A 61,436-nucleotide genomic window follows, 5' to 3' on the forward strand; every position below is an offset into this window, starting at 1 on the left:
CACTCAAGACGGTGGCATTGAACCATAACAATATTATCAAGTGGAACCCTCCCCTTCCGGATGTTATTAAGTTAAATTTTGATGGATTTGCTTCTTTGGGAAATGGTGCTACAGCTTTTGTTTTAAGGAACCAGGAGGGTTTTCCTATCGGTGCAGAAGCTTTGTGCCTTGGTGTAGCCACTAACACTGTGGTTGAAGCTACTGCTTTACAAGAGAGGTTGTTGCTTGCCAAGGGTACCTGGAGATTAATGGTGAATTGGGACTCTTTGCTTGTCATCCAGCTTGCACGTGGTGAATGGAAGCCCCATTGGCATATTTGTCCAGTTGTCAATGATATCAAGGGTTAGCGTCTAAACTTGTAGAGATTTCATGGCACCACATCTATAGAGGCAAACTTTGTTGCAAATGTGCTTGCTTATGTTAGCCTTTCACTTGTTAACCCTCACTTTTGGGATTACTGTTTACCTCATGAGGCAATGATTGCTCTTAGATTCGACCTTGGGGCTAGTGGTTGTGCTAAAGGTTTCCGTCTTTAATAAATTATTGGTTATCAAAACAAAAAAAAAAAAAACACACACACACACATAAATAATAAAAATATATATATTTATGAATAGTAATCTCTCTTACTCTTGCCTTTGGCTAACTGATAGAGTTGCACAAAGGCACTTATTTTTCAGAAGGCAACCCCAAAACTCTTGCCCTCGTCCAACAGCCGAAATTGCTCTTAATAAATAAACACACCCTAAAAATAAAAAGGCTTTTTTTAGTTACAGAAACTTCATTTTGATCTCATTATGCCTCTTATAACTCAAAAGTTATTACTTTGCTTCCTATAATTCAAAATTCGTTCCACTTTGACTTGTGGACTCTTTCTTCTCCTAGAAACCTCGCCACCTGAAACATATATGGAACCCAACACCTAGTAAGACTATGTCACGTGTGTGCAATAAATTTGATTATAAATCTCCATTATGAGTTAATATTCAACAATTAGAGAATATCAAGATTAAAAGAAACTGAAGAGATAAAAAAAGAAAAAACTAAATTAATTAGCCCGGCGCACGCAAATCAAACCAACACAAGAAATTAACAGATCTAAGGCAATGTAGAGCTACTTTTGAGTTTTTTATAAACAATTTTCAAATTTCAGAGTTAAAATGGGATCAAAATCGAGTTTCAATGGGTAAAGTGGAACAAACTTTGTGTTTCAAGAAATAAAATGACAACCTTTGAATTACAAGAGTAAAGCGAGATTAAAATCGAGTTTTTTGGAGCGTGGCTTAAAAATAAGCCAAATAAAAAGTGAAAAGAGACAAAAAAAAAACAAAAAAATAGTTGCAAAAGCTCAAGAAATTTCCTACAAAACCTTCCTTATCCCTAAAAATAAAAATTAGGGTAAATCTCAGTTTACTACCCTCATATTTCGAGTTTTCAACATTTAGTACATCAAGTTTTTTTCGTCCCAGAATCATACCTAAAGTGTTAATTTTGGGACAGTCTCATACATCCATTAGTCAAACTGTTAAGTCTGCCGTTAACTGATGATGTGGTGATGTGGTGCTTATGTGGACAATGAATGGGCGCCACGTGTCAATAAGGGGTCCACGTGGAATTTTTTTTTTCTAAGAAAGGGTTCGGGGTTAAAAAATAAAAAATAAAATAAACCCCGTCTTCTACCTTCCCGAACCCCCCGCACCCTCTCATTCCCTTCTCTCTTCTGCAACCCGTACCCCTTCCCTCCATTCTCTCTTCTACAACCTGCACCACTCTCCCTTCTCTCCTCATTCCTCCCTTATCCCTCCATTCTCTCCTCTGCACCAACCCACCAAACCCTTATCTCCTTCCCTCCCGATCCACTGTCAAATGCCTCTCAAACAAATATCCTACTAAACTAAAAAGACATCAAACGATTGCAAGGCTGGATCGAGCTTACAAGCTGCCTTATAGGAGCTCAAATCAGCGGTGCCTTAGGAGTTGGTAGTAGTTTCAAGGGTTTCTTATGTTTGGGGGGGTGGTGGTGAGAGGGTTTCTGAGGCATTAACTGATAACAAAGAGTACCCAGCAATCCATAGCTATGAATATCAATGGAAATTATACATAGAAGAATGAATGCGAAGAAGAAGAAAGAGGGAAGACACACAGAGAGAGTAGGTAGAGAAAAAATGTACTAATTGTATTGAATTAATGATGAAAAGGTTTTACAATACTTTTATAGACTACACATTTCTTAATGACTAAACTACCCTCATTTATCCACTCAGATTCTAACTAACTTCAACCAATTATAACTATTCCCAACCATATAAGTTGACATGGCAACAACCATTGTAATATTGCCATGTGTCTTCAGTCATCATCCCCCCTCAATCTCGGCTAAGGAACCAAGTCAAAGATTGCAACAATGTTTGAAGAATATTGGAATATGTAACCCTTTGGTTAGAATATCATATGTTTGCTCCTCAGTTGGTACATATCGAACAAGTAAGTCATTTTTTTGAACTTTTTCTCGAACAAAATGGAAGTCAATGTCAAGATGTTTAATTCTGGTGTGAAACACAGGATTAGAACATAATGCTAGTGTTGATAAGTTATCACAGTGTATAAGAGGAGGTTTAAACACAAATTGATGTAAATCCCGCAACAAGTTTCGAATCCAAGTAATATCAGCAGTACAATGACCAAGGGATTTATATTCAGCTTCAGTTGAACTTCTAGAAACTGAAAATTGTTTCTGAAACTGTCACGAGATTGGATTATACCCCAAATAGACAACAAATCCAATGATTGATCTCCTAGTATTAGGATCAGCTGCCCAATCTGAGTTTGAGAAAGTTACAAGTGAGTTATCTATTGTAGCTGAATAAGTCAGACCATAGTTGATAGTGCCTTACACATATCTCAAAATCCTTTTAACCAAATCATAGTGTACATCAGTAGGATTGTTCATATATTGACAAGCAGCATTGACAACATATGCCAAATCGGGTCTCGTAAATGTAAGGTATTGCAGCGCTCTTACCAAACTCCGATATAAAGTAGGATCAGATATAGGTGTTCCTTCTGAATCAAGAAATTAGGTGTGTGGTCGACAAGGTGTATTCACTGGCTTGCAACCATCCATACTTGCTTTGTGCAACAAGTTTTTAGCATATTTAGCCTGGCTGAGAAATATATCCCCATTTGCTTTGTATGTGACCTGCAGTCCCAAAAAAATTGACAATTTGCCCATATCCTTGAGATCAAACACATCCCCTAGCTCTTTAATGACTGATTGCACCTTCTCTGAATTAGAACCAGTTAGGATTATATCATCCACATAGAGTAGTAATACAACAACATCAACTTTATCATACTTCACAAATAGACTTGTGTTAGATTAAGACATTATGAATCCCAGTGCAGGTAAATGGCCAGTGAATTTGGCATTCCATGCTCGAGGTGCATGTTTTAAACCATAGAGGGACTTTATCAACTTGCAAACATGATGTGGATGCTATGAATCAATAAACCCTTGTGGTTATTTCATATAAACCTCTTCTTCTAAATCACCATGCAAGAATGCATTTTTAACATCAAGTTGTCTCAATTCCCATTTGTGTTGTGCTGCAAGTGAAATAATAAGTCTCACAATGGTATGTTTAACCACATGACTAAAGGTCTCAAAATAATCCAGACCATGTTCTTAAGAGTACCCTTGAGCAACCAATTGTGCCTTGTATCTTGAAATTGAGCCATCTGAGTTCTTCTTAGTTTATACACCCATTTACTTCCAATAACTGCTCGATGACTAGGCTGAGGAACTAAGATCCAAGTACCTTGACTTTGAGGTGGATCATATTCCTCTTGCATTGCCTTCTGCCAATTAGAATTTGCTGCAGCACTTCAAAATGATGTTGGTTCAGCAATATCATGGATGTGAGCCAGAAAAGAATAACCATTTTGACACTTATCCATCTCTTCTACTCTTAAAGTAGATAACTCTGGTAAAGATACAATATAACTAGAATAATCTTTTCTAGAAATAGCCCCAATTTGTAACCTGGTTTGTATCCTGTGAGGATGAGTGTCACAATGTGAAGAATTACTAATATCAAAGGTATCAAAGGGAAGGATTGCCTCCAATTATGTAGGTTGAAGAACATGTAACACAGAGGCTAGATTTTGATATAGGAGAGTTGTTTCAGATTGTTGAGATGAAGAAGTACTGTCAATTGCAAAACTTGAGTCTTGATGATGTAACTGTAACACTTGAGTTGCAGATTTAGAGTTTAAAATTTGCACTTCATTACTGGGAGACAGATTCACATTGTCTGTACTGAGGTGTCAATTCTAGGATTTACTGGAAGAACAAATTGCAGATGAGTGATTATTTGTGACCTTTGGAATATATGTTACACCCTGAGATTGACTTGTTGAAACTCTAGAACTTGATTTGCAAGGAAACAGATCTTCATTGTGTATAACATGTCTAGAAATGATGAATTTTCTAGTTTGAGGATGATAACAGATAACACCTTTATATCCAATTGCATATCCAAGAAAAAACATAACACAACTCTTGGTTGTAGCTTATTATGATTATATGGTCTAATATATGGATACATTGCACTACCAAACACCTTCAACCCTTGCAATTGAGGAATAACACCAAACATCATTTGATAAGGAGATTGCCAGTTCAAAACCTTACATGACATTCTATTAATTAAAAATACAAAATGCGCACATGCATGAAACCACAACTCTTGAGATAAACCAGCAGCAGTCATAAGGGTTATAGCCATTTCTACAATACATCTGTGTTTCTTCTCAGCAATTCCATTTTGCTGAGGGGTATAAGGACATGAGACTTTATGCAATATACCTTTGTGTGCCAGAAAATCCTGAAATCTCTTACTCATATACTCTCATCCTCCATCTGTTTGAATGCATTTAATACCAACATTGAATTGAGTATACACAAAACTATAGAACTTGAGAAAAATATCAAACACTTCTGATTTATTAACCAATGGAAATATCCAAACAGATCTAGAGAACTCATCCACAAAGCTGACATAATATCTGAATCCTTCAATAGACTTAATGGGTGAAAGACCCCAAAGATCAGAATGAATCTTTTGAAAAGGAAAAATACATTTGTCTTTCTTATCAAAAAAAGGTAATCTACTCATTTTTCCTGAAATACAATGTGAACACATATGTTGTGTATTATCATCAGTACTAACTATCTGAGATTGTTTTAACATTGTATACACGACTTCATTGCTTGGATGTCCACATTTCTGATGCCAAACCACATGCTTCACTTTCTGACCAATTAACCCTGTAAGCTTCCTCCTAGACTTCACTGCAGCACTTGTAATCAACTTGGTAGGAATTTTAAACAACTCTCCATCATTACTCCTTCCTTGGTAAATCACAGCCTTAGTTACCTTGTCCTACATAAAAAAATTATGGTCACCACATATGAACCAACAGAAGTTATCTTTACACAATTGTTTAACAGATAGCAAACTAACTGCAATAGTGGGAACATGTAACACTTTTCGCAAAATTAAAGAATAAGGTAATGTGTGTAATTTTGCATATCCAATGTGCTGAATTGGCAAACCTTCCCCATTGCCAATTGTAATTTGATCAGTACCCTCATAAGAGGTAGCTTGTTGAAGAGCATTCACATCTGCAATCATGTGATGTGATGCACCCGTGTCAACAATCCAGAAGTCATTTGGCAAGAATGTTGGTTGAGCTTGAGCTTGCATTGCAGTTAAAGATGCAATGGTAAATTTCCTTGATAAGAAAAATTGTTCCTGTGATAACAGTCTAATGCACTATGTCCCTTCTTCCCACATATCAGACATTTAACCACTAAACCACTTGAACCAACATTTGTAGACCTTTTCCAACAATTTGTAGCAGTATGACCCATTTTTGAACAAATCTGACATTCTGGAACAATATTTGACCTTGTTCCAGTGTTACCAGATGATAGGAGCATATTTATGCGACTTAGTTGGCTTGTTCTTGTGCATTTATGTCGTGTTTCCTTAGTTATTTTAATGTTTAAAGTCATTTTCGTGTGTTTTCAGATTTTATGGACAAAGTAGGCAAGAAGATGCATTTTGGAGGCCTTTGGAGCATGTTTCGGGCTTGGAATGGATAGCAAATGCATGGGCCAAGTGGATGGACGAATTTGAGAACTAAAGAGGCCAAGAATATGAAGAATTATGGTCCAAAAGATGAAGAAAACAGCCCAAAAATCTGTCACCCCAACTTGCATTCCTTGCCATGCAAACCACATAGAATTCCCTTTGGATTCCATGCCATGCTTGATCACTCTTGTCCCCTACATAATTTCTGATTTCATGCTTCAATTCATTTAATTATTACACTCAATTGCTTGATACCTCTTGTTCCCTTCACTCATTAGATTTTACACAACATATACATCCATTACATGCACCAATTGATGCTCCATCATTCACATTTGGAATCCAATGCCATGTGCAACACATGTTGTTGCACCTTTGACCCATTTGTTGACACATTTCACCTCCCTTTCCATCTCTATGCAATGTACACAATCATTCATGCTCCTTAGCTACAACACCACTCCATTTTACCCTTCACACTTTGCATCATTACTTCATTTTCACCCTTGGACCATTGCACACCACACACACAAATTGCCATGCATTTCATCCTTAACCTAACCTGATTTTCTAAGGTTTTTGGGGCCTATAAATACATGTTTACACCCCTTGGCCAAAGGACAATCCCCCATATTCATCATTTTATCACAGAAATTCGTCCATACACACCCTAGGAAGCAAAACACCCCAAAAACACCATTCTAGTGCCTAGAAAACATAACAACCACTCCACCTTCTTCCACCCTCTTTGCCTAGTTCTCCACCACCTTCCAACCATCAAACACTCTTCCACACTCACCCTAAACCCCTCCATACCATTCCCTATCCATTCTACACCATAAATCCACCCAAAAATCTGTCCACAAGCTTCATGCCGCAACAAGGAGGAAGGGAGATCCATTGATGCACTTGCTTTCCAAGTTGGAGCATTTTAGGTGTTTTCTTTCCTTTGATTTTAATGTCTAATTTTATGTATCTTTGTATTGCAAGTATGAGGAACTAAACCCCCCTTGGCTAGGGGGGGATTCAAAACCATGTTTATGCTTGCTATATGATTTGATTACTTCCAATTGCGTTTCTTGAATTGTGAATTCAATTTACTTATCCGTTCGTATAAAAACTAATTTGTGTATGTTGGTTGAGAGTGCACGCTTAATTTTCATGCATGAATTTGACGCTAGAATATAAGGGAGTTTCACCTAATCGTTATGAACTTATATTCACAAGTAGTGAAGGTTGCTAGTCACAATCACGTTAAGTAAATTCTTGGCATAAGTTTCATGCAAATCATAGTAACGAGTGCCTCGTCAATGCTTATGTTTTTCATAGAACTTAATGATTCTTGCTTGTATCTCTATTATGCAATTCATGTAGGGAACTTGTAGGGAATGTTTTGGGTTGTTGTATGCAATCATCCAACCTAATAACTTGTGGAAAAACTGAGAGTTAATTAGTGCAATTCACGGTTAATTTGGGGCGTTGAGTATTCATAGTTTATCGAAAAGCAACTGGAAATCGTTTTGTATGCAAGTGTGACATGTGTGGAGAAGAACCTCCTAACTAGCCTTCCATCCATAAATTTCATTCAAATTCATTTACAATCTGTTTTGTTTTACAAAGTTTGTTTTGTTTTCAAATTCATTAAAACCAAAATCCCCCTTTTACTTTATTGTTTCAAAGTGTTTAATTTCTGTTTTGGTTGTGTTTTAGAGTGTTTTAATTCACCCAAATTTGTCTAAGAATTTGTTTACTTTGTTCTTGTCTTAATTTAATTATTTTCGTCCAAAATCAACCCCAACTTATTTCTTTGAGTCATATTAATTAGAACTTGTCTTAGATTATGTTTTTAAGTGTTTTAGTTCATTAGAAAACCAAAATTCGTCCAAGTTTGTGTTAGAGTCCCAAAACTGCCCAGATTGTGTGTTTAAGGTAGTTTTGAGTGTTTAGGGGCTGTTTTGAGTCTTTTGGTTTGTTTTAGTGTTTTAAAGTATAGTTTTGCATTCTTTGAGTCTAGTTAGTGTTTTAAACTTTGTTTTTACGTTTTCAAGTCAGTTTCCAAGTGATTTAGCAATCCCTCCTAATCCCCGGCCTAGAACGATCCCTACTTACATACTTTACTACAATTGATAAAAAGAGGGTTTAATTTGTGTGCTTATATATTTGCATCAAATTTTGGCGCCGTTGCCGGGGATTAGCAACTTTGCTAATCCCCCGTTGTTTCTTTTTCATGTCTTTTGTTTTACTTTTGATATTTGATTTAGTTTTCTTTCTTTGATTTTAGGTACTAGAGAAGTAAGACATGGATTTTGCTAGCATTCAAACTCAATTGGCAAATCTTACTTCTCAATTGTCACAGTATGCCGAAAGGACCACAATGCAAAGTGTCCCTACATTTGGTGCGTCTTATAGGCAAGGATATCAAGCCAATCAATGCCCACAAAGAGATTGGAGTGATCATTCAAACTCTATGTGGTGGGAAGCTCAACAAGTTCAACATGAAGGATATTGGCAGCCATATGAGGAGTTCTATTCAGGACCTATGCAGCCACCACAACCTCATATACAATATGCCCAATCAAACTCAGACTCGTCAATAAATTACAATCAAATTCTTAATGAATTAAACTCTATGGTGCAGGGCTCACAACAAGAAGAATATCTGCCACCATCGGAGGAGTTCTATCACTGGCCATATCAACCGTCACAGTCACCACAACAATCTGCCCAATTCAATTCAGGTACGTCTTTGGATGATGATATGTTTAATAAGTTACTCACCTCTTTGAACCAAAAAGTAGAAAATCAAAACAAAGAGATACAAAATCAAGCCAAGAAGGCGAGTGAATTGGAGAAGCAACATGGGCAGATTATGGAGTTCATGGCACAAATTCAAGAGCAGAGTGAACTCCCCAACTCAACTATTGAAAATTCGAAGGAAGATTTTGAAATCCATGATGCTATCACTTTGAGAAGTGCTATGGAGGTTGGACCTAACCTAAAAACATCCAAATATAGCCTAGAAGTGGATGAGGAGCTGCTGATTGAGGAGGAGGAAGAAGACATACACACGGAAAGGGTAGAACAACCCTTGCTGCAGCCCCTTAAGCCCTCTAAACCACCCACCACAAGTAAGGACGTCCCAATTTCATTTCATTCTAATGTTATTCCTCCGAACGTCCCTTTTCCTCCTATGTTTTTTATTCCCAAGAAAGAAAAGAGTGAAAAAGACATCGTGGAAGCCTTCCCAAAGGTGCAAAATGATATTCCAATTCTTGGTGCAACAAATCAAGTTCCAGATTGTGTTGAAATGTTCAAAAGACCTTGTACACCAAGAAGAATGATTCAAGAGAAAGTAGTGGCTGGAGAAGATGTAGAATGCATCAAAGAGGATATGCTTGAGACAACCATTCCTAAAGAAGTTGAATTATATGACATGGGACAAGTCCCAACCATCACATTCAATCTGGCCAAGTCCAATATCCCTGAAACTTTCAAAAATGTGGTGTTTGTCATTGAGTTCTTGTCGGACAAAGCAAGTAAGTCATCTTCTCCAATTTTACATACGTTTTCCACTAACTTGCTGATTTTGATGATTCAGGCACCCATACTAGAATTTACACCATTGCCGGATCACTTCAAGTATCACCTTCCATTCGAAGATCACTTCCATGGAACCTAGGGGAATGTGACGGGAGGTATCGTCCGGCTGGAAGACGTTAAAGCAAGCGCTTTAAGGGAGGCAACCCATTTATTCTGCTTGATTGTCAATTTTATTACTTGTTTAATTATTTTTGGTTATGACTTTCTATTTTGAAACATTAACAAATATGCAAAGGATTTTAACATTAAACTTCGTGGAAATGAACAGCAAACTGGGAAATAAAGAAACATAGCATAATACAAGAGAAAGCCTTCACAAAGGCTGCTTGGGAGAGGTCGCAGTAGTCGGCGGAGTTGCAGTAGTCGGCGGAGTCTCAGCAGTCGGTGGGGCCACGGAAGGAGGAGGTATCGGAGGTTGATCAGTTGGAGCTTCACTACGCGGTGCCGCCCCAGAAGACGAAGGCAGATGCGGTTGGAACAAACCCACAAACCTCCGGTGATCAAGTAAAATCTGACCATCAGTTTCCTGCAGCTGGTCAATTTTCCTCTTCATGTTTGTGGCATAATTGTGTGCAAGCTTGTGCAATTGTTTATTTTCATGCTTGAGTCCTCTAATCTCCTCTTTGAGACTCTGTATTTCAGCCACCAACGATTCAACATGACGGGTTCGAGCAAATAGGCGTTGGGCCATGTTGGACACAGAACCCGCACACTGCACTCTAAGAGCCAGAGACTCCTTAACCGCCAATTCATCAGACCGTCTAGCGAGCAGTCTGTTATCTTTGGGGGTGACAAGGTTCCGGGCCACCACCGCAGCGGTCATGTCATTTTTCATCACCGAATCCCCAACGGTAAGAGGACCAGTAGGGGATATGAGGGACGGGCGCTATATGTTGTCTGGAGAATGAGGGGCTGCTCCTTCACTAAGGTTCAAGTCAAAACGACAGTCGGAAGGGCCAGACATTTTTCAGAGGTGTTAAAGAAATAGGAGATCGGACAAGTCAAGATCGTAGAAGTGCAAAACGGGAGTTTTTATAGGCAGAAATTCAAGAGTGCTTTGAACGTCCTGCATACCTCTATAAAAATCAGCACGCGATGGGATTTCAGAGATCGAAGAGGTGAGCTCAGAAATCGAAGAAGCCATTCGGAGATCGAAGAGGCGCCAGCTTTCTCAAAAGTTGGGCTTGCTCACAAATCACCAATTCCAGATACCGAAGAGTGTCAACTGTCTCAGCCTTGTCAGCACCCATCACACGCAACTTAGCTTTGCGAAAATCACGGGCAGTCTGTCCAAGCACCGATTCCAACCATCTGTCTCTCTCAGCCTCGTCAGCACTTGTCACATGCGATCTCTGCCCTCAACGAAGCTCAGAACTCGAAGCGTAAATTCCGGATATTAAAGAGACCTCTGCTTTATCGAGACGTGTCAGCATCTGTCAATTTGCACATCTGCGTTGCGCAAATCACGCGCAATCTGTCGAAATTTTTTGGAGAAGCGGAATGCACGTGGAAACTACTGTTAAATTATCCCAGGCTTGCCGACACGAGTAATGGAACAATGCCTTCCCAGCCATTAAGAAAATTCTATAAATGTTGAACTTCAAAGTGAAGCAGTCTCACCCAACTTTCAGCCTCACTTAACCCTTCATCCTCTCTGAAATGGCTTTCCAACAAACCCTCTCGAGTCACTCTGTATTTTTCATCCCCTGGGATACCCCTGCAAACAACCCATCCAGAGCACAAGTATTTCATATCATAAAGGTTGAGAGCACGAGTATCTCATATCATGCTTTCTCCCTGTCCTTTCTCCAGCCAGCACCTGCTCTCGAGTACTTATCATCTTATGCTTCCGCTTCGTCTCTCACGTATAAGGGAAGTGAAGATGATACCTCGAAGCATGTGGAGACAACGTGCTGATTCATCCTCAACTAGGGACAAGGAGAAAAAAAGCAAGAGGTGGACACTTGGAAATATTGAAGAAAGAAACAGACCAACACCTCTCCCTCGTGCCTGCCCGTCGTGCATAAGAAACAAACAGAGAAGAATGCAGCTTGCATAATCATCCCAACGGAAGGAGTCTGAGATGAAGAACTAGAGAAGCTGCCACATCTGCTTGGAGAACAAATAAGGAACTGCAACATCACCAAAGAGCAAAGCTTCGCCGTACAATTCCAATCCAGTTCAAGTTCAAAGCTGTGGAAAGTCAACAAGATCAACTATCTCCAAAACCAGATTTGCGTTCTTAAACTCTACTCTGTCTGGTTTTTACTTTGCCATATTTGTCATGTTTATTTGTCGTTTATTATTTGCTTGTTTTTGGTGTGAGTATATGCTTGAAACATTGAGGACAATGTTTGATTTAAGTGTGGGGGGGTAACCATTGTTTTGCATGAAATTCGTAGAAATTTATCACCCATTACTTCTAGTGTTGTTCCTTGTTGTTTTAAGTATTTTTTAAGCTGTTTTGGAGTGTTTCAGTGTGTTTTGACATAAAAATCCGAAAATTCATAAAAATTTGAAAAATTGTTTTTGAAAATCCAAAAAAGAGTTGTTTTTGTGCGCTTATTTGTGTCTTAGGGTACCTTCCAACACAATGATGAGGATTCGGTTTGTAATTGCATGAATGTTAAAGAGAGTTATAAACATGGATGAAAGTTTGATTTACTCTTTATTTATGCGTGGTTGTGGTTATAACTTATGAAATCACATGTAATCATAAAAGAAAAAAAAAATTAGTTTTTGTAACATGCTTGAAGGAAAGAACTCAAACTAACGCTACAACATTGTGAGACTTGAGCTTAAACGTTTATTTGGAGAGTTAAAATATGTGCATTCTTGTTTTCTAAAGTCGTTGCATGATCTCATTATTCTTTGCTTGGTTATTACTTAGAAGGCGTTTCATCATTTAGTTCCAAATGCTAGAACTCATGCCTATTTCATTCAAAGCATGCTATTGATTTGCATAAAACATATTCAAGATGAAGTTGTGTAGTTACCACCACCAAAGCCAAACTGCCATGTATCCCATATCGTTATATGTTTAAGTTAACCCCATTGAGCCTTGATAGCCTACATTCTTTGTTAAACCACATTATCCTTACCTAGCCTAGTTTAGGACCATCCATACCCTTGTTCTTAAAGCATAGTAAAGCATGATTCAAATTGAATTTCTTTTGATTAATGTATGGCAGAAAACAAGTGTGGGGGAAGTGTGAGTTATTATGCTTGTTGAAAAGAAAAGAAGAGTTGAAAAAAAAAATGCGAAAAAGAGTTTTAAAGTGCTGCTTGTTGAAGAAATGGTCCAAAACATAGAATTCGGCCCTAAATATTGCTTGAATTTTCCCTTCGTGTCTAAAAACTGATTTCTGCAATCTAAGTGAATTCTAAGTTTCAATTTCATTACTTTACTTGTTATTGCTTTAAGAACGATTGTTATCCTTATCCTTCATTTGTTAGCCATCACCCCAAGCCCCGTTACAACCCTTAACTTCATCTTGAGTGTCATGCGTTTCAATATGTGGAGTTTGAAATTGATATGAGCATATGGTGTCACTGGTTCTCGCATCTAAGTAGTAGCATTCCATTCATGAGATCATATCTAAACATGCTTATTAACTCCATAAATTGCTTTCTTTGTGATACATATATGTGAGCGTTCGTTTTCATATCTACATCAATCTTCTCACATATAACTAGTATAGGGTGTGTAGTTAGAAAATCTGAGTGAAAATTGAGTGCATATCTTGTAAGGAATTGAGTGATTTCTCTAAGGCATGTTACTACATCAAAAACATTATTTTAATCGATTAATTGTGAACAAGTAAGTGGTGACTATGATTAAGTACGTGCTTAAGTGTGAAGATGACTCAAATCTGTGGGGATAATTTTTTTTAACATGTCATGTGCATTGGAAATCCCTAAGGCAAATGTTGGAAGGTTTAGGTTGTGTTTTATTTACTTTGTTTCGTTTTATCTCTTTGTTTTGCTCGAGGACTAGCAAAAGCTAAGTGTGGGGGAATTTGATAGAAGCATATTTATGCGACTTAGTTGGCTTGTTCTTGTGCATTTATGTCGTGTTTCCTTAGTTATTTTAATGTTTAAAGTCATTTTCGTGTGTTTTCAGATTTTATGGACAAAGTAGGCAAGAAGATGCATTTTGGAGGCCTTTGGAGCATGTTTCGGGCTTGGAATGGATAGCAAATGCATGGGCCAAGTGGATGGACGAATTTGAGAACTAAAGAGGCCAAGAATATGAAGAATTATGGTCCAAAAGATGAAGAAAACAGCCCAAAAATCTGTCACCCCAACTTGCATTCCTTGCCATGCAAACCACATAGAATTCCCTTTGGATTCCATGCCATGTTTGATCACTCTTGTCCCCTACATAATTTCTGATTTCATGCTTCAATTCATTTAATTATTACACTCAATTGCTTGATACCTCTTGTTCCCTTCACTCATTAGATTTTACACAACATTTACATCCATTACATGCACCAATTGATGCTCCATCATTCACATTTGGAATCCAATGCCATGTGCAACACATGTTGTTGCACCTTTGACCCATTTGTTGACACATTTCACCTCCCTTTCCATCTCTATGCAATGTACACAATCATTCATGCTCCTTAGCTACAACACCACTCCATTTTACCCTTCACACTTTGCATCATTACTTCATTTTCACCCTTGGACCATTGCACACCACACACACAAATTGCCATGCATTTCATCCTTAACCTAACCTGATTTTCTAAGGTTTTTGGGGCCTATAAATACATGTTTACACCCCTTGGCCAAAGGACAATCCCCCATATTCATCATTTTATCACAGAAATTCGTCCATACACACCCTAGGAAGCAAAACACCCCAAAAACACCATTCTAGTGCCTAGAAAACATAACAACCACTCCACCTTCTTCCACCCTCTTTGCCTAGTTCTCCACCACCTTCCAACCATCAAACACTCTTCCACACTCACCCTAAACCCCTCCATACCATTCCCTATCCATTCTACACCATAAATCCACCCAAAAATCTGTCCACAAGCTTCATGCCGCAACAAGGAGGAAGGGAGATCCATTGATGCACTTGCTTTCCAAGTTGGAGCATTTTAGGTGTTTTCTTTCCTTTGATTTTAATGTCTAATTTTATGTATCTTTGTATTGCAAGTATGAGGAACTAAACCCCCCTTGGCTAGGGGGGGATTCAAAACCATGTTTATGCTTGCTATATGATTTGATTACTTCCAATTGCGTTTCTTGAATTGTGAATTCAATTTACTTATCCGTTCGTATAAAAACTAATTTGTGTATGTTGGTTGAGAGTGCACGCTTAATTTTCATGCATGAATTTGACGCTAGAATATAAGGGAGTTTCACCTAATCGTTATGAACTTATATTCACAAGTAGTGAAGGTTGCTAGTCACAATCACGTTAAGTAAATTCTTGGCATAAGTTTCATGCAAATCATAGTAACGAGTGCCTCGTCAATGCTTATGTTTTTCATAGAACTTAATGATTCTTGCTTGTATCTCTATTATGCAATTCATGTAGGGAACTTGTAGGGAATGTTTTGGGTTGTCGCATGCAATCATCCAACCTAATAACTTGTGGAAAAACTGAGAGTTAATTAGTGCAATTCACGGTTAATTTGGGGCGTTGAGTATTCATAGTTTATCGAAAAGCAACTGGAAATTGTTTTGTATGCAAGTGTGACATGTGTGGAGAAGAACCTCCTAACTAGCCTTCCATCCATAAATTTCATTCAAATTCATTTACAATCTGTTTTGTTTTACAAAGTTTGTTTTGTTTTCAAATTCATTAAAACCAAAATCCCCCTTTTACTTTATTGTTTCAAAGTGTTTAATTTCTGTTTTGGTTGTGTTTTAGAGTGTTTTAATTCACCCAAATTTGTCTAAGAATTTGTTTACTTTGTTCTTGTCTTAATTTAATTATTTTCGTCCAAAATCAACCCCAACTTATTTCTTTGAGTCATATTAATTAGAACTTGTCTTAGATTATGTTTTTAAGTGTTTTAGTTCATTAGAAAACCAAAATTCGTCCAAGTTTGTGTTAGAGTCCCAAAACTGCCCAGATTGTGTGTTTAAGGTAGTTTTGAGTGTTTAGGGGCTGTTTTGAGTCTTTTGGTTTGTTTTAGTGTTTTAAAGTATAGTTTTGCATTCTTTGAGTCTAGTTAGTGTTTTAAACTTTGTTTTTACGTTTTCAAGTCAGTTTCCAAGTGATTTAGCAATCTCTCCTAATCCCCGGCCTAGAACGATCCCTACTTACATACTTTACTACAATTGATAAAAAGAGGGTTTAATTTGTATGCTTATATATTTGCATCACCAGACCAAGAATTCCAATTTCCATTATTTTGCCTAGTATCAGAAGATTGACCTCTACCATTACTTGTGATACTCCCACCATTTCCACCTTGTGAAGACCTGAAACCACCATTTCCATTACTATTGTTGAACCTGAAAGACCTTGAACCATTATTCTGATTTGAAAATTGCTTTAAAAACTCTATATATCCCAAACCTGAATGTGGTGACACATTAAACTAAGTTCCAGGAAACTGAGGATACATTAGAGGCATATTCGGAGGAAATGACATTGAGAGTGATTGAAATGACAAAGAACCATTTGAAGTGGTGCCATGTGATGAACCATTCGAAGGAAATGGCATTGAGAGTGATTGAAATGGCAAAGAACCATTTGAAGTGGTGCCCTGTGTTGAACCAGAAGACATTCCAAAAGACGAAGATCCATTTGGCATCTGAGTTAAAACACCACCAGTTGTATAAAGAACATCCCTAGAATTACTAGTAGAACCTTGAGATGTACTCTGTACTGGGACAAGGATTGTCTGCCCTCCACTTTCGGTGCCCTCCCCGTGCCCTCCTATTTTGTGTGGTCACAGTTAAGCCACGTCAACATTTTATATTGTTTTTTTATAAATATAATAAGACAAAAATGAATAGTAATATAAAATGTTAACGTGGCTTAACCGTGACCACACAAACAGGAGGGCAGATAGTCCTTATCCCTCTGTACCGATCCTTGTATATATAATCCAGAGAAATTATGAGACAAACTATTCATGACAGATTCAGCTTCTCTCTCAACACATAGCAATTGTTCACGAAATTCTCTTAGTGTGATAGGTGTATCCTTAGTAAGAATCACAGTGCTAATAATAGAGTACTCTCTAGGTAAACCAGATAAGGTAGCCAAGATAAAATCATTATCAGAAACAATTTCACCAGCAGTGAGTAATTGATCTTTAATATTCTTTAGCTTTGACAATAATTGATCTATTGAATCTCCCTTTTTTTTGCAAAGTTTGAAACTCAGTTTTCAGAGTATTCACTTTAGCCTTGGACATTGAAGCATAGCGACCTTGCAAATTGGACCAAGCTTCATATGCAGTTTTATAACCAAGAACATGCTCAATTGCTTCATCAGACAAGGTGGCAAGAAGTAAGCTCAATAACACCATATCCACATATTCCCACTCCAAGAAAGCTTGTGAAATTTCCGTAGTCACCCCACTTTCTGTATGAATGACATACTTTGGAGGACACACAACCGATCCAAAATGATTAAACAATTTATACCCTTTCAAGACTGACTAGAATTGAAAATTCCATTTAGAAAAATTTTGTCATTTAGCTTGATTGTTAACATTCCTAAAAGTCCCTCAATTTTCACACCAGGAACTGTCATTTTTCCACAAATTGAAGTTTTGCACAGAAATTACTGCAAACAGCAAGCAAGAATTGCAAAAGAAAATCTTCAAGAATGGCTTCGTGCCTCACCAATTATAACAGTCAATGGCTTCATGCCGCAACAATTATAGCAAACTATGGCTTTGTGCCGCAACAATTATAGCAATCAATGGCTTCGTGCCTCAACAAATTTAACAGACAATGGCTTCGTACCCAACAAAATCAAACAAAGTAATGGCTTCATGCCTTAGCAAACAACCATAAATTTTGCACAAAGATGGCTTCATGCCCTAAGAATCATAACAAAACACATCATGACTACAATTCGAAATATATCACCTGAAATCATATGTAAATACCGCTTCTTGATGCGTAGAATTCCCAAATTCTCAGATCTTGATATCCTAAGCCCAGAAACACTCACAGACCCACATATGACTGACGATTCTTGATACCATGATAATAGAGAGTGCCCAGCAATCCATAGCTATGGATATCAATGGAAATTATACACACAAGAATGAATGCGAAGAAGAAGAAGAAGAAAGAGGGAAGACACAGAGAAAGAGTAGGTAGAGAAAGAATGTACTGATTGTATTGAATTAATGATGAAAAGGTTTTACAAGACTTTTATAGACTATACATTTCTTAATGACTAAACTACCCTCCTTTATCCACTCAGATTCTAACTAACTTCAACCAATTACAACCATTCCCAACCATATAAGCTGACATGGCAACAACCATTGTTGTATTGCCATGTGTCTTAAGTCATCATTAACACCCTGGTTTTCACTGGATTTTCCTCCCATCATTTGGGTTCAGAAAATCAAAAATTCCCAACACCTTACTACTAGTAAAAAAGATAATTACTTTTCCTCCTTTGGTATTTTAATCAATCAAGCCAGAGTTCAAAAAAATCTAAAATCTAGCAAACCAAGTGCTCTCCAAACAGCCAAATACTCGAAATCGAATTGAATACAATCGATGAGTAAGTTGAAGAACTACAAAACTGACCAAAAAGACTTGGACTTTGGCTATATCCTAAGCAACCCAAGAGCTAAATTTTTCACTAGGTAAAGCAAAAGTAAAAACCCATATGAGATTTTTGCACGAAGTATAAAACTTGATGGATTTTTCTCACCTGAAATTCAGCTTAAATGCAAAGAAAAATATGAACTTTTCAGCTTTGTTCTCTCACTCCAATCCCCCACATCCTCCAGAAAGTTCAAGATTCCCAAACCCAAGCAAAATCCAACACAACGAACCAAAGACTGAGTCTTTACAAAACCCACAAGTCAATGGTGCAAAATAATGCAAAGAAGATGACGAAATGGAAAGAGGAAAGTGAGAGGAAATTGGGAAAGCGGCGAGAGGAGATGAGGGTTTGGTGGGTTGGTGCAGAGGAGAGAATGGAGGGATAAGGAAGGAAGGAGGAGAGAAGGAAGGGTGGTGCAGGTTGTAAGAGAGAGACGGGAGGGAAGGGGTGCGGGTTGCAGAAGAGAGGAGGGAGGGAGAGGGTACGGGGGTACGAGGGAGAGAGAGGGTGCGGGGGGTTGGGGGAGGTAGAAGACGGGTTTTATTTTTTTTGATTTTTTTTAACCTCTTCAAAAAAAAAATCTATATGAACCCCTTAATGACACGTGATGCTCAGTCACTGTCCACATAAGCGCCACATCATCAGTTAACAGCAGACTTAACAGTTTGACTAATAGATGTATAAAATTGTCTTAAAATTAACACTTTAGGTATGACTCTAGAATAAAAAAAAATTGATTACTAAATGTTGATAAATGTTGAAAAACATGTAACAAGCGGGGACCTGGTGACGTGGGAGATCCTTTTGTGGCGCAGCGCGAAGGAGAGAGGAGAGAGGGAGAGAGAGGAGCAACCAAGGCAATCAGCAAAGTGAATCATTGTTTGATCTCCAACCTCTCTCTCTCTCTCGCTCTGTTTTTTTGACTGTCTGTAGTCACACATTTACACCAACACAAACACAGAAACACCATCCGGAGAGGAGAGAGAGAAGAGAGAGAGAATGGGAGAGTGCTGTCCTCCGATGGATCTGTTCAGGTCGGAGCCGATGCAGCTCGTCCAGATCATCATCCCCATCGAGTCCGCTCACCTTACCGTCTCTTATCTCGGCGACCTCGGCCTTATCCAGTTCAAAGACGTACGCCTTTTACTCTCTCTCTCCCCCTCATTCCCAATTTTCTGTTTCAATTATGGTTTGTTCTTCCTTTTACGATTCTTTTTTGCTGCGGGGAAACAGTAAAAACCCTAACTTGGCTCTGTTTCCGATTGGAATTCTCAGTTGGATTGGATTCGATTTTGCGCAAGTGTTTTTCTTTTGTCAGATTTAGGGTTTCGTTTTTATGTATGAAATTGAATTGCCTGGTTAGTGAATGGTGTTTCATTCTTTAGATTTTAAGGAACTCAATTTATCTGCAAATTGAAGTGGTTGATCGATTGATTAATTACCAATTACATAATTTAGTATCCCAAAAAAGACAATTGATTATCGGATCATTTAGCATCGCAAGCGCCTAGTAAGCGATCATGGCACTGTCAGATTTTTGGTGTCTTGAAAGTTTGTATCCCCATTAAAATGGACATGTTGTTAGCTAAAGATAGCTAAAGAGCTTTAAATAGCAGACTAACACAAGTCACGAGTCATATATCAAATAAGAAAGATATAAGTAGCGAGAGCAATCCAAAAGCAGTGGGTCGATACTTTTGGTATTGGTTTGCTCACCACAGAGTGGTAATGTAGTGTATGGGTGGGTGGTGAACACGGTAGCTCTCTGAGTTGAGATCAACTCAGATCTCTTTTGTCTAAGCTATTGGCAAAGTATATGTATGAAAACAGAAGGCAAGTTATTTCATAATTCCTGTTCCAGAATGTACAATGTTCTATTTAAGTTTAAAGAACTGAAGTTGAAGGTAAACTGTAAAAAGGTACATATCATCCTGAAATGAAGAGAAAAGGTTTATGGGTAAGCGGATTAGAAAATAAATGAGGATCACACAAGGGCTTCACCTATTTTATAATTGATAGAGGTTTGAATACTTTTTACTTGGTTAATAACTCTTACAAAATTATGGAGAGCTAATGTTTGAAATTTGGTGACATGATGTTCTTGATGCTGCACAAATTGCACTTATCTTGAAGCACTATGCTAGCTCTGTTGTTGGTCATCCTTAATCTAATCACTGTTGTGCTGCTTCCATAATTTTTTATTAAATTTTTATTTTGTTACTAAAACTTTATGTATCATTCTTCCAGCTCAATTCAGAGAAGAGCCCGTTTCAGAGGACATATGCTGCTCAGGTGTGTTTATGTTTCTTAACTTGCTGACCAACATCACGTTTATTCATTTTGTTTGGTTGTGGATATGCCTTAAAAAATACGTCTCATAAAATTGAGTTATAAAGATTAGCAGGAAAAGGAGGGAAAGTCTATGGTTTAAATTTCCTTCCAATAGTTCATGTTGTCTTAGAGGTTTTCCAATTTCAACCCATACCTTTAGTGCTTTACCATACCTTTAGAGCTGTACCTTATGATTAGTTTTAATGAAAAAGACCTTCTAAGAACATCAACATAAATAAACATTTAGTTTTTCATAATGAAATGTAAAAACTGTACTGTCAGCTATCATTAACTCCTTTGGGATGATGGACATTTAAGAGAAGGAATGTTATATTGTGTCTACCATGCTGGGGGAGGATATTACTTTCTGACCCATTGTATATCTATAGAAGTCTATGGTGACTTTGAAGCAGTCACAAATATATTTTAGAATATAGAGTTAATAACGGGTCTCTTTAAGTGACAAAATTGACAGTTTTAAGAAAGGGAAGCACTTGGCTCAGTCAGCTGTTTGTGGTTGCAGTCCTCATATAACCTATTTTAGAGAGAGAATTTTATGTTTACATACTTATGAACTTTAATGGTTTTTTTCACTATGCTCATTCTAATCGAATCCCATCCTTGCTGATGATCTTTTTTTTTCCGGATATATACCTAATATTGAGGCTTGATCCAATCAGTTACTCAAATGGTTAACTTCTCATATCGCTTATTTCTTCTTTGCTTTAGCATGTCTTGGTAAATTAGCGAGTTGTTCTTGTGAACTGTTCTAGATTGTTGCCAAATAAAGAAGGGCCATGTACTCTTTACTGGCTATCTTGATTGTAAGATGGATACAGAACATTTCCAATCTATTCTTGTCATAATTGTTTAAGTATCAAAATGTTATGTTTTCGGATGTGTATTTGGTTGGTAAATTCACTATTTCATTTTTCTATGAAGATTAAAAGAAGTGCAGAGATGGCACGTAAATTACGTTTCTTTAAGGAGCAAATGTCAAAGGCGGATTTGCCTCCTTCAAAGTCTGCAAGACAAGTTGATGTCAATGTGGATGACCTAGAGGTATAATAAGGGGATTGGTGCATAGCCAAAGATGTTTAATGTTGCATGTTCTGACAAATTCACTTTTGTGTGTATGCTAGGTAAAACTTGGTGAACTTGAGGCAGAGCTGATTGAAATAAATTCGAATGATGAAAAGTTGCAACGTTCATATAATGAACTCTTAGAATATAAGCTTGTTCTGGAAAAGGTAATGACCCTTTTTGGTTTTCGGCCCAAAAAAAGATCTTTGCATCTCTATTACCATGCAGTTTTCATTATTAGGATATCAGATCATACTCTATCCTCTGATGAATGATGATACACTAAGTTCATAAGTAGCGTTAATATTTCTCGTGGGAATTCATCGTGATGGAAAGGGTAACAAATAGTATGATGAGCGTTTTTTTTTTTTTTTTTTTTTTTTGCACACGGAGAAAATGGATATAGATATCCATATTGTTTTTTGAACTATTGATCAAAATGGATTATGCAGGTCAAGCTATGAAAAGTTACTTTAGTAATATTGTAACTCGTTGTTTGAAGATTCTAACTTGTTGGAAAATTTTCTTGATAAGTAACAAAAGTTTCCAAGAGGCTTCTATCCATGTACAAAAGCTGTACGTGCCTAATACTGAAAGTGCAAAGAAAACAGAAACTGTGCATGAAGATTAAAAGAGGTTTGAGGAGTTTTATTCATTCAGATAGCTACCACACAAGCTGAGATCTCCGTTATGACTTCGGAACACTCTAATTTTTCTCTACAACCACAAAGACCAAAAATAAAGGCAAAGCTTAAGAGCTGTAGTTGGGCTGTTCCAAAAACCTGCCATGCCACCCTGAAAGGCTGATGACTGTCTCAGGAAGCAGCCAGCCAATATACCCCAAATAAAGATGGGAAAAACTCCAAATTTCTCAAGCCACAGAGCACTTAAGAAAGATATGGGATTCATTTTTGCTCCGTTGCACATATAGATATAGTCTATTAAACTCCCTTACCTCTGAAGATTAAATGATGCATTTTTCATATCTTCTCTAAGTAACTGTTCAAACTAGTAAACAGGAATCAGATAGAGATTTATCCGAATTTTTTATTTCAAATAGATACACAAGATATTAAAACAGAAAGAACTTGAAAACTGAAATTCAGCTAACAGCAGGAGTGACCTTCCAAATAACCTTAAATGAGCATAAGCAACAGCTCTGGGTAGATTATAAAAATTAAAGGTTCATGTAAGCATCACCAGTTGACACTTAATAAGATTACAAATAATAATGCAGGTGATATCGTTAACTGAGCTGAATTGGTAAAATATGTTTGACGTATAAACTTAATAGTTCAGAGAGTTCTGAATCTCATTGGACGTTTTCTATTATCACTAACAGAGAAGCGAGTATCTATTTGATCTGCCAATGAACTAGAATTTGATTAGAGTTACTCTCATTTGGTTGTGTCTCTCTTTTGATGTTTACTTTATTTCAATAGGCTTTCATGTGACTGAAAAATCTCTTCCTTTCAGGCTGGTGACTTTTTTCACTCAGCTCAAAGCAGTGCTGTGTTGCATCAGAGAGAAAATGAATCCCGTGATATCGGTGATGAATCCCTGGACATGCCTTTATTATTGGAGCAAGTACAGATTTCAATCTTGGATTTACTGTATTTTGATTAACCACAGTTTTCTTCCTGTTGCTGAGTCCAATCTTTTTGTTTGGCTGTTGTGAAGGAAACATCAACCGATCCATCAAAGCAAGTTAAGTTGGGATTTCTCACTGGTCTTGTTCCTAGGGAAAAGTCTTTGGCATTTGAAAGGATTCTATTTCGAGCTACTCGGGGTAACGTTTTTCTGAGGCAGACTGTTGTTGAGAATCCCGTGACTGATCCTGTTTCAGGAGAGAAGGTATTGACACGTCATTTCCTGCATTTTTATGTTCTTGGAAAGAGGAGAGGAAATTTCTATTTGTTCTTGTGGTATCTTTTACTCTTTAAAATTTAAGGTCACAATAAAAGATGGACTTTAAGTCCATCAAAACTAACTGACAAGATCAATAACAGTAAACTGGATATCATCAATATGTTTCAACAAAGAAGTCCAATAAATAGGTTAGGTATTTAAAAATCTCCACCGTGTTAAAAAGTCATGCCTTTTGTTTCAACCAAACAGTCCATGAGGATCTTGGGGGTGCAGGAATTGTGGGGGAGAGTTTGACCTCATTGGAAGTTCTTTAAGAATGGCTATTAGAGCTTTCAAATAACCAAAAGCGCTCTGTCAATGTGTAGCAAAAATATTAGCACACTTCATCTTTGACTGTGAATGATAATCTGTATGCAGGTTGAGAAAAATGTTTTTGTGGTATTCTACTCTGGGGAAAGAGCAAAGAGCAAAATTCTCAAAATATGTGATGCCTTTGGGGCTAATCGATACTCTTTTACTGAGGACCTAGGTAGACAATATCAGATGATTACTGAGGTATGTATATTTTCTTGGTTTATAGCTTCTGTGTTTCTTCTGTATCATATATGTGTTTCATTTCTGTAGAAGTAAAAAAAAAAAAAAAAAAAAAAATCAAATCTAAGAAACCTTGGCCATTTGCAGTTCTGTCCATTCATAATATCCATCTTTTTCTTGGTGCTTTTTTTTTTCCCATCATGAAGTAATTCTATTGTTAATATTAAGCATACTTAAAACTATTTATTAAATTCTTAATATGGTTAGTATAACCCCCATGCTCAAGTAGAAATCCAAGTTAGCCTTTTGTAGTTGTTAGCAGTCCGTCCATATTCCAAGGTGTTGATCATCTACATGTTATTAAGTTACCCCTGGGCCTTGATTTCCATTGATCCAATTCTGACGATGTTGGTTATTTTTATCTCATCGTGACAACATTGGTTATTTAACCCTCGATGTCAGGTTTCGGGAAGACTTTCAGAGCTAAAGACTACCATAGATGTTGGAGTGTTGCTTCGGGGAAGTTTGTTACAGACTATTGGCAAGCATTTTGAGCAGTGGAACCTTTTGGTAGGTTTGGAATTATTTTATTTAATGAGGTTTATTCATTATATGTGTGGAGATAAGACTAAGACTAACCCAAAACATATGGTGTTTCAGTGTATTGCCAATGTTAAGCTATTTACAACGTTTCTTTGTAATTGTGAAGGTGAGGAAAGAGAAATCCATATACCACCATCTTAACATGCTTAGCCTTGATGTTACAAAAAAATGTCTTGTGGCTGAAGGGTGGAGTCCTGTTTTTGCATCAAAACAGGTATTCTTCACTGACAGATATTTCTCCATAGTATGATGTTTCATTTTATACCCAGTTTGAATTGAAAAGTGTGAACAATGATGTACAAGTCAAATATGTTATTGACTTTCTTTGTTTCGTTGTATCTTTATTTTTCGCAGATCCAAGATGCATTGCAGCGGGCAGCATTTGATTCCAACTCACAAGTTGGAGCTATTTTCCAGGTTTTGCATACTAAGGAGGCACCACCTACCTATTTCCGTACGAACAAATTCACTTCTTCTTTTCAAGAAATTGTTGATGCATACGGGTGAGTTCCACTGTGATATCTTTATCTTCTGTGCTCCTTTATGGCTAATTGGAATAGATTTTTATGAATGAAGAAAAAGATAAGAGATTTAGTCAGTAATATCCATAAACAGTCATTTCTGGAATTTCCCTAGTAAGGTGCCAGGGCCAGATACTGAAAGTTTTCATCCACTTTGTGTAGTTGATTTCTGTTGTGGTGGTTTTAATCTACCATTTATAGTGCTTGCTTACCATTAACAGGTGAGCTAGATAGTAACTTGTTATGCCAGGTAATATATGGTAAAAATCAACAATTTAATTCTTAATGTAATGTCTAATGTAGTCATTAATGAAGGTCCATGTTTGAAATCAAGGAAACAGTTGTAAGTGGCTGTAGTAAAAAATCAAACCCCGCATTTACTGATGGTGAATCTTTCTCGTAAAAAATTGAATCTTAGAATTTGGAATCACAAATTGTGATGATAATTTATTGTTTCCAGCAGAAATACACAAGATTCTGAAATGGTTTGTTTTAATGCAACCGCAGGGTGGCTAAGTATCAAGAAGCAAATCCTGCTGTATATACTATCGTGACATTCCCATTTCTTTTTGCTGTCATGTTTGGCGATTGGGGACATGGAATATGTTTGTTACTTGCGACCATATATTTAATAGGCAGGGAAAAGAAGCTTTCTAGTCAGGTATTGTTACCAAGCTTTGCAATCACTTCATATGCTGATATATTCAATCTCAACCGTATAGCATCAAACATTGATGTATTCCCTTACTATATTTATGGTAGGTGGCTGTTCCATTTTATTAGTTTAACAAAATATGGATCAATTTGATTCTTTTTTTGTTAGATGTTATTGCGATTATATCTCATCTAAAGAAAAATGTGAAGCACAACCATCGTGACACCGACTGTATGTTGCTTATTGCCATAAGTATGTTACTAGCAGTCAAATATCTTTTATGTGCATCATTTTATATTTTTATCCTGTTAGGTGAATGTTTGCCAATGTTCTACAGTGTTTTATTTCTTTTACTCCATGAATGTTGATACTATTGCCGATAAAGAAATGATATTTCACTATGCCATTCTTTCTTTCCCCTCTTTTTCTTCCTCTCCTCCTTTTCCATCCTGTCAGGGAATTGTGATTGTTTATTAAGTTTCAGGACTGACAGATTGTGTCTTTTACCTCTAGTGTTTTGAGGAGTAAGGAACCTTTCTAGGTTAAAGGATTTGATTTGTCGACCTTTGGATATCTGATATTGTCTATTGCATGAGCTTCATAGAAAGTGGGAATTCCCCTAAAACTGCAATTTCTGGGGTGCTGCTTCTTCATGAGTATACTTCCTCTGTATAATTTTGATGGCATGTTTACTTACTTGGCCGGGTATGTGATGGAATGGGTATATGGGAATGATACCCATTCCTTGCAAGTAAACATGCCCTGAATTCATTTGTTTTGATTACTTTCCTCTTTTCACTTTGTTACTCAACATTCAAAGGAGATGGATATCTTAGTTTCTGTTAGTATGTAGGTTCTTGGCATTTCCCCGTCACATGTTGGTTATTTGACCTATTTCTGAGAAGCAGTTCTTTTTTTTTTCCTCATCCGTTTTTGTCTTCATGTAAGAATCTAATTAAATACTATTATGGTTTTACAGAAGCTTGGAGACATCATGGAGATGGCCTTTGGTGGTCGATACGTGATTTTGTTGATGGCAATTTTCTCAATCTATACAGGTTTTATCTATAATGAGTTCTTCTCTGTCCCGTTTGAACTGTTTGGTCCCTCAGCATATGCATGCCGTGATCTTTCTTGCAGGTATATGCTTAAACTTTGGAGATGTATATCCTTTCTTCTGCGTCCTCATTTTGAAGCGTTTGTAATAGTTAATTGATCTTGACTTGCAGAGACGCTACTACTGCTGGCTTGATTAAGGTGCGGCCCACATACCCATTTGGCCTGGATCCTGTATGGCATGGATCCCGCAGTGAGCTTCCATTTCTAAACTCATTGAAGATGAAAATGTCAATTATTATTGGCGTGGTCCAGATGAACCTGGGAATTATGATAAGTTATTTCAATGCCAGGTTCTTTCAAAGTAATTTGAATGTTTGGTAAGTTGTGAATCTTTATTTTGTTATCTTAGTTTTCAGTGGAGGTGTCAACTTTACCACCAAAGGCAGCAAATGCATCACTGTAAATGTGAATAATTCACATATGTACTGTGAATTCTTCCGTCTACAGTCACATCATAAGTTGTTTCCATAATCTGCTTCTCACCCTGCTTATAGCTTAGTATTCATTCAGTTGCTTCATTTACCCAGGTTCCAGTTTATACCCCAGATGATATTTTTAAACAGTCTATTTGGCTACTTGTCTGTTCTCATTGTTATGAAGTGGTGGACTGGTTCGAAAGCTGATCTCTACCATGTAATGATATACATGTTCCTGAGTCCTACAGACGAGCTAGGTGAAAATCAGCTTTTCAATGGTCAGAAAACAGTTCAGGTATCCCCTCGACCAGCGTTTTTTCCTTATTTTAAATATTTCTGTTAAAAGAAAATGTGAGTATTCCTCATGTTTTGTTTGTTCTTTTACCAGCTTGTGCTATTATTGTTGGCTTTTGTTGCTGTACCATGGATGCTGTTTCCAAAGCCTTTTCTTTTGAAGAAGCAACACCAAGATGTATGTTTGACATCCTTTCACCCTCAGTCGTTTTGATCATCACTTGTCTCCCTATTATTCATATTAATTTGCATCTTCTGATGGTAAAATGTTATTTCAGCGGCATCAAGGTCAATCCTACGCTCTACTTGAGAACACCGAAGAGAGCTTGCAAGTGAATTCAAACCATGATGCGCATGGTCATGAGGAGTTTGAGTTTAGTGAAGTTTTCGTACATCAAATGATACACACAATAGAATTTGTACTTGGAGCAGTCTCAAATACAGCTTCTTACCTTCGTCTATGGGCTTTAAGGTAGTTTCTGAGAACTTGAACTGTCATTCTTGGCTCTTTTGGTGTATTTGATTTTCTGTATGCGCATGCCAGTTCATGTCTGCATTTGTTATTGCAGTTGTGTGTGCTTGCACTGATTGATTTCGATAAGAGTTGGCATTCTATATTGGGAAGTCTTGAAATAAAAATGAACTTTCTGGCTTCATAAGGTTTAAAATTGAAGCAATAATAAAATTTGCATTCAGTAGTAAATTGTGTTAGCCTTGCATGTTTGTCTACACAATTCGATTTTGACATGCCACCGAACTGTTGAACCATGCACGTCAATGTTTTGTAAGAAAAGTCAATAGTGGACAGCTTATTCACTGTCTATGGGGAAGACATTCCTTTTCCACTTGGTGACATGACATTGACCAGCAAGATCCCTCATTATATTAAGCGGTGTGCTATCCACACACCCTTTTTTACTTCTCACACACCTCTTGTTAATTTATGTCCTTTGATCTTATTCAATAAATCCGATCCGACGGCCAAAAATTAAAGGGGTGTGTGAGAAGTTAAAAAGGCTGTGTGAATATCACACCCCTATATTAATTGGTCAATCTGTTAAATAAAATAAAATAAAGCACTTTTTCATTCAGCCATGACAGAATAGAATATGGTCAATAAGTTGTATTTGCATAATATTCTTTTTTTGTCTATTTGCGCAATAAGTGCTAATGCCGGGCATTTGTCTTTTGGAACTTTGTACAGTCTTGCTCATTCAGAGTTGTCCAGTGTGTTCTACGACAAGGTTCTCCTAACAGCCTGGGGGTATGTTTAACTCATTTGTGACGCTGCTTTTATTTAGTACTCCTTCAAAGTTGGCCACAATTTCAAATTCTTTGTCGATTCTTGGGATGAAGAGAATAGGCCACAATTTCAAATTCTTTGTCAATTCTTGGGATGAAGAGAATAGGCCAACGAGCACCAAATGAATGTTTTAGCAGGACTTCATTTCCATTTGGTTCTGTTGCTCATCTGGATTATTACCTACGCCCAAGAAGTTGTGACTGAGAATTTGAATTGTCGAATTTAATTAGGCAGTCTTACCGAACATCTGCAAAGGAAATAAATGAAACATATTCTTTTGTACGTCTCACAGGTTCAACAATTGGATTATACTCATAGTGGGTCTCATCGTCTTTGTGTGCGCCACTGTCGGTGTTTTACTACTGATGGAAACTCTCAGTGCTTTCCTTCACGCTCTTCGACTTCACTGGGTGGAATTCCAGAACAAGTTTTATGAAGGGGATGGTTACAAATTCTATCCGTACTCGTTCACACTGCTTGACGACGACGATGAGTGATGCCATAAAAAGAAGTCGTTGGCAGTGTTTAAGCCATGGAGTCGACTGTGAATAGGTACGAACCCGAGTTGATTCTTTCATTCGAACAGTACAAAAGAAAGCGATTGTGATGCACCTTGTATGAGGAGTTTTCGGTTGGTTTTCGAATTGGGCATCACCCACTTTCAGCGTGTTTATTTATTTGTTCTTCGGAGGAATAAGCAAGTTTATTAGGCCAGCTTCTTAATATGTAACGGCAATTGTGGCCATATGTAATAAAGACAATAATTAGTATTGTGCTGTTCAAGTAATCCAGAGTACAGCTTCTTAGATATATACTAATTAGTAATTAATAATGTAGTTCTTCACCAATCTGAGATGAGTTTTGGCTTCACCCTTGTATTCTTTCCTACGTCAACGTAACCAAATTATGCTGCTCAGTACTGCAGCTTGATAGCATTTTTCTTCACTTGTAAGTGACAAGTCTTAGGTTTGAATCACGCAGATGGTGAATTTTCAATCAACTTGTAAGTGAGAGGTCTAAAGGTATACTAATTAAGTGAAACATATTCATTTCAGAAAGAGAAACTGATTCGCTTGTTTCAGGTTGAAAAAATAATAATAATAATAAGTGAACAAACTGAAAAAATTCGGCATGGCTGAGACAAGCAGTGTAAAACACCATAACCTAAAAACAAAGTTCTTCAAGTTGCAAAAATGAGATGATGAAGGAAACCAAACAATTTGTCTCTATTAAGATGCCAATTTATTTGGTATTCTTCTTGGCTCTCGTACGACTTTTAAATGGAAACTTCAGTTTAGATTCCAGAAATAAGATCTTGGAGGACATTAAACAAATTCAGGATTTCTTTATCGAGATGTTAAATTTGTTTAGTCTCCTCCAATTCTTACGTACGACTTTTAAAGAGCAATCACGAACGACCTTTGGACGAAGATCAGTAACTTTTAATTTAGATGCCGGAGATAAGATATTGGACGAAACTAAACAAATTAAGATTTCCAGTTAAGAAGTTAAATTGTTAGTCCCCTCCTATTCTCACATATGGCTTTTAAAAAACCACTTGCGTACTAACAAAGATTAGTAACTTCTAAGTTTAGATGTCGGACGTAAGATATTGGAGGAAACTAAACAAATTAAGGATTTTCAATCAATATCCAATTCGTTTAGTCCCCTCCAATTCTCACATACGACTTTTAAAAGAGCAATGCGTACGACTTTTAAATGGAGAAATAAAAAGAACTTTCACTTTCGCTGCCGGAACTTAAGATATTAGAGAAAACTAAACAAACTAAGGATCTTCAATAGAAAAGTTAAATTCGTTTAGTTCCCTCCAATTCTTACATACAGCTTTTAAAAAAGAAATGAAAAGTTGGAGAGATTTGAGATTAACAAGGTGGTAGAAGAGAAGATGAAGGCAAGCGAAGTTCACTATCCTTCTTTCTTTATCGAGTAGTTTATGGATTTGTGGAAGGTGTAGAAGAACAACCATGTCTTTATAATGATCTGATTTTCAAAAATGCAAGTGTTTTTTTAGTTGGTCAAAGTCATGAAATGGTGCCCGGCAGCAAAACTGGCATGCCACTGACATTTTTATGGGTGGACTGTCAAAATATATCTCCAAATCTTAATGCCTAAATGATCAAAAGAATTTATTTTTCTCAAAAAAGAAAAAAAAGAATTTGACGAATGATAAACTCTGTTTTTTTTTTTTATACAAATTAACAATATGATATATTCTACACTAAATATATATAAAAATTAAGGTTTTTTCTGTTAAAGTCAATAGATTCTTTTGTATTTAGGGATATATCAACAGTAAATTTCGTTTTTAGGCTAGATCAATGAATTATTTTTATTAATTAGTTTAAGATCAATGGCATGGGGGCTCGTGTTTTATGTACGGGTGGAAAATTATGCCATAAACCGATTTACCGACCGAACCAAACCGGTCGGCTCATAATGGTATGGTATAGTTTTGACATTTTTTCATAATCGGTTGGCATTTTACTGAACCGACAATTAATGGCACGATGACACACCCCGACCAAGGCCAAGGCATGCTGGCCGTTACGTGAGAGTGACGTAGCCATGTGCACAGTGCGAAAGCGATAAAGATAGCAAATATACGAATAATTAAAAACCACATTACTAGAGTAGACTACTAAACAGAAAGTGATAGGAGTTAGTTACAACAGTAAACACTCATAATTAGAGCATAAAGTCTAGGTGCAGTCCAGTAGGACAAGTACTAGTTACACAGTACCAGGAATGTCCTACTATTATTCAAATAGGTCAGAACTTCCGAAGATCCCGAGCCATCAACAACAATCTTACTTAGAACCTGGAGGGGCGTAAAACAGAAAGCGTGAGTGGGCAGAAACAAATGTTTTACAAAATCATTTCATTATTCAGCATAACTAACCCCTCGCTGTAAAACATGTATAATTTTCCCAGAATCAAGATATGAGCATATACATACATACATACATACATACATACATACATACATACATACATATATATATATATATATATATATATATATATATGAAATCATATCAATTTAGTTCATGCTTCACATAATCATTTTCAAATGTATGCCATGCCAAAATATAACAAAGTAAACAATCCAGGTAAGAATAATTTCATAGAAATGTAATATGTTAGCCGGAACTCTTGTGGTAGTCTGTACGGCTGAATTCCTAGCTCAAACTCAATCTAGCCGGAGTCATTTCTATGACCTATACGGCAATATACTGCACATAAGTCGGAACCACTGAAATGGTCTGTACGACAAGGTTGGGTGTAATATAATTATGCTCAATGCTACGCCCTTACGCTAGTTGTGCGATAAATCGTTAGTCACCTACGAATCGGAACCACCTATAGTGGTCTATACAACAAGACTGTGCACCTAAATTGGATCCAATGTGAGCATATGGTGCGGGAGGTGACTTAATATACAGGCATGTGCCAACTCTCTCTGGCTAAATCGCAACCACCCTGGTGCAGGTTATGAGTTCAATGTTCATCAATACATTTATAATCATTCTATTCACAACTAAGGCTTTTGTTTTAATCACATCTCATATAGACAATCAACATGTTCATCTCATTTATTGAATGGCTGCATCTAACCTCTCGTTAGACTGCCTATGTACCCTAAATAGGGATCAAGCCGTTTGTAGTTCACCTAATCAAACATAACTTACTCGAACTTACCTGTGCCTCCACAACACCACATTTATATATATATGCAACCATGGAAATGCATATTCAGAATATAAAGTCATTTAGCATATTGTTTCAAAGCATACTTTCATTTAAAACACATTTCTGGGAAATAAATCAAGTATATAAATATATACTGAAAACAAAAGCTCACTCACTGATATGTTGACGGGTCGTAACCCCTGAGTCTCCCGTGGATACGCTCGTCCTTGGAATAAGTCTCACCTCTTTGGAGCCTCAAATCCTTCGAAAACACGTCGAAAAAATCTCAACAAAACCGGCCACCTTCGAACCTCGTGATCCCGACATCAAAACCGAGCTTCGTGAGAACCTCCTAGAGTTCGCTGAAGGCTTGGATTGTCCTAAAACATAACCATTCAAAAGTTCATGAATAGTGTTCAACTCGGAGCTTGAGTTTTCAACGTGAAATCGAACGAGTTCTTACCTGAAATGGGTACCTTTGAACTCGTAGGGTCCTCACGAACACAATGGAACCATTTTGGTACCATTTTCTTCCTCGATCTATGAAGATTTGGCTCAGTTTCAAGGTGGTCCGTACGAAAGAGAGTGAAGAGAGAGTTTGCGAGATGAGAGAGAAAGCACGGGAAAGAGAGAGAAGGGTATGGATTTGTGTGGTCTAAAAATGCACACCAATCCCAACTCTTTAATCTTTTAGTTCTAATTGGGTACAATTAGTTAGTTGTCCAATTAGTTAGGGATAGAACTAATCGACTCAATTTGACTCAATTCTTTAATTCCACACAAACACACATCCGACGCTCAAGGGCAAATCTGTCTTTTCACAACCACGATGATAAAATAAAGTACATTTCTGGGACGGGCTATGACACATGACTTTGGTAATTGATTTTGTATGTCGGCGGTATGCCATACCTATCAATATATATATATATATATATATATATATATATATATATATTGTATTTAGATATTTTAGGTATTTTTTACATGCTTGACTCCTCAGTTTTAGGGTTTATAAAATATATGTATATGTATATGATTCATGCCATAATAAATATAGAAAATATTGTTAACAAAATTGATAGCATGATGATTATTGATACTATATATACATGTACATATATATATGATTTTGAATGTATATGCATTGCTATGTTTAGGATAATGGAGTCTAACTAATCAACCGTTAGTACACAACATGGATTAACGCAAAATGAACCACACAATGCAATTGAACAAGCACCCCAATTTGAAAATCAAATTGAGCCCTTGGAATTGGAAGATAGCGAGGAAGAAGTCGAAAACACCGATTGTACTATTTACCAACCGAACCAGCCAATAATTTTGGCTGAACCAATTTTTGGCAACCGCAAGAAGATGGTTGAATAGCGGTAACTGATTTTCGATAATTATGTATATGTGGCTGGTTGGTGACACAACTACTTTGACACGGTTTGCCAACCGAACCTAGCCCTAGTTTTATGTGCTTCTTTAGTTTGTGCAAGAAAAGTACAATTTAACCCATATTAAGATTAAAAGAATATTTTGTACTCTCTCTCCTTCACTTCTCTGACTCTTGCTCTTGATAACCCAAACAAATTTATGAAATTACAAGAAATCGACGACGATCTCTACCGCAAACGCCAATAGATTTTGTTTCGAATCTGTTCGATTTCATCTTGAATCCTTTTAAATCGCTGTGAGATCCGTTTGCCTCGCCACTGCTAATCACATTCTGGTGGTGGCCACACAAATTGGGATTTTTTTTTTTTGGTGACAAATTAACAATATGATATATTCTACACTAAATATATATAAAAATTATGAGGAGAGGAATTCAAACTTGTTGTAGATAGAAAACACTGCTTTAGTCAACTTGAGTAAATCCTCCGTGCCTACATAGAGACTAAAAATGTTTTTATATTATTTTATTTTTTATTTTTTTATAACACTTTAAAGGTGGTTTTTTTTTAATAAATTATATTATCTACACTAAGGCAACGTGGTGGGCTTAGTCTCACAATGAGCAAGCAATAATGTGATTCAAACTCGCATTTGGCAAGAATCGAACCTAAAACCTCTCAGTTACAAATGAAGAGGAATATAGAGGAATACCACTAGACCGTAGTACTAAGTCGCAAAACACTTTAAACTTTAAAGGTTAATTTCCTTGTATACATTTTGATAATTTAGTTTAAAAACAATACACCAAATATTGTTCATTTGGGTTTTCCTTCACTGATTAGGCAACGTATTTTTATATCACAACAATGTGCATGGCCTGGTTTCCGGCTGGATCAGATCGAAGGTCTTCAAACTCGAACTAATTATTGGAGTTGTATAGTTAGACTTACATCGATACTAATACCCTATTCCAACCGATTCCGAGCTGAAAAATTTATAAACATTCCGTCTGGTTCACAAGTTACGATCCAAGTTGCACCACTAAAAGTGCACTTTCAAGAATCTGAAACATGGGAGAAGGAACCTTTTGACGCAGCGGATAAAATTGGATAAGCAGACTAAATAAGCACGCATGTTCTTGCTAAAGCAATAACTATACTCCGTAATCCATGTATATTTCCGACAACTTGCATCAACACATAAAAAAAGGACATTTAAGCTGTTCGGGCAAACACCAAGATTTATATAAGATAAATGGAGTCTTATGTTTGTTTGGTCATATGTTTTGCATGCCTCACAGAAGACAGCAAAACAATTGGAGTTATGCCCAATGAATGTCACCACAACCTGTATATACATTCAACACAACTGCAATTGTAAGCTAGGGTTGGCCCCTACTACTCAGAGTTGGTCTTCACCGAAGCTGCAGCAACAGTCGAGACCATGGAGTCCACGCCACAGATGTTTCGGCCCCTGCAGATTTTGTAGAATCCATTCTCTCCCCAGTTCTCTCCCCAGGAGTTCTTGATGATCCAGTATGGCTTTTCCTTCAATCTGATGGGAGAATATCCAGCTGCACCGTAACCTACGAGTAACACCCCGTGATCCAACCGCTTTGAGCATATGTAGGGGCATGAAACTCCACCAACATAAGTTTGCATGAACACCGCGTTAATAGCCACTGCACTCGAACAACGGAAAATCGTTAACACCAGCCAATCCTAACCACTATTAGAGCTTATGCCAACATCTTTAACGTAACGCTCTGAAATTTCACGATGAACATATGAATAACAAACTACTTATTAACAGAAAGGGAAAGAAACAAAATTACAAATTTCTAAAGTTCTAAGTACCTGCAAGAGGACCATTTTTCACAAGGTTGGCAGCAATTTGATCCTCATCGAGGGAGACAACGCTGAAATTGGAAACTGATGCTGCGATTTTGCTCTCGTCAAATTTGCAGGTTCCACGATCAGTACCAGTGTATGGATAATCCTCTTCCTTCATTAGTCCACCAGCTTTGAGTGTGTACTCAAAGGCACTGTTCATGAGTCCACCATTGCATCCGGAGTCACATGAACCTGCCTCCTCTGGATCACACTGCACAATGTTCAGAAGGAACGCGTAAGAAACAGCAATTTAAGGAAAAATCCTCTCAGTAGGAGTCATCATAGAATGATTGCAAAAGTCAAGCAGTTCTATTGCTCAATAACAAGCATCATTCATTATGTACTACTACGAAACACAAACACAAGAACTTGATAACACCATTCGACATGCATTCCTAATGTATTATCAAAGACAACAAATTGCAACACATGTAGAATGAGAACGGTGCTTCATAAGCAGGAGCGCATACATTTCATCAACGCTGGTTAAAAACAAGAACCACTTCTGTTTCAAATCCTTCAACACAATAAGCAAACAACAACCATTGACCTTTTAGATCCAAATGAAACTTATACATATCACAATCTTAATAAATCCAAGACAAAACCCGCCATGAATTGTGATAAACAAATTAAAACCAAGCAACGCCCGGTTAAAGTATTCAACAATCATGTCACTCCTGAACTCAACACAGAACAGACTAATACTCACCAACAATAAGGTTATAAATACAACAGATATAACAAACAGCAGACACCAATCACATCATAAAGACCATATTTCCTGCAACTTATAAACCAAATTTTTAGCTAAATCCTTACAATTTCAACCTTTTTCCATTCTCCTTGTGACAAGTGTTGAGACTTCAGACACCGTCTCAGGGTATGTTATAAATGCAACCAAAAAGTTCAAGTTTGTGCCCTTCACTACTGCCAGACAAAAACAAAGTATATTTGAGGAAGATAACTATTCGTCCTCATCCAGATTCCATGTGGGGCCTCCACATGCAGACCACAATTACAAATTATTTGAACAAAACAATTGTAACAAATATTCTGACACAAACCCAAAAGAATTTGCCAATCAAAATCGAACAAAATCAACCAATCGAAATCCCCAAAATATATACAAACTAATAAAAACGCCCAATTCTTCATACAGCAGAAACACACCAAATAAAACAAAAAGAAAAAGAAGCAGTCAAACCTCATGATCGCAATCCACAAGCTGCTGCTCGCTGAGGCTCACAAGATCTCCAGTTGCGAGAAAGTGTGCACCTTCCAACGCTCCTGTAGTACTGAAACTCCAGCACGATCCGCACGAACCCTAATTTCCAAAAAAAAAAAACACCCCGAATATCCCAATCAATAAACAGATACCTTAAAGTTAAGTTACAAAAAAATTACTAAAAATAAAAAGAATAAAAGACCTGATTTTTAACGGCGGTGACGGCTCCATGCTCCCTCCAATCAAAATCCTCAGGCAGATTCTCCGTCGGGAGAATCGGAGCCTTGGTGGCGTCCTCGGGCAGCTTCAGCCCTCTGAGTCCGAGTTGACTTTTCCGGAACTCGGCAGGGGTCATATCGGAGAACCGAGTCACGCCGTGCTGAGCCGAGGGGTCGAGCCGCTGGTGGCGCGCGGCACGGCGGAGGTTCGCCTTGAACACGTCGAACCTGTAGTCGTGCTCCTCCTTGCTCGCGTACGACTTGCCGTATTTGTGCTTGAAGAGCGAGAAGTGGTGCTCGGCCCCGAGAACGTGGTCGTGGTCGTGGTCGTGGTGGGACTCATCGCCGCCGTCCACCACTTGCCTGATCAGGGGATCTGCGCTGTCCGATTGCGCACGCGAGACGATCAGGAGAGAGAAAGTGACGAGGAGAGAGAGAATGCGTTCCATTGTTGAACAGCAGAGGCCGATTGGTAGCCCCCCGGAGGACTTGGCTTGGTTTATAAAGTCGACGAGGACCTGAAGTGTTTAATCCTATGCGGTCGGGTTTAAGCATAAAAGAGAACACAACCGTTGAAAAATGAAACCTAGTAATGATTGAACGAAAGCGACGGTGATGATGTGCGGGAGTTTAGGAGTGTGGTGTAGATAATGGATTTTAGTGGGGTTTGCTTACGGGAGCGGGTAATGTGTGGCCGAATCACAAGGCGGCACGTGGAGGGGGGGGATTGTGTGGAGTGTTGGATTTGAATGGTAGTTGGATAATGCCATTGTTTGTTTGGCTTTGAAATTTGATGGGGGATGGTTATTTTGTTTGTTTTCTTGTTGGAGAAAATAACGAGAAGCCGAATAAGGGAAAGATGCCGATTATGATGTTTTGCAAATATTTAAATGATTTATTTTGGAAATATGATTTTTAGATGATGATAAAAAAAAATAATGATTTTCATTATAATATTCGAATTATAAAAATTCATAAATGGTGAGCGAATGGACAATTAGATCTCACATGAGGAAATACAAGCATTATCCTTCTTGTAAGGAGGTTTGTTTTCAATGTCACCCGTTGATGGATGTCAATCTCTTACGTGTGTGATCTAATTATGTATGTGAGACGCACAATTGTAAATTTGTACACATCAATCCCGGATGATGATTGTTGTGTACATAATGTTATCTTTGAGAATAAAATATAAAAGTTGATAACAAAGTACATGATTTAAGTAAATAACTATAAGAAATTAGAATTTTTTTTGGAAATTTATTTCAGAATAATCGGAATTGCTAAATGCATTCCAATTTTTGTTACAATTGTTTGGAAAATATTCAGGTTTAGAATTTTTAGTTCTTCGGAGATTTTACTATCAGAAATCGGTGACCTACTCCAACTTGCACCCCTAAAAATGGAAGTTGGATTGGGATTTCTAGGTACGGTAAGTCTGCATAACATGTAATAACCGTAGTTTACGATTATGAGGTCATGAACAGTTAGGGTGGTTTGTTTTGTTTGAGTTGATGGGCTATCAAGAACGGCAAAACATGGTCTGTATGTTGCTTGCAATCCAACAGGATTTTGGTGCCCAAGTTACAATTATATTATTTTTGTTATGGAACAAACATATTCTAGCTGTTATTCTACATTTTTGGACTTGGTTTTAAGAAAGTTTGGAAGCCTTCAAAGAACGTTTGGGGTAGAACGAAACAGTAACACAGTACTAACACTAATTATTCATTACACTTATTTATGTTGAGAGGGAGAGAAATTTTGTTATGCGTTATTCTGACCAGTTGATTATTTGACTTGATAAACATTCCATCTAATTGCTAACAAGTTCAATCCATCTAGCACTCCAACTCATAAATGTTAGCAATTAGATATATACATACAAATGATAATGAGTTACAAGTATCAAACAAAATATTATGGCATGTTTGTTAATAACCAAGAGTATGATTCTCATTCATGCATGTGTTTACTAACAACCAAGAAATGAAAAACAATAAATGCATATGGGTAATTTCATGCTTTTATAAAATTTGAAAAAATAACCAAAATTTAGACCCATATACAATTATAGTCACTCTTTTAAGTTTATAAAAATTATAACAAAAAACTGATATGAAAGTACTAAAATGAGAACCAAAAAGCAAAAATAAAATTAAAATGGGAATCGCCTCCCTCTAAACCTCAAAGCCCACCTCCTTCTCAAAAAATATAGATTAATTCTGCTGCTCTTTTTCGGCGTTGTCATCTTCCTCCTCTTTTTGGTCGTCCATGTTACATCACTCGCCCACAAGGTAGGGGAGGTTGGTCAATGGATCTCCAATGCCTAAGTCAACATCTCTGAGTATAGTGATTGTGTTTCAGTGTAACATAGATTATTTAAGTTGATACCTTAATCTACCATAATATTAAACTGACTGACTCGTGAAAAAGGATCTTCAAATGAGGACATTAAGAGAACAGTTATGTATGTGAATATAATCTCAATTGTGATGGGAGAGATCTGAAGTTGGATGCATAGAGGAGCACATGGGCTTTAATCACAACATAATTGTGCCTGCATTTGCAACTGGAAGAAAGTGTTAAAGAAGTCAAAGCATCTAGCCAACGAACGCGACTGTAGTGTGTTCGAAGTTTAATTTTTAATTTTGGTACAAGATATATAATTTACATGATATTTAAGTAGTTCAGATCTATCCGCTAAATTCGTCAGTCAAGATCCAATAGCTAATCTACTGACTGTAGTGTGTACATGACTAACATGTCTATATATATATTATGTGCAGTTCAATACCAAATACTACTATGTGGTTGGAATTGGCCACACTGAGCGGAAGTTCTGGTTTATTACTCCTGAAGTTGGTCCGGACGCCACTTACACCTTTGGACTCATAGGTGAGTGTTTTGTATCAGAATAGGATGCATCCTAAAGTGATGTAGCTACTTAGATTTGGTTCAACTTGTAGAATTGGGATCCAAAGAAAATTTCATGCTATGTACTAGTTTGAGGTTGTTGCAATGTGCCTCTTCCATTCATCTCGAAAGATGGGAAACCAAATTATAATTCTTCATCTTATGAAACTTGTACTCTGGTATATGTGCAACTCCGTAAATTGGAAGAGTTTGCCTTAACTTGGGAACTGAATAATGAAGAGACTCAACTGTTAGTGTTTTGCGATGTAAATTGCTGGGCTCTGGTGTGTTTGCTTACATCTAATATCATTTGCAGGGGATCTGGGACAGACCTATGACTCAAATAAGACACTTACTCATTACGAGTTAAACCCGCGGAAAGGACAAGCTGTACTGTTTGTTGGGGACCTCTCTTATGCAGATCAGTACCCAAATCATGACAATGTCAGGTGGTATACTTGGGGAAGATTCGTCGAGAGAAGTGTTGCTTATCAATCTTGGATATGAACTGCAGGGAATTATGAAATCGATTTTGCCCCGGAAATTGAAAGCTTCTCATAACGCATTAGAGTTGATCTTACAATCTTATTTGTCATTTCTCGCTTGGATAAGATCATCTTCTTTTTCAAGTTTATCATTTAGTATAATGATCCTTTGCTGCTCATGTTTTATAAATTTACAACTCCCAAAAATTTGATTGCGTGAAGTAATTTTCTGAAGAAGATTTGCGCTTTTGTTGCAGGGTGAAACCAAACCTTTTAAGCCTTGCAGTCACCGGTATCATGTCCCATATGAATCATCTGGGAGTACTTCCCCCTTCTGGTATTCGATCAAGAGAGCTTCGGCATACATCATAGTCTTGTCTTCTTATTCCGCATATGGTAAGGATAGGCATACACACACATACACATAGGTTTTTCGCTTAATTTATTCAAAAGATGCACAAGGCATATGCATGTATATAGCGGAAAAAAAAAGCTTAGCAGTTACAAAAAAAATTTCTCTGAATGTCACATGAATAACTATGGCATCTGTATAATTTTTATAATTGTCGTAATGAGATAAACAGATAAAGTCATATCACTCCTCTTTTGTACCATGTTGTATGTACCTTAAAGTTAATTCGTCTCTACAAAGGACACTGTCTAAATTGTTTTGAATGCCAGTACTCATGGTTTTTATAACGTAGTGATATATTGTAGTGACTGTATTTTCAAACGATAGATTATGCTCCCAAAACTATCCTTTACGTTTACACTAAGTAGATGATCTCCATAAAGCTAGAGAGGCCATCTGTACGAAGTCTATGTTAAATTGATTACTAGAACAATTTCATTTTAACACCATTCTTTTTCTTAAGGTATATACACCCCTCACATGGCTCCAGGAGGAACTACTGAAGGTTAATAGAAGCGAGACACCATGGTTGATTATTTTAATGCATTCCCCGTGGTATAACAGCTACAACTATCACTATATGGAAGGAGAAACCATGAGAGTGATGAATGAGCCATGGTTTTCGAAGTACAGAGTTGACGTGGTATTTGCTGGTCATGTCCATGCATATGAACGATCTGTAAGTTCTTGATATACACGTCCGTATCTATTAAAGAGTATAGTTTCTCAGTTATTTGATGTGGTGATATCTGCATAGAACTGGACATTATACCTAAAAACTTTGTTACTATTTTTAGTTTGTACGAGAAAGTTCTAAATTCAATGAAATGACAAGCTTTATCAAACATTTTAATCTTTTGATAAAATATAGGAAATCCATTTAACGACGAGTAAACTGCAGAAATATCCCTCTCTGATACACTCTCCTTTTACCATCCTCCATTCACAGTGATGGTTCAATATGTCAGTACTTGATAAGTGATTTCTGTACAACACAGGAACGTGTATCCAATGTTGCATACAACATCGTCAATGGCATTTGCAAACCTGTGAAAGATCAATCTGCACCAGTGTACATTACCATTGGTGACGGAGGAAATATTGAAGGCTTAGCGACCAAGTAAGTATATCAGTATGCTTGATATATCGGTGTTTCATGACTCATCGTCCTTCTGTTTGTTAACACTGCATGCATAATCTACAAACATTTTCTTTTGTTGTGCAGTATGACCGAACCACAGCCAGATTACTCAGCTTATAGAGAGGCCAGTTTTGGTCATGCTACTTTCGACATCAAGAATCGAACACATGCTTACTATAGTTGGCACCGTAATCAAGATGGATATGCAGTAAAAGCCGATTCGATTTGGTTTTTCAACAGATTCTATCATCCTGTAGATGATTCCACAACTGCCAAATCATGACAGGGCACTGTTATTGTTGTTTTGAATAAACTCCTCAGCAAATAGAAGATTCAATACTTTCTTCAACCTTATCTTTTGGACAGCATATTCAAGATTCAATACATGCTTAAAGTTGAAACTTGAATCTCATTATTTGAATCTAAACCCATCTGAACAGCAAGATAAAAGCTGGTGCGAGTTACAATCTGAAATGAAAGAGAGTGATCTGACAAGAGTGAAAAAACAGACTCATTCTACTTAAACCAAAAACTATTTTAATTATTTTCACATTCACGATTATGTTTTCATTCATTCGTCTTTGTTTTTTTCACCTTTGTTCCACCACCCTTATTTCTTCCTCTATTCCCTCGTATAGTTTTCTCACATCTCAAAGAAAAAAAGTGAAAACTAAAAATTGAAAACGAAATAATTATTTAACGGCCACAAATATTTCATATTCAAGTGATAAGATTTTTTTTGCCAGCAAAATTTAGTGGCGAGTTGAGCCCTACACAAGTTTTTCTCCTTTTACAATATTTACATGTTTGATTAATTAGTAATGTTACATCTTGGGATCCACTGGTGACACAAGAAATTAAATTTTTATGAAACAAGAAGGTTGTATAAACATGTTGAAGGAGAAATGTATGTATGTTACAAGCCACACAAATGAGTGATTTTACTATTTATGTGTTATAAATTATAATAGGTGTAGAAGATGGAATATAAATAAAGTAATATTATCACGTGACGGATGTACCGTACATTCATACTATATAAGATTTTACATGAAGAAGTTGAGAAAAATAAACTATTATGTACTCAAAATATGCTTGATTTGTGATTGTCTTAATCACCAATTGAATGGTTAAATGGGAGGGTTTATGCTTTCGTTTTTTCTTTTTTTTTTTGTTTGATAAAATTTATGCTTTAGTTTTATTGTTAATGATTGTTAAACATGCCAAATGGCGTTAAAAAGTACAGTGATTGTATAAAAGAAGCCACACTCAAATGACTCTTCTGCAGCCAAAATTGCGCTTACTGGTTCGAAACCATCGATTCATGCTTCGATGATGCCCACAGCACCGCTTCTGTTATCAGTTTCCCACAACTCCGCAGCTACTACCACGAAAAATTGTTGTGGCAAATTATTAAGCTTGTAGGCCTTGTTTCTTCCATAAAGTATGAATCATAATAGTATGGTTTAATTTGTAAAGGTATGTTTTGGTTCAAAAAATTCAGGATGTTTTTCACGTCGCCCACACTCATAGATAAATTTTTGGAGCGCCACTGCTCACACGGAGAGAAAAAGAAGGCCACCGAAAAATAAAACCCTAGAAAAATACTTCTCCTATACGGAATATGAGAATATTTTCTTAAATTTACTAAACTAATCCGGAAACATAAAGGAATTGCTCTCCTGTTCCTACACGGACAAGATAAAATATCTCTGATCGAGATAGGGACTTAGTAGTATAAAATCCCCAATATCTCACACCCCTTGAAACACAAAGCATCCAGTCAACCCTCAAAGCGAATTGAATTAGTCTCCCAAGTTTTCTCAAACTTAATAATTTTTGAAAGAGCAAAACAATGGCCTCATCATCATCAGCGGACTTGAAGAAGAAGATAAACCTAAAGAGCTCCGATGACGAGATGTTCGAGGTGGAAGAGGCGGTGGCCATGAAGTCGCAGACCATCAAGCACATGGTGGAGGACGGATGCGCCGGGAATGCCATTCCTTTGCCAAATGTGACGAGCGCCATCCTTGCGAAGGTCATCGAGTACTGCAGGAAGCATAGTGAAGATGAGGGGGCTACTGCTGCTGACAGCGAGAAAAATGTCAAGGAGTGGGACGCCGAGTTCATGAAGATCGACCAGAACATTCTCTATGACCTAATAATGGCGGCAAACTATCTCGACATCAAGGGCCTGCTTGACCTGACGTGTCAGACTGTGGCGAACATGATCAAGGGGAAGACACCTGAACAGATTCGCACGACCTTCAACATCACGAACGATTTCACTCCAGAGGAAGAAGAAAAGATTCGTAGGGAGAACCAGTGGGCTTTCGAGTGAATTATGATTATTTAACGACAATAATTTCATCATGTTTAATTAGTTCCTTCTATTTAATTGAATAGGCTTAAGCTTACTGTGAGACTGTCAGTGGTATAAATTGTTTTTACTATTTTCTTAAGATATTGAATGTATTTGTTCATGGCCCTCTCGCAAGCTTTTCTCAATTCTATTTTACTTTTTGTACGGTGTGCCATAACATGTAATCAGAACGAATCAAAGAAGCTTGTTTGTGGGAGGAAAAGGATAACTAGGATTCATATTTTGGCCACTAAAGATCAATTCTTTACGTGCAAGCAAAACCAAAACTTGTCTTCTTTGACAAAATTAACCCTCCTGAGTCTCAATGGCAGTGGATTTTCCGGGAAATTTCTATGGAAATCGCTGTAATTTTGCTGTGATTTTGTGACTAGTTGATGAAAAAATATAAAAAAAAATGAAACAAATCAGAGTAGCCAAGAAATGGCCAAATGAACTGAGGAAACAACATCGAAGAAAAGGTTTCATAAAATGGAGGTTAATACATACACATTTCTCTACATTTTAAATGAAGAAAAAAAAAACTCGCACCTCATATTTTTCAGTTTGTTCCTTCCATGTATATGCATCCCAGAGATCAACGCCCATATCTCCCCAGTACATATCCACTTTAAGTCGGCATGCATTTTCACAGCTTCAGCTTGCTTCTAGAATTGTTCATCCATGGTGATTGAAGCGAGAAGGAGAAGGGGAGAAGAGACGGAGAAGGAAATGAGGAGAGAAGAAAAGGGGGAAGGAAGGGGGAAGGGAGAAGGCACTGGCGCAAGGAAGAGATATAGGTGTTTTATTTTGGAAAATTTTCATTACTGTCGGTTTTAACCGACAGAAACAATTTTAAATAAAACCGATAAAAACATTTTTAAATAAAAAACCGACAGAAATTTTTATGACTGTCGGTTAAAACCGACAGAATTTTTTTAAAATAAAAACAGACAAAAGATTTTCATTATGGCGGCAAAAATCCCTCCAAAATTCCCTCCCAAAATTTTAAATTCCCCCCAAAATTTTGTTACGATTTTAAAAAATAAAATAATAATTTTTTGGTTTAATAAATAAATAAATAAATAATATGTATTTAAATAGAATAGGTTTTTAAAAATTAAATAAATAATTGTTTGGTTTAATAGATAATAACCAATGTAAAATATGCACTAAAGAAACAAAATGATAATTGTACAATGAAAATGTCATCACACAAACTAAATCTTGTGTAATCAATACTTGAAAAACATAAATAAAAATTTAGCACAAATTACTTTTCCCACTTAAAAATTTAGGCAAATTTAACGGAGATATGCATTTTATGAAACTTTTTTTAACGATCCAACCGTCAAACTTATTTGTACACACTCCGAGATTGCATACGTAAAAAATCATAAAAAAAAATATTCAGAGATTGCGTAACGAAACAAAAGTTTTCGACGGTTATAAACGAAAAATCAAAATTTAACGGTTATTTTAGCTCCGATTTTGATGATTTGTTTACAGCTACACTTCTTGACCCTATAAGAAAGCATTGAATGAATTTGATCTTCAATTTAAAATATTTACACAAGTGGATACCACAAAATCGTATTTTATACTTGATGGGGAAGTATAACATTAACTCTAAGTGTTTGTTTAATCTACCATTTTGACTCGATATGCATTCTACGAAACGTTTTTCAACGATCCAACCGTCAAATTTATTTGTACACACTCCGAGATTGCATACGTAAAAAATCGTAAAAAAAAAAACATTCAGAGATTGCGCAATGGAACAAAAGTTTTCGACGGTTATAAAAAAAAATTCACAATTTAACGGTTATTTTAGCTCCGATTTTAATGGTTTTTTACAGCTACACTCCTCGACCCTATAAGAATGTAATGAATAAATTTGATCTTCAATTTAAAATATTTACACTAATGGATACTGTAGACATCGAAATTTCGGTAAATAAATGTTGACCGATAAATCAAAGTGTCAACGCTCATGTATTACATAAATTTTACACGTAGCGTGTGACTCGACGAAAATTGAAATGAGCTGGAAAAGTCATCAAATAGGGCACGTGTCAACACCTGGCAGAAACGACTTATTTCATCTGGGATATTATATTCAAAATTAGGCTTTGGAAAATTCTATAAATACAAGCCTATTTCATTCATTTAAAGGAGGAACCAAAATCATTAAGCAAGCTCTGAAGCTCTGAAACTCCGAAGCTCTCAAGCATCCAGGTTCCCGAAGAATCAAGAAAGCTCTCTTCGTTCTTCATTCTTCGTTCGTCCTAAGATCAAGCCCCAACGGCCTTTTGGATCAACAATCATTCACCAATTCAAGATCAACCCCCGACGGCCCTTGAAGAAAGTGTTCTTCGTTCTTCGTTCATCGTTCATCCAAGATCAAGCCCCAACGGCCCTTGAAGAAAGCACCATCGTTCATCATCCGTTCATCCAAGATCAAGCCCCAACGGCCCTTTGGATCAACAATATCAACAAATCCACACACATCCAACCGTTCTTCAAGATTAAGCCTAAAACCCTTTGAAGATCTGTTCATCACTGTTTCTTCAAGATCAAGCCCAAAAGCCCTTGAAGATCTGTTCATCACTGTTTCTTCAAGATCAAGCCCAAAAGCCCTTGAAGATCCGCTCATCACCGTTATACAAGATCAAGCCTCAAACGGCCCTTGAAGAAACATTCATCCTCAAGATCAAGCCCCAACGGCTCCTTGAAGATCCGCTCAAATCCACCTTCAAAGATCAAGCCCACGGCCCTTTAAAGAAACTTCCAACAGTTCATCCAAGATCAAGCCCCGACGGCCCTTGGATCAACGAAACATCCACAAATCAACACCTTACGAAGATTGAATCAGAGGATCAAAATAGAGAGAGATTGTAACCCAAAATCATAAAAAATACAAATATTTGTTTGTGCACGTTGTTCTTGTCTCTTTCGTTTTCAGGAATTTTCCGTGTTCACAAATTGGCACGCGTAGTGGGACAATCTCTACCTCTCATCTCTTTCTCCTTTCAAGGAATCCAAGCACACCTCAAAGTCAATGGCATCAAGCAAGGGACAAGCCGTTCTTGCAACCACTGAGGGACGGATCCTAAGCACTTCTGCCGCAAACGGACAATCCATTAGCGCCACAACCGCTCCTCAACATGCCACTTCAAAATTGGTACCGCTAAAAGAGCAAGGGGAGCATCCAAGGTGTGAGTGTGTCATCAACCTGACCTCGCTGGGGGCACCGAAGCATGATGTTGGGCACACAAGATGACATCCCAAAGCAGCCAACGACGTTCTTCATCAGCATCCTGGATGTCTAAAGGAAAGTCATGTCTATTGGTCGCACAAGTCATGACTATCGGCGTTACCTCCGTTGAAGAACAACTGGCTCAAATGAATGAAGCGATCGCAAGGCTAACACGGATTGTTGAAGAAAAAGACTTGCAAATCGCTGCACTCGTCAGCCGACTGGAGCCACAGGACGACGAGAACCCCGACCCAGAGAATGATCCACTAAAGAGAAGAGATGACGAAGAAGATAAGCCTCAGGTGGAGAAAAACGATGTGAAGCCGAAGCCAGACCAAGCAGCGGCACTCATGGGATCTCTTTCTATCTAGCAGCTGCAAGAGATGATCACCAACACCATCAAGGCACAGTACGAAGGGAGCTCATATACCTCCGGGTTGTACTCAAAGCCGTATTCAAAGAAGATCGACGCCTTAAGGATGCCGAGGGGTTATCAACCACCAAAGTTCATGCAATTTGATGTAAAGGGAAACCCGAAACAGCACGTTGCCCACTTCGTTGAAACTTGCAACAACGCAGGAACCAAAGGGGATTACCTCGCCAAGCAGTTTGTGCGCTCGCTGAAAGGAAACGCATTTGAGTGGTACACAGACCTAGAGCCTGAGTCCATCAACAGCTGAGAGCAATTAGAGTGGGAATTCCTCAACCGCTTCTACAGCACCCGCCGCACTGTGAGCATGCTAGAGCTAACGAGCACAAAGCAGTGGAAGGACGAGCCAGTCATTGACTACATCAACAGATGGCGCACTCTAAGCCTCGACTGTAAAGACAGGCTCTCGGAAACCTCTTCAATCGAGATGTGCATCCAAGGCATGCAATGGAGTTTGCAATACATCCTTCAAGGCATTAAACCACGGACCTTCGAGGAATTGGCCACTCGCGCCCATGACATGGAGTTGAGCATCGCCCATCATGGGAAGAAAGAACCGATCGCCGACTACAAGAACGACAAAGTTCTTGGGACAAAGGTGGAAAAGGCTGCATGGAAACCTACCAAGGAAGCGATGACGGTCAACACAGCTCCCGTCAAAATCTCCACACGAGGGAAGGCGATTCAAACCGAAGCTTTTCGTGATCAAGAGATGCGTAGACACACTTTGAAGGAGCTTGAGGAGAAGATTTATCCATTCCCCGACTTTGATGTGGCTGCCATGTTAGAAGACTTGCTGGAAAAGAAGGTGGTCGGCTTGCCTGAGTGCAGACGGCCAGAAGAGATGAATCGCACCGACAGTCCAAGGTACTGTAAATTCCACCGCTTCATCAGTCATCCGACAGAAAAGTGCTTCGTGTTGAAAGATCTCATCATGAAGCTGGCTCAGAAAGGAATCATCGAGCTAGATCTTGACGATGTGGTGGAGTCAAACTATACCAGCTTCACTTCTGGCTCTTCCGACTCAAAGTTTTCACCTCGACCGCTGGGGGCATCCTCCAAGACAAGCAAAGTTGAAGGATGGACTTAAGTCACTCCTAAGAAATTGCACAAGAGGTATACGCCTCCTCCACAAATCTGCCAATCGGAAAGGGGGCAAAGCAGCTATTGTTAACCTTCAAAGCAACGTGAACGTGTTGAAGATGATGAAATTTCGACACATAGATCGTCCATCCCCATCACGATGCGTGATTTCTTTCCTGAAGACTTCTTCAATCACTCAGTCAAGGCTCCATGCTATGAAGATTGCGAGGAACGACTTTCTCAGATCGCTTGACGAACCAACGCTCCTTGTCCACACGAGCCTAAACTGTAGGACACGATGCTCCTTGTTCGCATGAGCCTAAACTGCACGAACCAAAGCTCCTTGTCCACACGAGCCTAAACTGTAGGACACGATGCTCCTTGTTCGCATGAGCCTAAACTGCACGAACCAACGCTCCTTGTCCACACGAGCCTAAACTGTAGGACACGATGCTCCTTGTTCGCACGAGCCTAAACTGCACGAACCAAAGCTCCTTGTCCGCACAAGCCTAAACTGTAGGACACAAAGCTCCTCGCCTGCATGAGCCTAAACTGCATGACATAACGCTCATTGTCTGCACGAGCATAAAATGCGACACCAACGCTCCTGGTCTGCACGAGCATAAAAGGCGACACCAACATGCTCCTTGTCCGTACGACCATAAAAGGCGACACCAACGCTCCTTGTCTGCACGAGCCTAAAAGGCGACAACAATTGCTCCTTGCTTGCACGAGTTGAAACTGCATCACAGCATCAAATGCTCATTGCCTGCATGAGCTGAAACTGCAAACGGCACAAAAAGAAAATACCAAAAAAAACAAAAATATATCTATGTATTTGAACTACGTTACGACTTGATCTCTTATTTGGAGGGGTACGTAGGCAGCTTGAATATTAAAAAAAAATTGAGTTCAGTCAAACCAAAATAAGGAATAAAGATTTTATTAAAAGTTTGATGCTATTACAATTTCTTTGTATAAAAAAAAAAAAGAGAAAAAAAAAACATATGTTTTATGTATTAAAAAAAAAAAAAAAATATATATATATATATATATATATATATATATATATATATATATATATATATATATATAAAGGGCCTCAGAAGTGGCCCGTGTCCGAAACCAAGAAAAACCAAGTCCATCCACTTGTGTCTCGGCCCAGCAGCAACAAAAGGCTCAAGCCACAAGCCACAAGCCCAATCCGAAGTCAAAACTAATGCCTGCTCAGACTTCACTTACAAATCCAGGCCCAATTCTTGAAGCCTTGATCTGCCGAGCCCACTCTCCTGGTCGTCTTCTTTTACGCCAAATCCAGCTCCAGGAAGAAGGCACCCAAGTCCACCAGCTACAAATCCGGGTCCGGCTCTCAAAGCCCATCCTCACTCAGATCCAAGCCTTCATCTCCGCCGCCACTATCTCCAAACGTCTCGAAGGCTGTTGCCGCCTAAATCAGATGGCAGAGGGCCGTTGATCAGATTCGAACCCGCTGGGCAGCTCGCAAGAGATCAAATTGTACGACAAATCAAGAACCCGAAGCACCATGGCGTTAAAGAGCGACTGTGGAAGCGACCCGTTGAGGGGATTGTGGGAAAGATCAAGATTTTGAAGGTGTTCGACCATACCGAGGTTGGCAGGAATGGAACCCAGAAGCCGAGAGTTGGGAAGATTCAAACCCACACGACTCTGGGGTAGTTCTCCGGCGATTGGTGTTTACTGCGCCGCACAAACGACGCCTCCTCCTCTCTCTACCTCGAACCAAGACCTTCTTGCTAGAGGCAGTAAAACGTTCCCAGAATGCCAGATCTTGAAGCCGAGGTAATCGCGAGACCAGATCTGCAGCAAAGGCTTTCAGCGAGACCAGAACCTGTAGCTCGACCAGCGGAGCCACAACTTGCCGTGGAAGCTGAAGCAGCAGACGAGCAAAGAAGTACAGAAGCAGGTCTACGTCTACCCTGGAGCTCCAGGTCCTTTCTCCCTCGAAGCAGACATCCTCCTTGCAGCGGTAAAGATCAGTTCACTTTCTTCTTCTCCACCGTGAGAACAATAACCACAGCTGCGCAACCAGAAGTTCAAGTAAAACTTTCATTGCAGAGAGTCGACGTGTGTGCTGAAAAGCGTGGGTTCTGTTCGAATCCGGATTGCGATTTGGATCCCTCGAGCTTTCCTCATGGCAGCCTCGTTTGCCCCGTTTGTAACTCTACCTGGAAAGACGTCATTCCCCACGGCACAACCATCATCTTCTTCTCCCAACCATTCTCGGCCTACATCGCCACCTACCAAGACCCGGAAGTAATTTTCAAACTCTCTCTACAGGTCGTCATTCACGCTGCCGTAGCCTTCGACATGGCTGCTGTAAGTTTTTTTTTTCAAATTGACCAACCATGGTGCGCTCCTCCTTCTTCACCAATGGAGATACTTGCAAGCACTAACCATTGATCAACGCTGACGTCAAAATCTCCTCATCCGCCTTGCCCCGAGCTTGACCATGCCTGAGGTACTGGACATTACGTGCCTCCTTGCTTTGCCTCGAACTTTAATGGCACCTGCTCTGCCTAGTATCAGAAGGGCTGCACGATCGAGATCTTCAGCAGCTTCGAGCCCTTGTTTTCTTCATCCCTGATATGTATTGCTAGCTGCCTTCGTCTTCTTACTACTCGTTGTCAGATCGCTGCGGCTGCTGCCCGTCGTTGTTTCGAGGCTTCCACTGGCTGCAGCAACTGCACCTCCCTCGTCAACTCCTCCCCCGATCGCAGCAGCAAGCTCGACCTCGTGCCCTCCATGGCTGAAGCACCGGTGCTCCGAAGCCCTCTCCAACTCCCCATCCTCTCCTCCTTGCTCCGCCATGGCTGCGGCCTTTGAATGAGATTGACAAAACCAAAGTTTGACAATCCACACCCAAAGACCTCCTCCGTCTCTTGCCTCGCAGCTGCCAACAACTTCAAAGACCGCTGTCAAACGACTAGCCGGCCGAGAAGCGCTTCCTCAAACTCCAACTCTCCGTCCGTCTTCGTCCGCTCCCTGCAAATTCCTCTACCCACCACCCAAATTTATACAGAAAAATATATTAAAAAAAAAAAAAAAAAAAAAGGGATGGTGGAGCAAAGTGGTGCTGGCACCACGTGAAAAAAGAAAAGAAAAGGGAAATGGTGGATCAGCACCATGTGAAAGCAAAAATAAAAAATAAAATTAAAAAAATAATAATAATAAAAAAATAAAAAAAAAGGAGAGAAGGTGGATTCTTGGTGGCTAGCACCATGCAAAGGGGAAGGGTTTTGGAATGGTGGATGAGTCCACGTAAAAAAAAAAATACATATATATATATATACATACATAATATATGTATGTATATAGCAAAAAAAAAAAAAAACAAATGCATTGAGAGAAATAGAAGTCCATTTTATTTATTTTTCTGGAAATTTTACATAAATTTGCATTATACATACCTTAAAAAAAACAAAAAAAAAATCAAATCAAATCAAATTTACAAGAGGGGATCTTCAAGGACGATCAGGTGCCGCCTCACCACTCGGCAGAGCTCCAGAAATGAGAGGCGCCGGAGGTTGACTGTTTGAAGCCACACCACTCGGCGGAACTCCAGGAAGAGGAGGCACCAAAGGTTGATCATTTGGAGCTTCATTACGCGGTACAGCCCCAGAAGATGAAGGCAAATGTTGTTGGAACAAACCCACAAACCTCTGATGATCAAGTAAAATCTGACCATCAGATTCCTGCATCTGGTCAATTTTCCTCTTCATGTTTGTGGCATAGTTGTGTGCGATCTTGTGCAACTGTTTATTCTCATGCTTGAGCCCTCTAATCTCCTGTTTGAGACTCATCACTTTAGCCGCCAACATTCAACTTGACGGGTTCGAGCAAATAGGCGTTGGGCCATGTTGGACACAGAACCCGTACACTGCACACTAAGAGCCAGAGACTCCTTAACAGCCAACTCATCAGACCGCCTGGAAAGTAGTCTGTTATCTTTGGGAGTGACAAGGTTCCGGGCCACCACCGTAGCAGTCATATCATTCTTCATCACCGAATCCCCAACGGTAAGAGGACCAGTAGGGGATATGAAGGATAGGCGCCATATGTTATTTGGAGAAGACGGGACTACCTCTTCATCAAGGTTCAAATCAAAACGACGGTCGGAGGGTCCAGACATTTTCAAAGGTGTTGAAGAAAGAAGAGGTCGGACAAATCAAGACCTTAGAAGTGCAAGAAGAGAGTTTCTACAAGCGAAAATTCAAGTGTGCTTTGAAACGAACTGCGTGCCTCTATAAAAAAAAATCGGCACTCAACGGGATTTCAGATATCGAAGAGGTGAGCTCAGAGTTCGAAAATGCCGATTCAAAAATCGAAGAGGCAAGCTCAGAAATCGGAAAAGCATCTTGCTTTTCCAGACGCGTTAGCACCCGTCACACGCAAACTCAGCTTTGCGGAAATCACGGGCAATTTGTTAAAGCGCCAATCCCAGATATCGAAGAGGCGCCGGTCTTCTTTTTTTTCAGCCTCGTCAGCACCCGTTACGCGCAAACTCAGCTTTGCGGAAATCACGGGCAATTTGTCGAAGCGCCGATCCCAGTTATCGAAGAGGCGCCAGTCTTTTTTTTCAGCCGCGTCAACACCTGTCATATGCACACTCAACTTTGCGCAAATCACGGACAATTTGTCGAAGATTTTTGGGTGAAGGAGAAAGCACGTGAAGTTTACCGATCAATCACGCATTGGTTGCCGACACGAGTGAAAGAATAATACCTCTACAGGTATTAAAGAACTTCTTATAAACTGTCCACCTTCACCCTACATAGCAAGGCAGACATACATAACATTTCTTCATCTCCGAGAATGCCTTCCCAACAAAGCCTCTCGAGTCACCCAGTGTTCCTTATTCCTTGGGGTACCTTGCAAGCCAATGACTCCAAAGCAAAAGTATCTTATATCACCAGGGTAGAAAGCAAGAGTATCTCATATCATGCGTTCTCCCTGTCCTTTCCTTTGTCCTTGTTCTTACTTACAAAGACAAGGATAAAGAAAACAATATGCCGGAACCTCCACTCAAACTCGGGTAAGGAACCGACTGCTTGGAACCCTTCCCTGATTGCCTACCTAGCACTGCTCTCGAGTACTCGTCTCCCATTGCTGCTGTACTTCCAAAGAAGCTACCACATCTGCCTGAAGAATAGATAAGGCAAGTGAAAATGATACCTTGCAGCATGTGGAGACAACGTGCAGAAGGAACAAGCAGAGAAAAATGCGGTCTGCACAGTCAACTCAGCAGAAGGAGTCTGAGCTGAAGAACTCGAAAAGCTGCCACATTTGCCTGAAGAAACAAGCAGAGAAGAATGCAGCATGCACAGTCAACTCAGCAGAAAGAGTCTGAGATGAAGAACTCGAGAAGATGCCACATCTGCCTGAGGAACAGATAAAGCAAGGGAAAATAATACATTGAAGCATGTGGAGACAAGCACAACAAAGCACGTGCCGATTCATCCGCTACTTCTTCAAAATCAAAAGTATATCATATCATCAGGTTGCAATCACTCTGGATGGTGAACCCGTTTTGACCCTCAAATTCTTGGGTCGACTTACTAGGCGTTGTGGGCTGCACGTGCCGATTCACCACCCTTGAATCGAATCCTTAAAGATCAAGTCACCAACTGGAAGAAGAGCCCATCAATCTTGAAGATCATACCGCTGACCAAACTGCTCAGGTGTGAATTAGAAAGATTGAACAAAGCAACAAGTCGTCACCTTCACCTCGTGCCTGCTTGCAATATGTTCGAGTCAACCTTCAAGAATCAAGCCTCGACGGCCCTTGAAGAAGTTTCCAGCCAAATTCAAGATCAAGCCTCGACGACCATTGAAGAAATCACAAGTCCGATTCAAGATTAAGTGTCTACCACCCTTGAATCAAAACCTAGTTCAAGATCAAAGCTGTGGAAAGTCAACAAGCGCAACAAAATACGTGTCGATTCACCCACTACCAAAGCCAAAGATCATCTACCACATGAAGCTCCTTGTGGTCCAATTTCAACCTTCAAGATCAAGCCTCGACGGCCCTTGAAGAAAGTTCAAACAAAAGTTCAAGAAACAAGCCTCAACGGCCCTTGAAGAAATCTCAAGCCTAATTCAAGATCAAGCCTCAACGGTCATTGAAGAAATCTCCAGCCCAATTCAAGATCAAACATCGACGGCCCTTGGATCAACATCTACAGTAAGGGACTTCAAAACGCATCTCCTACACGTGACAAGCACATGTATACAACGCGCCTTGAAGTGGGGGCATTTGTAGACATCGAAATTTTGGTAAATAAATGTTGACCGATAAATCAAAGTGTCAACGCTCATGTATTACATAAATTTTACACGTAACGTATGACTCGACGAAAATTGAAATGAGCTGGAAAAGTCATCAAATAGGGCACGTGTCAACACCTGGCAGAAACGACTTATTTCATCTGGGATATTATATTCAAAATTAGTCTTTGGAAAATTCTATAAATACAAGCCTATTTCATTCATTTAAAGGAGGAACCAAAATCATTAAGCAAGCTCTGAAGCTCTGAAACTCCGAAGCTCTCAAGCATCCAGGTTCCCGAAGAATCAAGAAAGCTCTCTTCGTTCTTCGTTCTTCGTTCGTCCTAAGATCAAGCCCCAACGGCCCTTTGGATCAACAATCATCCACCAATTCAAGATCAAGCCTTGACGGCCCTTGAAGAAAGTGTTTTTCGTTCTTCGTTCATCGTTCATCCAAGATCAAGCCCCGACGGCCCTTGAAGAAAGCACCATCGTTCATCATCCGTTCATCCAAGATCAAGCCCCAACGGCCCTTTGGATTAACAACATCAACAAATCCACACACATCCAACCGTTCTTCAACATTAAGCCTAAAACCCTTTGAAGATCTGTTCATCACTGTTTCTTCAAGATCAAGCCCAAAAGCCCTTAAAGATCTGTTCATCACTGTTTCTTCAATATCAAGCCCAAAAGCCCTTGAAGATCCGCTCATCACCATTATTCAAGATCAAGCCTCAAACGGCCCTTGAAGAAACATTCATCCTCAAGATCAAGCCCCAACGGCTCCTTGAAGATCCGCTCAAATCCACCTTCAAAGATCAAGCCCACGGCCCTTTGAAGAAACTTCCAACAGTTCATCCAAGATCAAGCCCCGACGGCCCTTGGATCAACGAAACATCCACAAATCAACACCTTACGGAGATCGAACCAGAGGATCAAAATAGAGAGAGATTGTAACCCAAAATCATCAAAAATACAAATATTTGTTTGTGCACGTTGTTCTTGTCTCTTTCGTTTTCAGGAATTTTCCGTGTTCACAGATACCACAAAATCTTAGTTTATACTTAATGGAAGTATAACATTAACTAGAGTGTTTGTTTAATCTACTGTTTTAATGCGATACGCATTCTACGAAACATTTTTCAACGATCAAACCGTCAAACTTATTTGTAAACACTCCGAGATCACATACGTAAAAAATCACAAAAAACAAACATTAAGAGATTAGGTAACATAACAAAAGTTTTCGACGGTTATAAACGAAAAATCACAATTTAACGGTTACTTTAGCTCCGATTTTAATGATTTTTACAACTATACTCATCGACCCTATAAGAATGCAATGAATAACTTTGATCTTCAATTTAAAATTTAGACTAGTGGATACCACAAAATCTTATTTTATACTTAATGGAAGTATAACATTAAGTTTTAAGTGTTTATTTAATCTACCGTTTTGGCGCGATACACATTCTACGAAACTTTTTTCAATGATCTAACCGTCAAATTTGTTTGTACATACTCCAAGATCACATACGTAAAAAATCACAAAAAACAAACATTCAGAGATTAGGTAACAAAACAAAAGTTTTCGACAGTTATAAACGAAAAATAAAAATTTAACTGTTATTTTAGCTTCGATTTTGATGATTTTTTACAGCTACACTCCTTGACCCTATAAGAATGCATTGAATGAATTCGATTTTCAATTTAAAATATTTACACTAGTGGATATCACAAAATCTTATTTTATACTTGATGGGGAAGTATAACATTAACTCTAAGTGTTTGTTTAATCTGCCATTTTGACTCGATATGCATTCTACGAAACATTTTTCAACGATCCAACCGTCAAACATATTTTTACATACTCCGAGATTGTATATGTAAAAAATTGTAAAAACAAACATTCAGAGATTAAGTAACGAAACAAAAAATTTCGATGGTTATAAACAAAATTTCACAATTTAACTGTTATTTTAGCTCGGATTTTGATGATTTTTTTACAGTTACACTCATCAACCCTATAAGAATGCATTGAACGAATTCGATCTTCAATTTAAAATATTTACACTAGTGGATAATTTTTTATACTTAATGGAAGTATAACATTAACTCTTAAGTATTTGTTAAATCTATCAATTTGATAGGATATGCATTCTAGGAAACTAGTTTCAGCGATCCAATCGTCAAATATGTTTGTATATACTCTGAGATAGCATGTGTAAAAAATCGCAAAAAAAAAAAAAAACATTCAAAGATTAGGTAACGGGACCGTGAGTGAAAAAAACAAAAAATTTAAACCTTTTGTTTATTTATTTATTTATTTTTAATCAATGTAACATTTTAAAATAATAAAATAGTCAATTTCTGTCGGTTATAACCGCCACCATTAACTTAGAAACCGCCAGAATATGTTAAAAATATTAAAAAAAAAAGAATTAAAAAAAACCGAGGGTTATAATAATTTTATGGCGGTTAAATCCGCCAAGAAAAATCCGCCAGTAATTTATGTCGAATATATCCGACAGAAAGTAACTTTAATCCGACAGTAAATAAATTATGTGTCGGATATCTTTTATCCGTCAGAATGACTTATTAACCGCCAGGATTGTCCGACACCTAAAGCTAATATTGTAGTAGTGAAAGAACAATAACAGTGTTTTTATTCATTTCGACGTCATGATTCGGCACTTGTGGAATCATCTACAGGGTGATAGAATCTGTTGAAAAGCCACATAGAATCTGCTCGGCTTTTACTGCATTTCCATCTTGATTACGGTGCCAACTTTAGTAGGCACGGGTTCGATACTTGATGTCAAGTAGCGTGACCGAAACTGACATCTCTATAAGCTGAGTAATCTGGCTATGGTTCGGTCATACTGCACCACAACAGATCCATAATACAGTGCTCTCAAACAAAAAGACAATGAGTCAAAAAACGCCAATCTATCAATTTTACAGATATGGAGTTTTCAATTCTTCCTACAATGAGGTTCTTCACACTGTTTCCTGGGTAGCAGATATTCTCCAAGACATATACTCATGCATAGGAATTTCTGGTGCAACAAAATATCAGGCATAGTTCCACTAGTTGATCATGTTTCTATGGCTGCAAAGATTGATATTTCAATTATATTGGGCTAGTGCAAACTGTTGGTATTCAAAGTTTACTAACTCAATACCAAAATATGTGGGTGATAAGTTTACAAACTCTATTACACCTCTCACTTTGCACTCTCAATAAAATTGGACAAACGAAAAGAAAGAAGTAGCAAGCTTGGTGATAACAAACACTTTTATTAGAAGAGTTTACAACTCTTAAAGCTTACAAGCTGAAAATGAGAATGGGATTGGAATGGAATTGAATTGGATGATTCTAAAGCCTAGCAAGAAGGCCTATTTATACAAAACAGAAATTGATAAACAATACAACTACACATGCAATGAATGATGGTGTTTACCATCTTTACACCCTTTCAAACACATGTAGCAACTTTGGATAGTTGGCACACACATGCATTGCATCATTCCAGGTTGGAATCACAACCTTTCGGCTAGCACACAGCAGCTCACATCTCTGCTGTCTTTTAACACACTTTCAGCTAGCACATGGAGGAAACTTTAGTCTTTGTAGTTACAACAAGTGTGAATACAACCTGTAAAGAAACTAACAGCTAGCAGCAACCATTTACAACCTGTTTTTATTTGAATTTCCAACACACCTCCTCAAATCAAAACGCCTTCATGCCTAGCATTTCACGCAGCAACTTGAATGGCTCAACTGGCAAGGGCTTTGTGAAGATGTCAGCCACTTGTTCCTTGGTGTGACAATAGACAAGTTCGGTTGTCTTTTGCTTCACATGGTCCCTCAGAAAATGGAACCTGGTATCAATATGCTTGCTTCTTCCATGCTGGACTAGATTCCTAGAAAGCTTGATAGCTGATATGTTATCCACATGAATCACAGTCGATTCCACTTGTGGATGACACATTGACTTCAATAGATTTCTTAACCAAATTGCCTCACACACAGTTGAGGCTACAGCAACGTGATCGGCTTCACACGATGACAAAGCAACAATTGATTGCTTCTTTGAAGTCCATGAGAAAGTTGTTGATCCTAGAAAAAAACACATAGTTTAGAGTAACCAAATCACTATCTGAATAACCAAATAATTTTGCATCTTCACCAAAATTATAAAACAGACCATAGTTTAGAGTACCTCTTATATACCTCAAAATTCTTTTGGCGGCCAGCCAATGAGACTCCCTTGGTGTTTCCATGTACCGACTCACGAATCCAACACCATAAACTATATCAGGTCTTGTGATTGTAATGTACCTTAGGCTTTCAACCAAGCTTTTGTACATGGTTGAGTTTACAAACTCACCTTCTCCTTCCTTGGATAGCTTTAATCCAGTTGCAACTGGAGTGTTGACAATATTGCACTTATCCATATTGAATTTCTCCAATATATCTCTCATGTACTTTTGTTGAGAGATGTAGATATCGTCACTTTCTTGCTTCACCTTTATGCCAAGAAAGTAAGACATTAATCTATTGTCAGTCATCTTGATTTCACTGAACATGGATTGCTTGAACTCACAGAACATTGCTTCATTGTTTCCTGTAAACAACAAGTCATCTACATAGAGACAAATAATTAAGAACTCCCATTTTTCACCGTTCTTCATGTAAAATGAATGCTTGTATGGACATTTTTGAAATCCATTTTGGTGAAGGTAGTTATCAATCCTTGAGTTCCAAGCTCGTGGTGCTTGCTTAAGGCCATATAAAGCCTTCTTTAAACGATAAACCTTATCTTCTTCTCCTTGAACTTGGAATCCTTCTGGTTGTTCCACGTACACTTCTTCCTCAAGCACTCCATTAAGGAAGGCTGACTTGACATCTAGTTGATAAATTTTCCATTTATGATGAGCGGCAAGAGAGATTAGCAATATTACCGTGTCAAGTCTTGCAACTGGAGCATAGACTTCATCATAGTCCACTCCATACTTCTGTTTGTAGCCCTTTGCTACAAGCCTTGATTTGTATCGATCCACACTTCCATCTGCAGTGTGTTTGATCTTGTACACCCACTTGACACCAATAGCCTTTTGATTTTGTGGCAGCTTTGTCAACTCCCAAGTGTCATTCTTCTCGATGGCATGGATTTCTTCCTCCATGGCTATTCTCCAACAATCTTCTTCCACAGCTTCATTGAATGAGATAGGCTCGTGGTCTACATACAAGCAGAAAAATTTGGTTTCTTTTTCTTCTTCTTGTCCATATATCTCTGTGAGACTTTTTAGCCTCACTCGAGTTA

At 38.2% G+C, this 61,436-nt stretch overlaps 4 protein-coding genes and 1 long non-coding RNA gene across 5 annotated transcripts; 3 read left to right on the forward strand and 2 right to left on the reverse strand.

The window, feature by feature from the left end:
- Window positions 1-19,314: 19,314 nt before the first annotated feature.
- Window positions 19,315-30,113, forward strand: LOC103412077 (V-type proton ATPase subunit a3). The gene is made up of 18 exons (XM_029109558.2): window positions 19,315-19,671; window positions 20,785-20,829; window positions 21,811-21,930; window positions 22,011-22,118; window positions 23,428-23,538; window positions 23,632-23,805; window positions 24,238-24,375; window positions 24,817-24,924; window positions 25,064-25,171; window positions 25,312-25,460; window positions 25,986-26,139; window positions 27,113-27,273; window positions 27,363-27,569; window positions 27,780-27,963; window positions 28,057-28,140; window positions 28,241-28,434; window positions 29,167-29,226; window positions 29,558-30,113. Exons 1-18 carry the CDS (start codon window positions 19,537-19,539, stop codon window positions 29,760-29,762), a joined length of 2,445 nt encoding a protein of 814 aa, XP_028965391.2. The 5' UTR covers window positions 19,315-19,536; the 3' UTR covers window positions 29,763-30,113.
- Window positions 30,114-31,893: 1,780 nt separating this feature from the next.
- Window positions 31,894-33,585, reverse strand: LOC139188463 (uncharacterized). Its single transcript, XR_011571890.1, has 3 exons — window positions 33,440-33,585; window positions 33,153-33,356; window positions 31,894-32,104 (listed from the first exon to the last, which is right to left on the reverse strand). It is a non-coding gene; the product is annotated as an uncharacterized lncRNA (long non-coding RNA).
- Window positions 33,586-35,600: 2,015 nt separating this feature from the next.
- Window positions 35,601-38,340, reverse strand: LOC114827547 (cysteine protease RD19A). The gene is made up of 4 exons (XM_029109559.2): window positions 37,703-38,340; window positions 37,480-37,599; window positions 36,237-36,483; window positions 35,601-36,061 (listed from the first exon to the last, which is right to left on the reverse strand). The coding sequence occupies exons 1-4, from the start codon at window positions 38,165-38,167 to the stop codon at window positions 35,778-35,780; spliced, it is 1,116 nt and encodes a 371-aa protein (XP_028965392.1). The 5' UTR covers window positions 38,168-38,340; the 3' UTR covers window positions 35,601-35,777.
- A 780-nt stretch (window positions 38,341-39,120) lies between these two features.
- On the forward strand, window positions 39,121-42,986 carry LOC103445138 (purple acid phosphatase 2-like). Its single transcript, XM_029109132.2, has 6 exons — window positions 39,121-39,150; window positions 40,508-40,616; window positions 40,951-41,078; window positions 41,995-42,210; window positions 42,530-42,651; window positions 42,757-42,986. The coding sequence occupies exons 1-6, from the start codon at window positions 39,121-39,123 to the stop codon at window positions 42,953-42,955; spliced, it is 804 nt and encodes a 267-aa protein (XP_028964965.1). The 3' UTR covers window positions 42,956-42,986.
- A 1,484-nt stretch (window positions 42,987-44,470) lies between these two features.
- Window positions 44,471-45,023, forward strand: LOC103445115 (SKP1-like protein 1A). Its single transcript, XM_008384094.3, has one exon. It carries the CDS (start codon window positions 44,528-44,530, stop codon window positions 45,011-45,013), a length of 486 nt encoding a protein of 161 aa, XP_008382316.1. The 5' UTR covers window positions 44,471-44,527; the 3' UTR covers window positions 45,014-45,023.
- The last annotated feature ends 16,413 nt before the right edge of the window (window positions 45,024-61,436 follow it).

This window comes from Malus domestica, chromosome 10 (genome assembly GCF_042453785.1).
Source record: "Malus domestica chromosome 10, GDT2T_hap1".
Lineage (NCBI taxonomy): Eukaryota > Viridiplantae > Streptophyta > Magnoliopsida > Rosales > Rosaceae > Malus > Malus domestica.

Coding starts and splice junctions, on each gene's coding strand:
- LOC103445115 (XM_008384094.3), top strand. CDS start 44,528: ATGGCCTCATCATCATCAGCGGACTTGAAGAAGAAGATAAACCTAAAG.
- LOC114827547 (XM_029109559.2), bottom strand. CDS start 38,167: ATGGAACGCATTCTCTCTCTCCTCGTCACTTTCTCTCTCCTGATCGTC. Junction 37,600..37,702: donor TCACCGCCGTTAAAAATCAG/GTCTTTTATTCT, acceptor TTTGGAAATTAG/GGTTCGTGCGGATCGTGCTG. Junction 36,062..36,236: donor GAAAAATGGTCCTCTTGCAG/GTACTTAGAACT, acceptor GTTCGAGTGCAG/TGGCTATTAACGCGGTGTTC.
- LOC103445138 (XM_029109132.2), top strand. CDS start 39,121: ATGGAAGTTGGATTGGGATTTCTAGGTACG. Junction 39,151..40,507: donor GATTGGGATTTCTAGGTACG/GTAAGTCTGCAT, acceptor TATTATGTGCAG/TTCAATACCAAATACTACTA. Junction 40,617..40,950: donor TTACACCTTTGGACTCATAG/GTGAGTGTTTTG, acceptor TATCATTTGCAG/GGGATCTGGGACAGACCTAT.
- LOC103412077 (XM_029109558.2), top strand. CDS start 19,537: ATGGGAGAGTGCTGTCCTCCGATGGATCTGTTCAGGTCGGAGCCGATG. Junction 21,931..22,010: donor TCAATGTGGATGACCTAGAG/GTATAATAAGGG, acceptor TGTGTATGCTAG/GTAAAACTTGGTGAACTTGA. Junction 29,227..29,557: donor GTTCTCCTAACAGCCTGGGG/GTATGTTTAACT, acceptor TACGTCTCACAG/GTTCAACAATTGGATTATAC.